This window comes from Balaenoptera musculus, chromosome 7, assembly GCF_009873245.2.
Source record: "Balaenoptera musculus isolate JJ_BM4_2016_0621 chromosome 7, mBalMus1.pri.v3, whole genome shotgun sequence".
Lineage (NCBI taxonomy): Eukaryota > Metazoa > Chordata > Mammalia > Artiodactyla > Balaenopteridae > Balaenoptera > Balaenoptera musculus.
Window position 1 is genome coordinate 97,897,237 of NC_045791.1, and position 72,089 is coordinate 97,969,325.

Genomic DNA, 72,089 nt, shown 5'->3' on the forward strand with positions numbered 1-72,089 from the left:
GGCAGGACATGGAAGCAACCTAAGTGTCCATCGACAGATGAATGGATAAAGAAGATGTAGCACGTATATACAGTGGAATATTACTCAGCCATAAAAAGAAACGAAATTGAGTTATTTGTAGTGAGGTGGATGGACCTAGAGACTGTCATACAGAGTGAAGTAAGTCAGAAAGAGAAAAACAGATACCATATGCTAACACACATATATGGAATCTAAAAAAAAAAAAAAAGGTTATAAAGAACCGAGAGGCAGGACAGGAATAAAGACGCAGACATAGAGAATGGGCTTGAGGACATGGGGAGGGGGAAGGGTAAGCTGGTACAAAGTGAGAGAGTGGCATGGAATTACATATACTACCAAATGTAGAATAGATAGCTAGTGGGAAGCAGCCACATAGCACAGGGAGATCAGCTCGGTGCTTTGTAACCACCTAGAGGGGTGAGATAGGGAGGGTGGGAGGGAGATGCAAGAGGGAGGAGATATGGGGATACATGTATATGTATAGCTGATTCACTTCATTATAAAGCAGAAACTAACACACCATTGTAAAACAATTATACTCCAATAAAGATGTTAAATAAATAAATAAATAAAATAAAATGAGTGACTATAACAAAAAAGAAACGAACTCACAGATATAGAGAACAAGTTAGCGGTTACCAGTGGGGAAGAGGGAAGGGGGGGCAACATAGGCGTAGGGGATTAAGAGGTACAAACTACTATGTATAAAATAAATAAGCTATAAGGATATATTGTACAGCACAAGGAATACAGCCAATATTTTATAATAACTATAAATGGAGTATAACCTTTAAAAATTGTGAATCACTATGTTGTACATTTGAAACTTATATAATATTGTACATCAACTATACCTCGATAAAAGAAGAAACATATGCAGAAATTCCTATTAGGGAAAAAATAATAAAGTGGTAAGCCTTTATGTCTGTAATTTCTTCTCCAAAAACAAACATTGTCCACTTCCTCATCCATAAAGTGAGGGTAGGACCTCTCCGGATGGTTTGGGGATAAAGTATGCGGAAACAATTTGAAACATGCTAAATACTTTTGAATATTAGACATTTATATTCCAGGTAACAATCCAAGTGATCTGAGACTATTAATTCGCTCTGGTATTAAGCTTAGTAAAAGTGGAGTTGCTGCTCTAAACTGAGGTGATAGATGATACAATTTACAATAACTGACTTTGTTGTAATTGCTATGTATCCAAAATGAGTTCTGTTCCGGCTGAAATCTTTTATGCGTTTCCTGTAAGTCTCCTGGGGCATTCTAATCCCTTTGTAGATTACCCTGAAATTTTTAGGACTACATTAGAGTTTGGACTTTATCTTAAAAAAGCTTTTAAGCAGAGAAATGACATGATTGACTTGGTATTTTGGAAAGGTCACTTTGGGTACATTGTGGAGAAGGGATTAGGGGTGGTAGTTCAAGGGGCAAAACTCAAGGCACAGAAATCACTTAGGAGGTTGCAATAATCTAGAGGAGAAATGATAGCAGCCAGGCTGGGGAAATGGCATGTGTTGGGGAAAAAAGTAATAATAATAGATCCGAGGAATCAGCAGGTCATATACCAAGTAGCCATAAACAACCAGAAAGATACAAACATAAGTGAAAGCCCATCCATTGGATTGGACCTTCTTGGAAACTGGAAGTAAATGATGGAGCTTGCTTTGCCACGCCTCCAAGGACACTGCTGTTTGAGTTGCTGACTGCTTCATTCAAGAGCCTGCCCTGGACCCAGGTTGGTTGCAGTGGGCATTCCCGGTCACTTTCCCTGAGTTTTTCCCTTGTTTGGGTTGCTGGGGCCCCAGGTAGGTTCCCAGGCCAGGTGCAAACAAAAGGGGGGAGAGGTTCATGGGAAGAGAAAGGACATTTCATAAATATTAGTGATTACCGTAATAATTTCTCAGAGTAATTGTTCATAGTGTTATAATAGTTTAAAAGAGCAGCTATGGAAGCACCTGTTTTGTAGAGCAAATAACAAATATTAACATTAACTAATGGAAAGATAATAATTGAACCTATATCAATGGAGTTTTCAAAGGGGAATGTGAAAAGAAAGCATAGTATATAGAGTCTGAGAACTTGTATGTGCCTACAGCAACAAGAAAACACAGAGGAAAGGTAAACTTTGGACCATTATCATGGTGGCTACAAAGTCTCACTCTCTTGGGAAAGACTCCTGAAACTTTGCCCAGAACAAACATACTCCAGCCCTGTCAGATTGATAACATAGTTCATTGAGAAGAAAATAAGAAAACAGAGGGGCCTGGGCAAATTTCTTGAACTTTGTTCAGAAGAGCCTTGAGAATAGAATTTCTTGAAGGACATTCCATCGAAATTACCATAGTGATGGTCCTCTATTTGACTTTAACCCGAGCCAGTCACTCTCAATGAATTATGGTAACTGTGATGGTTGGGTTCCGTGTATGTGGTGTGTGTGTGAATGAGAGAGAAATATTTATCTTTATGACTAATGCATCTTATGAAAACCAGAACAGTGACCTTTGTCCTAAACTGTCCCCTTTAAGGACTCTTAATCTAGAGAGAATGCTGTTTCCTTTTAAACTACAGTAAAATAGTAAAACGTCATCTTCTTGTTAGTAGAAGTTAGCTATGGTAAAATGCACAGGAAACAAAATAAAACAAGGAAGTGATTTTTAGTTATTCATTTCCAAGGATAGGATTTTGTGATCTATAAGGCAATCTAAACTATCACCTTCTCATTCCTTAATTAGAGTTGAGAAGTGGAAAGAGGAACCACACTCGGTTGCCAGAATCTCAGATCTTCAAGCTGGACAGTGTTGATTTCCTATCACCATGGCCACTTCAGGACTTAACCACGGCAGAGGTGCTTTATACATTTTTGTTGAATTATTGAAAAGTTATGCATGTTTTATTCACTCATATGTACCCAAAGCCAAGCATATAGTATATGACTGGTAAATATCAATATTTGTTGACTGAATGAATAACTAACCCCAACCCAAACCATGACAAAGTTGGTCCTCTGCATTCTTCTACCAGAGGTTCAGTGACCGGTTCCTCTGTTTCAACAGCCCCTTCCTCCCTCGTGGTATCATTTGAGGAAGAGCTTAGTATGGCAGTTACTTGCTCAGGCTCTAGAAACAGACAAGCCTATTTTCAAAAAACAGAAACTTAGTTTTACTACCTACTAGGTGAACAATTAGTTTGACCTCTAGCCTCACTATCTTTACTGGTAAAAGGAATAATAGTACCTACCCTGGAGAGTTGCTGAGAGGCTTAAATCAAACACAGCACGGAAAGCATGTAGCCCAGTACCTGGTAGATGGTAAGCACTGAGTGAAGTGGACATATCACATATAGTTTTTTAACTGCAGCCCTGTTTAAACTTTGTATTTCTCCAAATATTAGCCTACCCACCACCACCAAAAAAAAAAAAAAAAGTGGTTTTCAACCTGGGTTTTGCCGATCCCTCAGAGGTTCTGTAACTGTTTGATGTCAGTTTCATTTTGCTAAAGATACACCTTGGGAAGGAGGAAGATACTGAGAAGGTGGGAGTCAGGATCCCCATTCATTTCCAACAAGAGCAGTTTCACTTTGATTTCTTTTATAAATTGGAGTTATTTGAAGATTAAAAAAAATATCCCCCTGCTAAAGTCAAAGTTTGAAACCATGATTCTACACGACGTTGCTTCTGCTCATCTATTTTAGTACAGTTGTAAAGAGATCTAGGTCCACTCCTTGCCAGTAACTGGCTGGGGTACCTTGGACAAATCCCTCATCTTCTCTGCTCTAAGCTCCCTATTCCACAAAATGTGTAGTTTGGAAAGAAAATGTGTAAGGTTCATGTTTTCCTATTAGTTTTAGTTCTAGAGATCAACAAAACTCCTACAGAAAAGTTGTTTTGAATAGCTTGTTGAATTAAAACTTTCTCACCATTTAACTCCAATAATCATTTAACTCCAATAACCTGGTGCACAAATAAACATGTGTTGACTGTTAAACAAATGAGTGAATGATTTAGTTGCTAATTAAAATGGTGATGGACCCACATGGGTCCCTGCTTTGCTTAAAGGAGCTGTGATGGGGTATGACAGTTCTTTTCTACCTGCTGAGGGCACGGGGAAAATGACAAGAGCATGAATCAGACGAGTTAACTCCAAGTGACTAGGAGTAGGACTTCTGGGTATGCTGCTTTTCTTATCTCCTAATAGATTGTGAATCCAATTAATCAATCACTCCTGCCATTTACATCTCCCAGGCTTATGTCAAATCCATCTCTATTCTCCTTTGCTAACACAGTAGACCAAGCCACCATCCTCTACTCTCACCCTACAATAGCCTTCTTAGGGTCTCCCTACTTCCACTCTTGTTACCTCCAATCTCTTCCAATTAGGTGCTCATTCTCTATCACTGGAACTTGCATGTTTCTTTCAAGGCACTACCACACATTTGGTTTATTTTCTGTTTCTCTCACTAGACCGTGAACCCCATGAGGACAGAGACCTTTCTTATTCATTCCATCTTATTCATCCCATCTCCACTCCCCACCTAGTGCTTAGCACATACCAGCCTTTCCATAAATAATCAATGAATGAATGCGTGTGAATTCTCAAAGGCTCAGAGACCCTGTCTTAATTCACCTTTGTGCTATCAGCACTCAGGGCAATGCCCCGTGCAAAGCAGGCATTCCCTACATATTTGTTTCACGTGTGGGTCAACTGATGAAGGGATGACTCCTTTCCAGGTTTTAGACGACAAAACCGTATTTGAATCTTCACTCTGCCAGCTGTGTGACTTTGAGCCTGGCCTTCATTAACTGCCGAATGAGCTAACAGTTATTTCGCAGGGTTGCTCCAGGATAAGCTCAGGCTGGTGAAGGGCTCTGCACAATGTCTGACACGGTGTGTACTCAACGCATCCCCACTACCAGTGGGGTAAGGTGCAGGAAAGAAATCTAGAAGAATCTAGAAGAGAAGAGGGAGGGGCGGGGCGAGAAGCTCCTTGCCGATACTGCGTTCTACGACCGCGCGCCGGCTGGCCCTCCCGGCTCGCCGTCCGCCCCTCCCCCGCCCGCCGCCGTCACCCGGGAAACGGGACGCTATCGCCCTCCCGCCGACCTAAGCGAGTTTCATGGCAGCCACGAAGAAAGCAGTTTTGGGGCAGTTGGTGGGAGCAGTGGACCAGGGCACAAGCTCGACGCGCTTTTCGGTTTTCAATCCAAAAACAGCCGAACTAGTTAGTCATCATCAAGTGGAAATAAAACAAGAGTTTCCGAAAGAAGGATGGGTGGAACAAGACCCTAAGGAAATCCTGCAGTCCGTCTATGAGTGTATAGAGAAAACGTGTGAGAAACTTGGACAGCTCAATATTTCCAACATAAAAGCTATTGGTATCAGTAACCAGAGGGAGACCACTGTGGTCTGGGACAAGTTAACTGGAGAACCTCTCTACAATGCTGTGGTGTGGCTTGATCTAAGAACCCAATCTACCGTTGAGAGTCTTAGTAAAAGCATTCCAGTAAATAATAACTTTGTCAAGACCAAGACAGGCCTTCCACTTAGCACTTACTTCAGTGCAGTGAAACTTCGTTGGCTCCTTGCCAACGTGAGAAAAGTTCAAAAGGCAGTTGAAGAAGATAGAGCTCTTTTTGGGACCATTGATTCATGGCTTATTTGGAGCTTGACAGGAGGAGCCAGTGGAGGCGTCCATTGTACGGATGTAACAAATGCAAGCAGGACGATGCTTTTCAACATTCATTCTTTGGAATGGGATAAAGAGCTCTGTGAATTTTTTGAAGTTCCGATGAAAATTCTTCCAAGTGTCCGGAGTTCTTCTGAGATCTATGGCCTAATGAAAGCTGGGGCCTTGGAAGGTGTGCCAATATCTGGGTGTTTGGGGGACCAATCTGCTGCATTGGTGGGACAACTGTGCTTCCAGGATGGACAAGCCAAAAACACGTATGGAACAGGCTGTTTCTTACTATGTAATACAGGCCATAAGTGTATATTTTCTAAACATGGCCTTCTGACCACAGTGGCTTACAAACTCGGCAGAGACAAACCAGTACATTATGCATTAGAAGGTTCGGTAGCTATAGCCGGTGCTGTTGTTCGCTGGCTCAGAGACAATCTTGGAATTATAAAGACCTCAGGGGAAATTGAAAAACTTGCTAAAGAAGTAGGTTCCTCTTATGGCTGCTATTTTGTCCCAGCCTTTTCAGGGCTATATGCACCTTATTGGGAGCCCAGTGCAAGAGGGATCATCTGTGGGCTCACCCAATTCACCAATAAATGCCATATTGCTTTTGCTTCATTAGAAGCTCTTTGTTTCCAAACCCGAGAGATTTTGGATGCCATGAATCGGGACTGTGGAATTCCACTCAGCCATTTGCAGGTAGACGGAGGAATGACCAAGAACAAAATTCTTATGCAGCTACAAGCAGACATTCTGTATATCCCAGTAGTGAAGCCCTTGATGCCTGAAACAACTGCCCTGGGAGCTGCCATGGCAGCAGGGGCTGCAGAAGGGGTTGGCGTTTGGAGTCTCGAGCCTGAGGATTTGTCAGCTGTCACGATGGAGCGGTTTGAACCTCAGATCAACGCCAAGGAAAGTGAAATTCGTTATTCTACATGGAAGAAAGCTGTGATGAAGTCCATGGGTTGGGTTAGCACTCAGTCTTCAGAAAACGGTGACCCTAGCATCTTCAGTAGTTTACCCTTGGGCTTTTTTATAGTGAGTAGCATGGTAATGTTAATCGGAGCAAGGTACCTCTCAGGTGTGCCGTAAATAATACCAACTCATGGATTTCAAAGATGCGAGCTCTTTACCTAACAAGAGAATTCAGTGATTCTGTCTCTTAATGTGCTGACACTATTCATAGACTCTGATTTTATTTATAATCCACTTGCTGCATGACCCTCCAAGTAGACCTGTGGCTTGAAATAAAGAAAATGCGGCACACACAAAAAAAGTGATTTCTCAATTAGGAACAAAAAAAACAACCGCAAGTTTTGCATACAAAAAGTCACAAACAACTCCCCTGAACTACCCAGTGGTCGTTATTTTTATCCAACTTTCTATTAAAACGTTGAAGGAGAAAGGGGCATGGTGGAGGGATGGGTAGTCAACTCTGTTGTTTTGCCCTCTTCCAGATCCCTTCTAGCAATGACTTGACAGCTACCTGCCACTTGGTGTTGGTCAACTATACAGGAAGATTTACAAAGAAAATGTAGTGGGCGCTCACAGCATGAGGCACAATTTAGAATCCATCCATTTATTTAACACATCATAATTGAAACCCTTCACTGACAAATCTTAGGGTAAAGACTTGAACCCTAAACACAGCCTGCAAGGATCTGGTCCTTGGCTACCATTTTTGACTCATTTCACTCCATTCTCCTCCTTGTTCCCTGAGCTCCCACTATACTGGTCTTCTTTGAGTTTCAGCCACAGGACCTTTGCACATGTGCTTCCCTTTGCTTGAATTAGAGTCACTGTTATAATTAAAGTCAAGGTCACTTCTTCCGAGACTGACCTTCCAGTCTAAGTCCTAGAACCTTCTCATTCATTCATAGTAGCGTTTCACTTTGCAATTACACACCCAATTGTGTGGCTATTTTCCTTATGTTTCTCTCCCCCCCCCCCCCCCCCCCATTATTTGTACCCTCTGAGAGCAGAATCGATGAATGACTTGGTTACTGAGTGTATTCCCAGCGCCCAGAATGGTTCCCGGCACGTGGGAGGTATTCAATAAATGTCCTTTGAATGAATAAGCGAAAGTTTTCCAGGATTCGGATAGAAATCTGAGACACAAAGATGAGGAGGCCCCAGAGTTTGGGGGTGGTGTGGGGAACACAGACCAACAAACAGATGAGTACCAAGCTCCAGAGAAGCTAACTCCTGCGCCTTCCTCCAGCTGGTGGGAGATCCTAACCCTTTCGCAGCTGCAGACACCCTCGGAGGAAGAGGTGGGTTTAAAGGCGGATGCTGAAGCCTAGCGCACAGTAATCGACCAGCTGAACAATGGTCAGAGCCCGGTGGAGATCCCAGGTCTCGGGCGAGGTTGCAGGAGCCCGCGTCGCCGAGCTCTGGCAGGCTGCCAGGTGACCCCTCTCGTCCACCCTTGTGCCCAACGCGGCGCGCTCTCCTCTGCGCCCGGGCGCGCCAGCCAATGCGCCCCGGGCGCCGCAGCTGCTCCCGAGCCCGGGCGCGTGATTGGCAGCCTCCAGCCTCAGCCCCGGCGCGCCCTCCCACCCAAGACTAAGTCCAGTCCGCGCCCACTCCGGGGCGGTCGCCGCCTCCTCTGCGCCGGGGTGCCGGGCGCTGGGCCGGCAGGCAGCGCACACCCTGCAGGCGCCGCGGAGCAGTGAGGTCCCAGGCGGCAGCGCTCGGCGCAATCCTCGCTCCGGCCGGGCCATGAAGGTCGAGTTTGCGCCGCTCAACATCCCGCTGGCGCGGCGGCTGCAGACGGCGGCGGTGCTGCAGTGGGTCCTGTCCTTCCTTCTGCTCGGTAAGGACTCCCGGCCGCGCAAGATCCGGGCGAAACACCGCGGTGCCTGGGGCTCCGTCTCCCCCCTCCCGGACATCACTACTTCCCTTGTAAGCCAGAGCAGGCAGGTCACAGAGGGCATTTGTAGCTAATTTAGGACTCCCCTCTTTGATTCATCTTTCCACGTGAACTTTGTAGCAAGCCACTGATTGCCGACTTTATTTTCCCCTGTGCTGTTTTTCAGACTCGAGGTGTACTTTACCCACAGTAAAAGGCACAGATTTTAACTCGATGAGTTTTGACAAATGTGTACATCCAAGTGTAACCACGACCCAATCGAGCTATAGGACATTGCACTTAAGCCCCTCAAAAGTAGATAAACTCGTTTCTTGAATTACCGATTCATAAATGGAAAAACAATGCCCAAGGATTTGAAACCTGGTTCCTTCCTTATCCCCACCCTCATAACAAATATCTGTGTTAGCTTTTCCGTGTTTAAGATTTTCCAGATGCAGAAAGGTACCTTGCTGCAAAGAAGACTGCACCACACGTTAGGTTGGGTTGGATGGCCTCTGTCTGTAAATAATTCGACCCAGGAGAGTGTGTTCTGGCCAGTTCCCAAGTTACGCTCATGTAGAAATGCACAGGAGCCAGTCACTAGATGGGGCAGGGGGCTAATCTGCGAGATGTTTCTCTGGATGTTTGGGGGGGGGCATGGGGAGAGTCAAGGAAAAGGAGGGGGTATAAGAGGACAGGAATTACTGGGAACTTAAACTCTTCAGAAGGCTAAAGTCATTTGTGTGCTATAAGACCATGGGTTGTACACTGTCCAGGCCACAGTAATAATAAATTCATTCCACTATAGAGGTTTACAATTTTGAAACCATTTTACATTTTGAATGCCTGGATCAGTGGTTCTCAACCCTGGCTGCACATTAAGATCACTGGAGGAATTTCTAAAAAATAAGATACCCAGGCTCTATCCCTAGAATTTTGAATTCATTTGTTTCAGAATGGAACCTGCACATCGGGATTTTTTTTTTTTTTTTAATAAACTCTCCAAGTACAGCTAGAGTTTACTAAAAAAGGACATTCAAATAATTAACTCATTTAGTCCTCCTAGGCCAAACTGTTGAGACAGCATTGCACTTTGTTTTGCTCTAGGCCAAAGTACCATTGAGGTAACAGCTACACTTATCTAGGGCTTCGTGTGTGTCAGGTACTGTTCTGCCAGCTGCAGCTTGGCACTTGCCATCTACCTCTACAGTTCTAAGCACCATACACTATTAACCATGTAATCTTCACAACAGCCCTATGAGGTATGGACTGTGTCTTCCTGCGCTCATTGTACAGATGAGGGAACTAAGAGGTGAAGTGAACTGTTCAAGGTCACACAGTTAGTAGGAGGTGCAGGAGCTACGTGCAAACCCAAATATTCTACCCAGAGTTCCTGCTTTAACCACTGCGCTGTCCAATTTAATGCCTTGAACCTGGAGGCTGACTTTCTTGCTCATCAGCCAGCACATCTCTGATAGCCCACTGTCCTTTCCTTCCATGGCCCTTATCATTGCTTGTATTTGTGTATGTCTGTGGTTAGTTGAGAAAGGTCTCTATTGCCATCTGTAGGAGAGCAGAATTTGCCATCCCAGAATATGTCTCTTTGGTATATTAATTATTTTAAGCTGGTTATTTTCTAAGAAGCAGCAGACATGGGAAAAACTCTGAAAACCTAGTGGGAGTTACCCTTTTGTAAGAAACATTTACATTTATAAGGGAAATCTCTATTTGTAAGGGTGTCTCCCTTGCTGTACCAGGAAGAGGATGATGACCAAATCTCTAGAAACCTACCAATGAAGAAGGCAGGGACTTAAATTTGCATAAAACCTTACCCTTCCTGACTGTGCTTTTCCTGATAACCTCCCATAACTGACTCAACCCACCTTCAATATCCTTTTTTGTCTTTAGCTGAGGATGGTATTTAAGGGGAGGGTTTTGGCCATTTTGGCAAGTTACTCAGTTTTCCTGGGTCTCCCCCAGGCATACATATTATTAAAATTTTGTTTGATTTTCTCCCATTAATCTGTCTCACGTCAATTTAATTCTTAGATCAGCCAGAGGAACATAGGAGGGTAGAGGAAAATTTCTTCCTCCCTGATACATCCTAGTTCACAAGCTCAGTGAGGGAGTACCCAGCACGTGCCTGGCCCATGGAAGGCACACAATAAGTACTGGTTGAATGTCTTCACTCTGTTACCCAAAAGGGAAGTGGTCCACCCCACATGTCCCTATTTGTATCAACTCTTGTATGTAAATCCCCACAGCGACCCTAGAGGTAGGGGCTAACACCTGTACTCATTTTCCAAAGATAGAGCTTGGAGGTGTAGTAACTGCTCAAGGTCACAAGGTGGGTGGTAGAGCCTTATGTGTCACATGTGAATGGACTAATGACTTAGACATGGCCCACCAGTCCTAATTTGAATCAAACTACAGTGGCTTGACAGACAATTCATTTAAATGCTCTTATCGCATGCATTTGACCCTTGTGTTATTTTGTATTATCGTATATTTTGGAAATTTTATTATGAAAAATTCCAAACATACAGAAAAGTAGAGAAGGGTATAAACTCCCATATACCCATTACTTGGATTTATAATTATTTTAACAATTTGCTATATTACTTTTACCTATTTTGCAAAAATATTTTAAAGCAAATCACATTGTATTTTAATCCCAAGTACTTTAGTATGCCTATTATAAAATTGTTTTACATAATTATAGTAACATTGTCCCATGTAGCATAATTAACAGTAATTGCTTAAAATCATCTAAACCAAGTCAATATTCATATTTCCTAAAATTGAGCCCCAAATACACTTTTATGTGTGACTTACTTGAATCAGGATCCAAAAAAGCCCCCTGGGTTGCATTTAGTTTTTAATTTAGAACAGTTTTTCCCCCATTTGTTTTCTTGTCAATGAAGCATTGAAGAAGCCAGGTTATCTGTCCTGCAAGATGTGTCACCTTCAGGAGTTCTCTGATTGCTATTTTGTATGGTTAACTTGTTCCTCAATTCCCTGTATTTCTTCTAAAATGGAAGTTGGAGCTAAAGGTTTGATTAGATTTAGGTGAAACCTTTTTGCAAGTCCTTTTCCAAGGTGCTGCTGTGTGCTCATGTTGCATTATGTCAGAATGCACATAATGTCTAGCTATCCCATTATTAGTGTCTAAAAGTGGTCAGTGGGTCCAGGTAGGAAGAAATGTGAGGGGTGGTAATTGACATGCTGCAAATAAAAGTTCCCTATTGACCGTTGACCTTTCACCTAGTCTCCATTAATGATCATTGACCAAATTAACTGTTTTATTTGGGACTACAAAATGGTAATTTTCATATTCTATCATTCATTCTTCACATATTAACTAGAATTTATGTCAGGAATAATTTTCCCTCATCATCTAGGGCCATTGATTACCCTACAATTCAATTCTTACAGTAAAGGCAGGATAAACGCTTACCTATTTCTTTCCATTTTAATTATTTTAAAGTAAGGAGTTGATGTAGTATCTCCTTCCAATGGTGATAAGAGAAGTTTTATTAACTATGTATTTTAAAGTCTCTAAATCAAAATCTTGGAATGCATTTTTCTTTCCACCATCAGGAAATGAGTTTAAGCTATTAGCACTTGGGATATATTTAAAAAAAAAAAAAAAGCAGAATGTTTCATTTAGTCATGAAATCAAATACTGTTTCCTTGAGATAAATGTTAAGTGCCTGTCTTCCAATCTTATAACAATGTATTATTTTTAGGTGTGCAACATAATGATTTGATATATGTCTATTGCAAAATGATTTCCACAGTAAGTTTAGTTAAAATCCATTACCACACATAGTTACACATTTTTTTCTCTTATGATGAGATCTTTAAGATTTACTCTCAGCAACTTTCAAATATGCAATACAGTATTAACTATAGTCACCATGCTGTACAGTACATGCCTAGGACTTATTTATCTTATAACTGGAAGTTTTTAACATTTTGATCAATTTTACTCATTTTGCCTCCCCCCCAGACCCCCCTGCATACCACCTTTGGCAACCACCAATCTATTCTCTGTATCTATGAGCTTGTTCTTTTGTTTTGTTTGTTTGTCCACACATGTAAGATTATGTATTTGTCCTTCTCTGCCTCACTGATTTCACTTAGCGTAAAGCCCTCAAGGTCTATCCATGTTGTCACAGATGGCAGGATTTCCTTTCCATGGCTGAATAATATTCTATTTCATATATGTAGTATATATCACATTTTCTGTATCCATTCATCTGTTGATGGACACTAGTTGTTTCCACATCTTGACTATTGTAAATAACGCTGCCGTGAACATGGCGGGGTGCAGATATCTTTTCCAGATAGTGATTTCATTTCCTTCAGTAAATGCCGAGAAGTGGAATTGCTGGATCACCTATCTTCCAATCTTAATATTCAAGAAACTGAAACATTACTTACTAGCTTGTGTGCTACCAACCTGCTAACTGAAAAGTGGAAAACTGAAAAAGAGAGAGTCAACATTTATTGACCATCTCCTATCTACAACTCCTTGTGGCAGGGATTATTAGGTTTATTTTTTTCGGTGAGAAAACTGAAGCTCAAGAGGTATGTATCTTACCTAAGACCATGTGGTGAGACTGTGATCTTTTACTAAATGGGTCTATTTATTTACTTATTTATTTAAGCAGCCTTATTGTGACACTGTCAAACAGTTAACGGCACATATTTATTTTATTTTATTTTTTGGCTGTGCCGTGAGGCTTGTGGGATCTTAGTCCCCCGACCAGGGATTGAACAAGGGCCTTTGGCAGTGAAAGCTCAGAGTCCTAACCACTGGACTGTCAGGGAATTCCCACTGCACATATTTAATGTGTACAGTTTAAGTTGTCACATGAACACCCGAAAAAAATATTGCCACAATTAAGGTAGTGAATATAGCCATCATCCCCAAAGGTTTCTCATATCCCTTTTGTAACCCCTCCTTCCCCCATCTACAGGCATCCACTTCTTAATGTGGTTGCTGTCATTCATAATACTGGTTTGCATTTTCTAGTGTTTTATATAAATGGAGACACAGCATATGTACTCTTTTTTTTTGGTCTGGCTTCTTTCACTGAATATAATTATTTTGAGATTCGTTCTTTTTGTAGGTGTATTAAGTAGTTCATAGCTTTTTTGTTTCAAAGTGGTATTCTAGTGAGTGAATGTATTGCAATTTGTTCATTCATCTAAAGATGAATATTTGGGTTGTAGCTATTATCAATAATACTGCTGTGAACTTCTACCTACATGTCTTAACGAGTGTATACTTTCTTTTTTTTTTTAAATTTATTTATTTTATTTATTTTTATTTTTGGCTGTGTTTTGTCCCCGTTGCTGCATGCGGGCCTCCTCCAGCTGCGGCCAGCGCGGGCTTCTCATTGCAGTGGCCTCTCCTGCCACGGAGCATGGGCTCTAGGCACGTGGGCCACAGTAGTTGTGGCTCGCGGGCTCAGTAGTTATGGCTCGCAGGCTCTAGAGCGCAGGCTCAGTAGTTGTGGCACACGGGCCCAGTTGCTCCGTGGCATGTGGGCATCTTCCCGGACCAGGGATCGAACCCATGTCCCCTGCATTGGCAGGCGGACCCCCAACCACTGTGCCACCAGGGAAGCCCTATAATTTCTTTATTCTTGGGTAAACCTAGGAATGGAATGGTTGATCATGTTATGGTAGGAGCAGGTTTAACTTTTTAAGAAATTGCCAAACTTTCTTCCCAAGTTGTTGTACCAGTTTACATTCCCACCAGCACCGTATGAGAGTTCCAGTTGCTCCATATCCTTGCCATCATTTGATATAGACAGTCCTTTTAATCTTTGCAACTTTAACAGGTGTGTAGTGGTGTCTCTCACTGTAGCTTTTGTTCACATTTCCCTGATGTCTAACGATGTTGAACATCTTTTCGTGTGCTTGTTTGCCATTTGTATTTCTTTTTTAAAAAATAATCTTTCTTTTAATTTAGTCTTATTTCATTTTTTTAATATAAATTTACTTGTTTTATTTATTTATTTTTGGCTGTGTTGTGTCTTCGTTGCTGCGCACGGCATTTCTCTAGTTGTGGCGAGTGGGGGCTACTCTTTGTTGTGGTGTGCAGGCTTCTCATTGCAGTGGCCTCTCTTGTTGCGGAGCATGGGCTCTAGGCACGCAGGCTTCAGTAGTTGTGGCATGCGGGCTCAGGAGTTGTGGCTCACGGGCTTAGTTGCTCCACGGCATGTGGGATCTTGCCAGACCAGGACCCGTGTCCCCTGCATTGGCAGGTGGATTCCTAACCACTGTGCCACCAGGGAAGTCCCTGTATGGTTTCTTGGTTGAAGTACCTGTTTAAATCTTTTGCCCATTTTTGATTGGGTTGCTTGCTTTCCTATTATTGAGTTTTGAGACTTTGTGTTCTTCTGGATATACGTCCTTTATCAGGCATACACTTTGCATAGAGTTTTTTCTTCCAGTCTATGGGTTATCTTTTGTGTATCTGAAGAGCAGAAATTTAAAATTTTGGTGAAGTCTAACTTATCCATATTTTCTCTATGGATTGTGTTTTTGGTGTTATATCTAAGAAATCTTTGCTTAAGCTAAGTTCACAAAGATTTTATACGTTTTCTTCAAGTTTTATAGTTTTAGGTTTTACATATAGATCTATGATCCATTTTGGGTTCATTTTTGTATATAGTACAAGGTCCAAGTTCATTTTTTTGGCATATGTTTAATCTAATTGTTGCAGCTCTGTTGTTCAAAAGAAAAAAAAAGCTGTTTTTTCTTTACTGCATTGGGCTTGTGCTTTTGTTAAAAATCAGTTGTCCATATATGTGTGGATTTATTTCTGGATTATTCTGTACCATTAATCTGTTTATCTATCTTGATGCCATTACCATGTTGTTTTGATTACTGTGACTTTATAATAATTCATGAAATCAGATAGTGTTAGTTCTCAAGCTTTGTTCTTTTCTTCAGAGTTGTTTTGACTGTTATAGGTTCTTTACATTTTCATATGCATTTTAGAATTGGTTTGTCAGTTTATACTAAAAAGCCTGCTGGGGTTTTCATTGGAATTGCTTTTTGATTGAGATTAGTTTATAGTTTAATTTGGAGAAAATTGACGTCAAAAAATGCTGACTCTTCCACTGTTGATTTTATTTATATCAGAAGTTTTCAACTTTAGAGTATATCTAAGAATCACCTGGGGACTTGTTAAAATGCAAATTCCCCAGAGATTTTGATTCTGTAGGTGTCAGGGAGGGCCCTTAAAATTGTTTTCACTTTTTATTTTGCAGTAACTTCAAAAATAATAATTATAAGATTTTTTTTGTAATTTTCTATATTTCTTCATCAAATTCCCCAAATGTTAACATTTTACCATGTTTCCTTTATCTTTCTCTCTCACACATGTATATCATCATCATCATCAAGTGAACTCTTTAAGAGTAAGTTGCAGACATGGTCTCCCTTTATCCCTAAGTACTTCCGCACATATTTCCTAATATATATCTCTTACATAACCACAGTACAATTATCCAAATCAGAAAAATAACAGTGTTTCTGTACTCTGACCTAATCCAGAGGCCCTATTCATATTTCAGCGATTGTCCTGCTGATGTCCTTTATAGCAAAGGAATCCACATGTTGTATGTAGTTACATCTTTTTAGTCTCCCTTCATCTGGAAAATTTTGAGGGAGCACATTTTAACATTCACTCTAGTGATTCATACTAGATTCCTGGACTTGCATAAACACTACTGTGCCTCTTTTATCGTGGATTATTTCTGTGGTTTTCAGTTTGTAGGTATACAAAGTATTTGTGCTTCTTTTGTCCTTCAGCTTGTAAAGCTTTCTGAAATAGTATGAAAATGGGACTGGTTTCAACTGGATCCTTGTTATAATTTATTTGACTTCATTAGGCAAAGAAATAGGTCCAATAATGAATTCACTTTTAAACAAGAAAAATGCAGATCCTTGTACGGCAATACTTTTTAAAGGCGATATGGAGCAGACCCACGTATGAGGAATACTAGGCTGAAAAATTCTGCAAAGTGTTCTGAGATTTGTCTTTTAGCCCCATGTTTCTTTTAGCCCTAAGAAACTCTGGGAGGCAAGTTTTCTTAAAGCAGGAATTTTAAAAATTAGAGGAATGTTATACTTACATTCTTATACTCAGCAGATGACACTGATTGATATTTTGAAATACAATGCCTCAGGAATAAAAAGGAAAAGAATGTGACGTGCTAAAGGATTTTGCTTGCCTCTCAGTTGTTTTCTTTCTCCATACTATGTTAAATGGCTAAAATAAGTATAGAAACAGTTTTCCTAGGGGGAAAAATGAAAACTTCTTGGATACAAGTGGAAAGGATACACATACAAGTTAAATATTTTAAATTATTTCTTAATTGGTCACTGGTCACTACTTAATGCAAGTAAGTAAACTTCCACTAGTTTTCACAGTGTTTTTCTGATGGAGTTTGCTCATCAGATTTAATAGAGTCATGTTAAAGATGAGAATATTCTTATATAAGTAGATTTGTTCTGCAGTGTTTAGTTTCTTTTTTTCCCTTTAGTGGAACCATTTTATTTATCTTTTTAAAATAAGTTTTGATTATAAGGTAGTTCATGCTAGTTGTTAGAAAAACTGGAAACTGTAGAAGAGCTTTTAGAAGAGACTAGAAAAAAGTCCATATTCCCATCCAGAGATAACTATTGTAAATGTTTTGGCATATTCCTTTCCTCTTGTTTACCTATTTAAAAAAATTTATTAAAATAATATATGCGCTAGAAAATAAATCAAATAATACATTGGGTTGAGCCATATGAAACTGGTGTTTTTAAAGGTCTCAAGCAGTCAGTGGTGGCTGATAGCTAACATTTATTGAGAGTTTCCTAGATGCCATTGTTACCAAACCGAGGTTCGGCTGCTCGCTGCTCGTAAGCCAATAATTCAAGAGGCAAGTGTCAGTAGAAAGGAAAGGTGTTTTTGTCAGAAAAGCTGGCAATCTGGGAAGAAGGTGGACTCGTGTCCAGAGACCAGCTCTGAAGATTCTGCTCAGCCATGATAGTCTTTAAAAGGAAAAATGGGGGCAGGAAGAAGAATCTCAGTGAATCATCAAGGCAGGAGGTTGGGTTCTCCATTGAGTGCAGACTGGCTGACTCTCTTCAGATGTTATCTTGCCCATGTGATCTGTCTGCAGGATTGCTTAGGGGGGCTGTTGGCGGTAGAGAGCTAGTCATTTTTTAACTGCTTAATTCTTCATTTTTACTTCTTTTTATCTAGGAAAAGAATCAGCAGGTTGGGCAAAGCATGGTATGCATTCAGGAGAGCATAAGTCAGGAGTTAGTTTCAATTGCTTAGTGATCTCATTCCTATAATTAGGTTCTTGTAAGGTTAGAGGGGAACAGAAATGGGCAAACAGGAAAGGGGCAGAAGAGCTGCTTCCACCATCATACCATCATTGTTTTTGTTTTTGTTTTTGTTTTAAGTATTCTCCTTTTATTTATTTATTTGGCCACACTGCGTGGCTTGCGGGATCGAACTTGAGCCCTCGGCAGTGAAAGCGTGGAGTCCCAACCACTGGACTGCCAGGGAATTCCTGCACCATCATTGTTCTAATGGCTTTCTGTGTGTTATTTTATTTAAGTTTCACTAACCAATTTTCCATATTATAAATAATACTTTATTAAATCGTAAAAAAACTGATAAAGAAGGAAAACTAAAACCTAGAACTTAAAGGAATTTTTCAACTTATATACATCAGGTCTTTGAAGAAATGCCACAGGCAAAGTGTGTTGTTAGGATTCATTTACTTTTCAAATTCTGCTAACATCCATGGAGCATTTGCCATGGGTCAAACACTACAATACATTTTCATTTGTACTCTCTTGTATTTTAAGTATTCAGGTTGAATCCCTTGAAGCCAGAACGGTTGGAGGCAGCAGAGGTAGGAAAAGTCCACGTAAGCACTGAAGGACCTTCCACCACCCAAAAGCTGTAGACCTGGCCACCACTCCTTGCCAAAAGTCTTTAGTTCATGAAAAAAGGAAATTTATATCCCTGATTTTGCTGGAACACTTCCTTCTATAAAACTAGGGATACCTGAAGGCAGCTTTGAAGCTAAAAGTGGGTCATTGGATCGATCATTCCCTCTGTATGTATGAGATTGGAGATGAAGACTTTGCTGCAAATGTAGGGCTCTCTGTGAGGTCCCAACTTGTTCCCAGTCAAATAGCAGTGCTTAACTTATTATGCATTATTATCAATTACATGTATAATTCATACATTTCCCCATCTTTTTTTTCTTTATTTTATTTTATTTTTAAAAATATATTTATTTAATTTATTTTTTGGCTGCATTGGGTCTTCGTTCCTGCGCATGGGCTTTCTCTAGTTGCAGCGAGCGGGGGCTACTCTTTGTTTCAGTGCATGGGCTTCTCATTGCGGTGGCTTCTCTTGTTGCGAAGCATGGGCTCTAGGCGTGTGGGCTTCAGTAGTTGTGGCTCATGGGCTCTAGAGCGCAGGCTCAGTAGTTGTGGCACGTGGGCTTAGTAGTTGCAGTGCACGGGCTTAGTTGCTCTGCAGCATGTGGGATCTTCCCGGACCAGGGATCGTACCCGTGTCCCCTGCACTGGCAGGCGGATTCTTAACCACTGCGCCACCAGGGAAGCCCCCACACCCGTCTTTTAATTTTGGAAATTTAGAAGTATTTAAAGAATAGTTCAGTATACATTCTTTTTACCTAGATTCACCAACTCTTAGGATTTTTCAGTGTTTGTTTTCTCTGTTTCTATAGACACACACCCAGTTTGTTGTTACCGTTGCTTTTGAACCATTTGAAAGTAAGAAATTAAGTTGTAAAAATCATTGCACTTCATTCCTCAATACTGTAGAATGTGTTTCCTGAAAACAAGGATTTTGTGCATAATTGCAATTCCATTATCACACCCAAGAAATCATTGAAACAATAACCTTATTTAATACATGGCTCATATTCAAATTTCCCTAATTGTCTTCAAATTTTCCTTTAAAACTAGACCTGTTCCTATACTTTTTGTTTTTTCATCTTTTATAACACTGATATTTTTAAAACAGCCCCAGCTAATTATCTTGTAGGATGTCCCCTAGTCTGGACTTGCCTAATTATGTTCTCATGATTAGAGTCAGGTTAGACATTTTTGGCAACAAGGTCACAAAGGTGATGGGGTATATTTCCCACTTGATCATAAGAAGAGGCAAATGTCATTTTGTCCCTTTACTGATGATGGTAAGCTTAGTGCCGATGCATACACTTTGGCTGAGCCTTTCTGACTTTCAGTACTGTTAAAGGAGTGGGGCATTGCTGCACTATTCACAGTAGCCAGAAGGTGGAGACAGCCCACATGTGCATCAACAGATAAACAAATGGATAAACAAGTTGTGATCTATCCATACATGCGAATATCATTCAGCCATAAAAAGGCATGAAGTACCGATATATGTTACAACATGGCTGAATCTCAAAAACTTGATTGTAAGTGAAAGCCTACAGAAGGTTACATATTGGATCATTGCATTTATATGAAATATCTAGAATAGGTAAATCTGTCAAAAAAGAATGCAGATTGGTGCTTGCCAGGGACAGGGGAAAGGGAAATAGGGAGTAACTGTTTAATGGGTACAGAGTTTTATTTCAGAATGATCCAAGTGTTTAGGACCTAGATAAAAGTGGGAGTTGCACAACAATGTCAATGTACTAAATGCAACTGGATTGTTTTCTTTAAAATGGCTAATTTATGTTATGTGAATTTCACCTCAAAAAAAAAAAAAATAGCGGGAGGCAGCTTCCTCAATGATGTAGAGAAAGTAGAAATCTATGGCAGTTAAGTGAAAATAGAGTATAAGTGATTGGGGGCTGACTTGTGGTTTCTTATCCAGAATGTACCCAAGTCAAGGAAGCTGAAATTTCGGGGAATTCCCTGGTGGTCCAGTGGTTAGGACTCTGCCCTTCCACTGCAGGGGGCACGGTTCCATCCCCGGTCAGGGGACTAAGATTCCCACACACTGTGATGCAGCCAAAGAAAAAAAAAAAAAAAGAGCTGTTCCCGGGTGGTGCGTGGGGCTGGCGGCCGACAGCTGCCCCTGCCGCCACCAACATGGAGAGTTTGTACCGAGTCCCGTTCTTAGTGCTGGAATGTCCCAACCTGAAGCTGAAGAAGCCACCCTGGGTGCACATGCCGTCGGCCATGACGATGTACGCTCTGGTGGTGGTGTCTTACTTCCTCATCGCCAGAGGAATCGTTTAGGATGTTACTGTCGAACCTCCAGGTGTCGGCTCCATGACTGAAGAACATGGGCATCAGAGGCCAGTAGCTTTCTTGGCCTACAGAGTAAATGGACAATATGTTATGGAAGGACTCCCATCCAGCTTCTTGTTTACAATGGGAGGTTTAGGTTTCATAATCCTGGACCGATCCAATGCACCAAACGTTCCCAAACTCAATAGATTTCTCCTTCTATTCATTGGATTCGTCTGTGTCCTACTGAGTTTTTTCGTGGCCAGAGTATTCATGAGAATGAAACTGCCGGGCTATCTGATGGGTTAGAATGCCTTTTGAGAAGAAATCAGTGGATACTGAATTTGCTCCTGTTAATGAAGTTTTAAAGGCTGTACCAGTCCTCTGATATGAAATATGGAAAAGGATGAAAAGCAGCAGAAAAGAAACATCTAGTGAAAACATAGGAAGTATATTATAGCTTGGACTAGAATGTCTTCTTGGTATCAAAGAGACAAGCTTATCAGTATTTTTTCCTGCTGGCCTATACTGACATACCAATGATGTTAAGTGGCAGTTTCTTCTTTTTTTAATTTCTTAAAGAAAATATACTTCATTTCTACAACTATAATATTGAATAAAATAATTATTTTTTACAAACCCCTTAACATTTTTTGGAGATGACATTTCTGACCTTCAGAAGTTAGTGTAAAATCAGAAAGTGAGATCCCATAAGCTGAGAACTCTGGACAGATGATCAGCTTTACCTGTGGTGCTTTGCCTTTAAACAGAGTGTGTGACAGTACATCATTTCAGATATGTATGTAAGACTGTTTCCTGAACAATAAGATGTATGAAAGGAGAAGAAATAAATAATTTTTCTAATTAAAAAAAAAAAGCAGCTGAAATTTAGGCCTTCAGTGCAACTTGGTTTATGAATCTAAACAATTTTTTTTAAAGTATCAACGTTAGTTTTGAGAGCTGCACAATGTTTTGGAGTAAATTTTTTTAACTTTCTCTTCTGTTTGACCTCCAGTTTAGGAGAATCGTGTTACCTTGGATTGCTTAGTGGGATAAAAATAGAAAATAGAGGTGATCTAGTCACCTAGTTTTTGTAGTGTTTTCTGCTTTCAATCCAATTTAGGATCAAGGGATTAAAAAACTACTTTGGTCCTATTTATGATATGAAATAAATCTTTATGCAAGATTATGTTATTAGAGAAAAGTTGTTAGAAGCCCAAATATTCAAAAACAAGAGAATTTGAATTAGTACTGACAACCAATGGAATGTTGCTCAGTCATTAAAAATAACACTCGTGGAGAGGTTTTAATGCCAAATTTATAATACCAAGCAGCTAAGATGAGATAATCGTAAGTGATCAAATACAGAATAAAAAATATGTGTGATCAACTGTGTTAAAAAAACATAACCTGTTTGATGGAAAAAAAAAAAAAGACGGGAAAATTTAACAGTAGTTTTTGTTGGGTGACAGGAATATGAGTGTTATCTTGTCTGCTTCTACTTTTTGCATTCTCCAAATGTATCCTAGTAAACACAGTTATTATAAAAATGGCTCCCATTTGTCAAGCGCTTGCTCTGTGCCAGGCAGTGTAACATCTCTCTGTTTATTCCCCCAACAGTCCTTGGAGAGTGGTGCTATTATTAGCCCATTTCACAGGTAAAGGAATCGAGGCTCAAGAAGTAAAAGACCTCACCCCAGGTCAGGAAGCTGGTTGGTGGCACATTCCAACATAAGGAGTCCAATTTCCCATCCATGTCTTAACCACTGTACATGCAAAACACATAATGAATGTTAGAGATATGCAGTGTGTATTCACCTAGAGGAATGTGGTTGGGTGAGTGGACCATTGAATTAGTAGCTGGGGGACTTTGTTTCTGGACCTACTCTTGACTCACTCTGTGGTTGAAATTAAGTTAATTTGCTTTTGGTCTTAGTTTCTCCACCTTTATAGTAAAGAAAATAAAACCTTTCATGTGCCTGATTCTTTATGCTTATGAACCTGCTTATGTACTTGTAATAAACACATGTTTATGGTGTTATGACCATTAGCTGGGGATAGTTTGGTTTTCTAAAAAAAAAAAAAAACGTGCCTGGGTTTAAGGATTAGGCAGATCCAGGTTCAAGTCCTTTGGACACTCAAACTCCCTGAGCCTCAGTTTCCACAACTGCAAAATAGGGACAGAACTCTGTACCGTGAGGGTTGCAAGGAGGAGTAAATAAGGTTGCCCGTTGCCCATGCGAGACAGTTACTACTCAGTACCTATGCCCTCCCTCCCCTGTTCCATCATAGCTCACCTGATCCAGCTTGGGGTAGAGAATAATGAGACCTATTTATGTTTCTTGTAAATGTTTTGCACATTTTAATAAAATAAAATTAATTAACAGGGGTACATTGTCAGCGCATAGACCTGGGTAGAGGGAAGCAGATAAATCAAAATAGAGTGATCTTGGTAGGAATGAGGGCAGAGGACACTCTTTTGGCCTCACTTCTAGACTTGTGGAAACTTCCAGAATGCAAGAAAACACCCCACTGAACCGTGGAGGGCACATGCTTCCTTAACCTTTCACACACTTTTAACTTTTAACCCACCCTGGAGAGAGCAAGTCAGTCCTCTGATGGGTTCAATTCAGTATTTGGGTTAAATCTATACTGGGAAATTTGTTGATTTATATATTTCTAGAAATATAAACATGTGTTCTGTTTTTGCCAAAAAAAAAAAAAACAAAACCAAATCTATACCTACATCTATAACTATAAAACAATAATAGATCAAGGTGCTCTTACTCAGATACCATGATGGATCGTTTGGGGACAAAGCTCTTTTTAATAAAGTTGAGAATGGATAGGAGCTTGGGGGACCAAAGTCAGTACTAGATTTGAGACTGTAGCACATAATAAAGAAGAAAGAGGTAATGGCACTCCTTAAACCAGTAGTAATAGCTGGCATTTGTTGAGCACTTACTCTGTGCCACGCTTTAAGTCTTTGTGCTCCTCCCCATTGATATATTTTTCTTTTCATAAATAGTTTTTAGTATAACACATAGCACAGACATAAAAAGAAAATGTCTAGCTTAGCTTAATGTATTACTTTAAGGCAAATATTCTTGTCCCTACTACCCAGGTCAAGTTTTATCAATTCCTGCTTCATCTATTTGAAGCTATATCATTAGGTGCACAATTAGGATTGCTCTGTCATTATGAAATGTCAAGAGAAGTGGTAGGTGAGCTAAGGCGTAGAGTCACTCCTGTGCCATTTCTATCTCTGGCAATAGACTTCCGGGAAATGAAGTTTGTCATTGGAATGTGCCCTCTTCATGGGCACATGCATAATGGCTGCTCAATCAAGGTGAACACTTGTAGTAGGAATTCCTCTGCATTCCTCCTGTCAGCGACGGTTCCTCCATGTATCACGTCGGGGAGGTGGTGTAGGGCCATGAGCTTTGAGAATGGACCTTGAATTTAGACAGGTCAGCCACTTACACCTCCGTGTAGCTTGGGCAATTCACTTAACCTCCCTAAGCTGCTATTTTCCCTCTTATAAAAAGAATGTTAGGAGTGCTAGGGCTGCTTCTTTGATGCTGTGGCTACATGAGGATTAAATTTAAAAATATTTTTTGGTGGAATCCACAATACAGTACTTGGTATATACTAAACATCCAAGAAATGTTAGGTCATACTGTACCATTGCTGTCTTGTTACGTTACCTCATTTGAACCAAGGTTCAGTTGAACACACTTTGTCTATGTTAGATTCCCCCTACCTTGGGCCAATGATTGTACAGTACAGTGAGCAGATGCTAACTGACCCTGATTCCTGAGGTCTTCCCCTTTCTTACAGCACAGGTGTGCCTTGGAGTCATCGTGTTCCTGATCATATACAACTACTGGTTCCTCTACATCCCTTATTTGACATGGCTTTACTTTGACTGGCAAACCCCAGAGCAAGGAGGCAGGAGATCCGACTGGGTCAGAAGCTGGACCATTTGGAGGTACTTTAAGGACTATTTTCCAATTCATGTGAGTAGAATTGTTTTATATAGTATGGTTTTAAGCTGGGAAAAGAATTCAAATGTGTTTTTATCACATATTTTTCAAGCTTTTCCCTTTTTAGAGGGGGAGAGCCTGCAATTCAGCCCAAGTTACTAAATGGGGTCTAACCTAAATTGACAAAATTTAGAAGGCTGTGTATGAGGGGCTCTGGGTTCAGGAAACAGTTTAAAAATTTGGAAACAGCTCTGCCCCAGGAAATGAAAATGAGTCATGTTCTTCATTTCCTCTTGAACATAGAACTAATTCTGAGTCCTTCTGTTTCTTATTGGAAACTAATCAGGGAACATTTTGTTTTTTTATGTCAATATAAATGCACTGTAGCTCATCAAAACTTGGGATTTGAATCCAAGTCACAACTACATATTTGGGTTTCACCCCCATGGAGTGCTTGTTGCTGGAGCCTTTGGAAACTTTTGTACAAATTATTCAAACTTCAAGGAGCTGTTTCCTGGCCTTACTGCATATCTTCACGTGCTTCCATTTTGGTTCCGGTGTCCGCTCTTCCGAGAATATCTGATGAGTAGTGGTAAGTGAAGGCAGATCACTGTTTCTTTCTCTAGGGTTCTGGGTGGGCAGGACCACATAGAATGTCCCCTCCCAAACCAGCTGGGTTTACAGTTTCTTAGAGTAAAACTCTAAGGAGATGGATTTTGGAGAACTCAGGACACATAAGTGGGGTTTGAATCCGTGTGCCACGTGTAGAGATAAGGTTAAAGACAACAGGGACGAAGAAGGAGCCTGTCTTAGTTCAGCTGCTATAAGAGAATACCATAGACTGGGTAGCTTGAACAATAGAAATTTATTTCTCACAGTCTGAAGGCTGGGAAGATCCTGTGTCTGGTGATGCTGGTTTGCAGATGGCCATCTTCTCATTGTATCTTCACATGGTGGAAAGAGAGAACATGCTAGCTCTGTTCCTCTTCCTATAAGAACATTAACCCTGTTCCTGGGGGCTCCACTCTCATGACCTAATTACCTCCCAAGGGCCCCACCTCCTAATACCATCCTATTGGGGGTTAGGTTTCAACATATGAATTTTGGAGGAACGTAAACATTTAGTCCCTAACAGCCCTGAGAAATGCAGCATTTAAGCATGGCCTGAAGAAGGGAAGCCTCAGGAGGAAACTGAGAAGTGTCCAGAGGCAAGTGAGGACTGCCAGGTGTCTGGAAATCACGAGGCCCTCTTTCCAGTGGAAGCAATGCCTCCAGCTCTGACTCAGGGCACGCAGAGCAGAATGGCCGTGGCTTTGAACTCAGTGAAAGCTCACACCTATTTGGGCTCAGGTTCTCTACCCTCCTCTGCCTCTTCTCTTCAGAGAGTCGCTGATCATTCAGAATCCTGTCCTAATTTTATATTCCCCCAGTAATAGGAACCCACAGTAAAATGAGCATGCAATTTCCTTCAGGAGACGAAGGGCCGTGTCTTGATAAAACGAACACATTCTTTTTTTTTTTTTTTTAACATACAAGATAGCCCATTCTCAAGGCTCTGACCTTTATTTATTTATTTAATAAAATATTTATTTATTTTTGGCTGCATTGGGTCTTCGTTGCTGTGCACGGGCTTTCTCTAGGTGCGGCGAGCGGAGGCTACTCTTCGTTGCGGTGTGCGGGCTTCTCATTGCGGTGGCTTCTCTTGTACAGAGCACGGGCTCTAGGTGCGCGGGCTTCAGTAGTTGTGGCATGCAGGTTCAGTAGTTGTGGCGTGTGGGCTCTAAAGCACAGGCTCAGTAGTTGTGGCGCACAGGCTTAATTGCTCCATGGTATGTGGGATCTTCCTGGACCAGGGCTCGAACCCGTGTCCCCTGCATTGGCAGGCGGATTCTTAACCACTGCGCCACCAGGGAAGCCCCACATTCTTTTATGACTAAAAAAAGAAAACGGATAAAATCAAGAATGGAAAGAAACAATAAGACATTAAAAAGTGGTTGTCTCTGAAATATGGGTCACAAGTTGTTTGTGTTTTCATTGTTATTCTTTTCCTCCAAGAGTTCATAGTATTTTCCTCCAAGAGTACGTAGTCCATTTAAAATCTGAAAAGGAGTCTTTAAAGTTATTTTTCCATGGGAAAGGCTGATATAAAGACTGAACAATTATGTAACTTATGTCTTAAATAAACAATTTACCAAAGTCAAACTAGGCATTTGGGAATCACGCACAGATTTAGCAATTGATGTATGTTATTTGTCAGATGTCTGAATTTTTGAAACCATTTACATTATAAATCCATGTCTGAGAAATAAGAATCCATAAAGAATACCTGAAAACAGACCATTGTGTGTTCAAAAGATCCAGGGCAACCTCTTGGAGGTTATACTGTTTGGTTCTGAGCAAGGATCTATCTGCCAGGATAATGATGAAGACTACCACATACAGCTATGTAGATTTGTGCACTGAACAGCTCCAGGGGGCACCTTTTACTTATAATGCAATATGAATGTAATCTGTAGAAATGAGCAGTACACAACCTACCTGAACAAGTGATAGACCTAGTAATAAGCAAGTGACATTTTAATGACCTAACCCTGTCACCTGCCAGAATGTTAGATCTTATTAATGGCATCTATTACCAAAGATTCGGCTATGAAAAAATTATAAACCTGCAAACTGCTCCAAACGTAAGCAGTCTAGGAAATTCTGTGAAATATTTGCTGGTGCCATAGACTATTATGATAAGAGTGTAAAAGGGCAATTAGTTAACGCCTTTTGTTTTATTCACTAAGGGCCAGTCTCAGTTTCCAGGAGAAGCGTGTGTCACGTGCTCAGCAAGGAAGGAGGTGGAAACATCTCAGTCATTGTGCTTGGGGGTGCAGAGGAATCACTGGATGCCCATCCTGGAAAGTTCACTCTGTTCATCCGCCAGCGGAAGGGATTTGTGAAAATTGCTCTGACCCATGGGTAAGTGGCTTTTCATTTCAGGCACCTGGGTCAGGGAAGTTAACACATTATTAAACGAACACAAAGAAGGAAAGTAATTTTTCTGGCCCTTAAAGACGGAGCTCCTAATCGGCTTCCCAATGAAAGCAGATGTGGATGTTTAGGGGGAATGAAATACAACCTTCCCACTAAGGTAGCTCAATGTCATGGCGTCCAGCCATTCAACTTGTCTATAAGAGGAAAACAAAAAAACACAAAATTTTATATGCACAGTATAAATTCCCAGCCAAATGAACAAATGAACCATGGCCAAAACCGCAGATGACAAAGAAGCTTCCTGGAACCTTGATTTTCTATAGAATAAAATTCCACAAATCACTAAGACTACTGAGGTACCTCCCCAAAGGACCTCAGGTATAAGTCAGTTTCAATGTATGGAACATGAACTTAGCGTTATAGGGAGGCTTGGGAACATCAAAGAATTGTTAGGAATCTGTTGTAAAAGTCAGCTGGGCTAAATGAAATATTTAAATCCTTTTCATTGAAAATGCTTATTCTTCCTCCTTGTTATTTGCAGTGCTTATTTGGTGCCAGTGTTTTCTTTTGGTGAAAATGAACTATTTAAACAAGTTAGCAACCCTGAAGGCTCATGGCTTCGAACTGTGCAGGAGAAACTACAGAAGATCATGGGATTTGCTTTGCCACTGTTCCACGCCAGAGGAATTTTTCAATACAATTTTGGCCTAATGCCCTATAGGAAACCCATCCACACTGTTGGTATGTACATCAAAGACTCGAGGCTTGTTAAACTGAGTAAAAAGGATTACCTTACTTTGAGCTATGTTTATTGTTACTGAAATAGCTTTGAGTAAGAACTTCCTAAAATAATAATCCTATAGGTGTTATTTGAGCTTCATTTACAGTCTGCCTTTTATTTATGAAATGACTATGTTTTCCATTTGAATGGGAATCAATTATTTTAAAAATATTGCTATTGAACTGCAAATAGAATTTAATTTTAGAAATAGAATTTCTAATACTCTGATGAATCTATTTCTCTGTACTAGCAGATTACAACATAGCAGTTCTTTGAACACATTACATCAGAGTCTATTAATATGTGGACATTTCTGTGTAATAGATGTCTTCATCATGTTCAGTTCACATAGGCATCAGTTCATACGGCAAAAGCATTTTTTCCCCAACTAGATACATGTATTCTAATATAGACTGATTTTATCTTTAAAAATGGCACGTGTGGGGGGATTAAAATGGAGGAGGAGGATGACGACCACATTAACCCCAAGCTCCTAATTTATCCCTTCCCCCCGTCCTTTGCCCTTTGGTAACCATAAGTCTGTGGGTCTATTTCTGTTTTGTAAATAAGTTCATTTGTATCTTTTTTTTTTAGAGTCCACATATAAGCGATATCGTATGGTATTTGTCTGTCTCTGTCTGGCTCACCTCACTTAGTATGATCATCTCTAGGTCCTTCCGTGTTTATAGCTCTGGTTTTTACTTAATGCCTGTCAAGCGTGCATCTCTTAAAGACTCAGAACAAAAGAAAATTGCTTCAGTACATCCTTCCACTTACCCCCCCGAACGATTACATCAGAAACACCAATTCTAGTCTCCAGCATCCTCAGAATCCTGCTATTATGGGAAGCCTTTTAAAAACCAAGCTAAGAATATGCATGTTTCATAAAGACTCAGCTGCGTGCTCTTAGGGTGGTCAGGTGGGAGTCAGATGACTGAGGGCAGCCTGGTTTGTGTGAACCGGACCCTCAGACAATGTGTATTTAAAGACTTTTATTTACTTGGAGAAACACAAGTTAGGGGTAAGTTATTTACAGTTCCATAAACAAAAGCAAAAGTTATGTATCATTCACGTGCGCCAGAGAATAAAACACAATATGGTATTGAAACCATGATCTAAGTTGCTATGCTCATTTCTATTTTAAATCAGTGCGCTTCAAACCCAGAGCTGTTTCTCTGCTGACTCCCTGACACACCCCAAGCAGAATTCAGGCAGCGTCCAGAGTGGCAAGTTATTTTGGGGTCCTTCTACTCCCCCTTCTACTTAATTAAGAGTTTGTTAACTCTACCTTGCATCACAAGAACTCATTAAATATTAGCTGAATTCACCCTAAATCGTTACTGCATCTATAATCCTCTCACTCCCAGGTGTCCAGAGATGCTCTGATTCTCCATCCTGTAAATAGTTTTCCCCCATATCTCTCAGACCGCACTTCATCAGCAACTTCAACCAGAGCATTCATTTTTTTAAAATAGATTTATTTATTTTATTTATTTATTTTTGGGTGCGTTGGGTCTTTGTTGCTGCGCGTGGGCTTTCTCTAGTTGCGGCGAGCGGGAGCTACTCTTCATTGCGGTGCGCGGGCTTCTCATTGCGGTGGCTTCTCTTGTTGCAGAGCACGGGTTCTAGGCGCATGGGCTTCAGTAGTTGTGGCGCATGGGCTTAGTTGCTCCGTGGCATGTGGGATCTTCCTGGACCAGGGATCAAACCCGTGTCCCCTGCATTGGCAGGCAGATTCTTAACCACTGCGCCACCAGGGAAGTCCCTAGAGCATTCATTGGAGTGTGAGCAAGATTCACTAAGATTCACTATGACTGTAATGGTTTTGTCTGTTAATGTCTTATTAGTTAAAATCCCTTTAAAAATGTGCTCTGGCTAATTCTAAGGTGCCATCATCAGTCTCTGCATATTTCTTACACCAGACTTTGCTAAACCATCAGGTTTCTCTGCATCCTCCATCAAAACATTCTTTCCTCTTTCCTGAGGGTCATTCTCAATGGACATAATTTATAAAGAAGCTACCATATATTTTCTTTATGTGTCACAAATAGTATGTCATTTATATATTTTATCCGGGTTATTATCAGTTTATCCAAGTACAATAAAACGTTCACATAGATTATATTTTATTACATAATAATGGAGAGAAACTGATTTCAATGTCACATCCATCATGACAACTGGGAGAGAAAAAGGAAATGAGTTTAGACTTTAAGAACAGTGTGTAAAGAGTCGCAGTTCCTTGCAAGAATGTTGCAAGGAACTAACTAAAGACTAATCTGTTGATTCACAAATGTGTCTTGAGCTCCTACCCTGTGGGCACTGAGAATATAGCAGAGAACAAATAAGGCAAAATCCCTGCCCTCCTGGAGTTCTGTGATGCAGAAACAAACAAAAAAAAGTAACATTCTTGCAAGGAACTGTGACTCTTTACACACTGTTCTTAAAGTCTAGTCTTTAGTTAGGCCTGTCTGATTATAATTGTTAAGTTTTCAGAAATAGAACAAGTACATATTAAAATTTTTTAAGATCAATTTACTATTAAGTTCAAGTCATAGAGCCAGTACAGGTGGTATGACAGAAAGTTGTTTGGGTAAGAAAGTAAAATACAAGGGAAACTTGCTATTTAAAAGAGGAAATTTCATGTGTCCTAGTATGTGTTGGATTTAAGTTTTAAAATGTCATGTTGAAAAATTTCAAATGTTCAGAAAAGTCTCATGAGTAGTAAAACGAACTCCTGTGTGCCTTTCTCCTAGACTCACCGGTTAACATTTTTTGCTACGGTTTTTCTCTCTCTCTAATGGTATCACAAATACACCTTTTACTATTGTTATTGCTGAACTGTTTAAGTGCAAACAACATGACCATTTGTTCCTAATTACTTTTATGTCTATCTCTTAAGAACAAGATTATTCTCTTTTATAATGTCAGTACAATTCAGGAAATTGAACATCGATTAAATGCTATTAACTAGTGTACATGCCATACTCAAATTTCATCAGTTGCCACAATAACATTCTTTTTAGCTATGGGTTTTGGTGAAGGGCAGTTTTTTTTCCCATAGCAGGATCATACATTGCATTTAATTTTCACTTTCTTTAGCCTACTTTAAGCTGGAATAGGTTGTCAACTTTTGTCTTTATAGCATGAGCAGTTTTAAGGCTGATAACATGATCGAATCAATGATGTCTACAACTTACTCTCAAATGGTTCTACAAAAGTAAAAATAATAATACATGTGTATATCCATATACATATTGTGTGTGTGTGTGCACAAAAATGTTTAAAACTGGTGAGTCTAGAGGAAGAAGATGCAAGTGCTTATTGTATTATTTTTTTCTATAGGTTTGAATTTTTTTTTTTTTTTTGATAAAAAAGTTAAGGGAGGGAATGTACCTTATTTAAATAAAACTGGTTTGGAACCACTTGAGGACAAAAGTAGTCCATTTTGTTTCAAGTCATTATTCTATCCTAATGGGAAAAAAAGCAGGCTAATGGATTTTCTGAATAGAAGGAAGGAAGGGGGAACCTAATTTAAATTTTAATTGTAAAGTAGGGATTAAAGGAGGTAATAATAAACGAATTAGTATGGTACCCAGTATAATGTATTAAGTGCTCAGTTAATGTTCATGAGTGTGTGTGTGTACATATGTATACACACTTATATACACACATACTTACATTGGGCATCTTCTGAGACTGCATCATAAGCCAGAGGTTTACTTGAACCCAGGTTTTGACTCTTCCCAGTCCCACTCTGCCCAGCTCTCTGCCTGGTCTCTCTCTTGTGTATGGCTACGTAGCATCTAAAGAAAGAGTAATTCCTATGTCAGACCGTTAGAGAGAGAAAACTATGCAGAATTTTCACAATTACAGAGAAATAGAACAAAGACTTCTTATTGTGAAAGATCTACTCTTTGCCTCAATGAGAAGAAAATAACTCCCATCTCCAAGCTCTTCTCCAGCTGCAAATACAATAGCTCGTGAAGCTGCTTATTCTTCATCTAGGTAAATACAACACAGCATCACAGAAATTAGAGCAAGACTGCTGTGTAAGGCAATAAAGACATAACTAATCCTGAATTGTTGGATGGAATTGAAAAGGGAACAAAGGAGCATGCCAGCTATAAAGAGCACTGAAACATAAACAAGAGCTAAGATTCCTGACTCTGCCATAAGTAGATGTTAGCCGATTTTTCCAGGGCAAAGAGTTCTACCTCCAGAGCAGCCTGATGCAGCTGGTTTTTCCTTTGTGTTATAAAAAGGGAGTCAGGCAGCAGTCTGCAACTAACCCAGTCTTATGTGGAAAACAGCTTTTTTCTCCTTGATAGTAAAAATCTCCTTTTTGTGGAGAGAGGGAACTCTGGTCTTCTAGGGCTCTGGGGACCCTTCTCAGATTTGCAAGTTTTTGTTTTGTTACCTCTGTCTGTATCCCTAAAAAGTAATTGAGAAAGGTTCTTACTCTCTAATCCAATTTTGGGTTAGTTTAGTAATGAGGGGCAGAAGTGCTGGGTTTAAATCTTCATTTCCTTTGGTTTTTTGTTTGTTTGTGTGGTTTGGTGTATGTGTATGTATAGTTTAGAAACTTTCAGCATCTCAGTTTCTCTGTGGGTAAATAAGAGAAAGACAAGTATGACTGTGTTTGTCTCACAGTTTAAAGGGAAAAATCTAATGATGATAAATTCAATATATATGAGCGTGTTTGAGCTCTCTGGAAGAACTATCTGAAATATAATAAAACGATTAATAGGAAAAGAACAGGATGGAATAACTGTAGGATATCTCAGGAAATAAGACTCAATAATTCAGAATTCACAAGCCCTAATTGAAGTAAGCTGGGAACAACACTCTTCATCTTCTTAGACCACTGTATCTCTTTATAAATCCCCCCTCCCACCCAGAATAGTTGCACTTAACCTCTCTCCTTGGGATAATTTCACTAAGAAAACAGAAGCTATTTCTATAACACCACAAATTTGCTAGTAGATATGCAGGTAGATTTCTCAATGAGCACGTGAATTTCTCAGTTTCTTTCCTCAGACAACAACAAAGATCAGAGCTGGATGGAAGCTTCAAGGTCGCCTACTCTTTTATTCCATACATGTGAAAATTAAGGCCAGAGAAGAAGTTACTTACTAGCTCGGCGTACCTGCTGGTGAGCTGGCACTGGATCTGGTCTAGCCTGGTGCTTCTTGCGCAACATCAGCCCCCAATTCCACCCCATCATTTCAGCCTCTCCAAGTCTGTATTTCAACCACAACTGACATGGGAGTGCCCTGGCCGTTCTGTGGTTAGGACTCAGTGCTTTCACTGCCTTGGGCCTGGGTTCAATCCCTGGTCGGGGAACTGAGATCCTGCAAGCTGTGTGGTAAAAAAAAAAAAAAAAAAAAAAGTCAACCTTACTGACAGCGAGATAGTTATGTTAAATTACAAAGGACTGATGTCTACTATGTATGTTTGACACCCAAGCTTTCAAGGAAAACTGTATAGGAGCTTCTTGAGGCTATATATGGTTAAAAACTTAGCAATTTGAGAATACTAATGTTGTGATAAGGAGATTATACATCTATACATAGGATATATAGATTATGTGTAACATTGTATATAAACATAGATAGATATAGATAGATATCGTCTTAATATATATTATAATATATGTGTGTGTGTTTGTGTGTATACATTCCCTTCTCTGTGCTCCCTTACCTCCCATACTATTGTCACACTTCCTTCTACTGTTATTTATCACTTCCTTCTTTCTCTGGTTTCTTCTTAACTAATCACCTTTTGTTACTAACATGGATCGAACCTTGGATGTAGCATGGGGAGACTCCGGGTGGGCAAAGGAAGCCCTGCGAGTGCCATTCTGTTACCTACAGCCCCATTTGACCTCATGCCCAAGCTAATCAAAGGTAGTAAGGAGTTTGCAGTTCCTTGAACATCCTGTACATTTTCAACTCTTGGCATCGGTAGCAGCATCAGGCCAGCAGAGGGCGCAATGAGTAGCAGAGAGGACTGAGGACAGCAGGAGGCGGAGCCACGTATATCTAGTCTCTCAAAATCTGACACAAGTGAGATAAAAGTTATTTATTATATAAATGCCTTAAAATACATGTAGAAATTGCTAGGTTTTAAAAAATTAATTAGTTCATTTTTAATTATACAGATTACACCAATGCCTTCTCATTGTAGAAAATTCATACAATACAGATAAAATGTAAATTCACCCAGCTCTACCTCCCTCCCTCCAGGTAAGGGCTATCAGGGTACCTTGTAGATTTTCTTAGTGCACTAAAAGCTTATAATGCACCTAGATATAGAAATTTTTAATAAATAGGATCATACTATGTTATTTTACAACTTTTCCCCACCTACAACATTTTAGACATCTCTGTGTGTGTACACACATATATATTTCATTTTTTAAATTGAGATATAATTGCATATAGCAGCTTCAAGTGTTGACTTGATATTTGTATATATTGTAAAATGATCACCACAATAAGTCACCATACACAGTTACAAAAATATTATTTAGTTTTTAAAAAAATTGCTGCCTAGGATTGCACTGAATGAATGGTCTGTGGTTTATTTAATGTTTTTTTCTATTAAGACTTTTGGCTGGTTTTTTTTTCCACCATTACGAACAGTGGAATCCTTGTGATTATGTTTTCTAGCACAGATACTTAGCAGTGAAGATATATATTCTTTTCATTTTTTTAGGATGCCATTAAACAGAGCCAGAATAGGGGACTGTTGCCTCCTGAGTTAAGATTTCCCAGACAGTGATAATAGAGCACTGTGGTCTGGCTGTCAGCTGTACCAGAGGAGCAAGCTGCTGACGTGCACACACAGCGATGTCCTCTTATCTCCCAGCTGCAGCCAGCACAGTAGTTCATTTGACTCAAAGTCAAAACCACAAGCGTCCTGACACTCCAGCGTCTGCTGAGAAGGAAGGCTCTTTATTTGCTACCAAAAGAGATGGTGTGACCACGGCAGGCAGCCAGTAAAATGAAAAAGGGATGGGAGCTGGCAGGCCTGACAGATTCTGATTGGGAGATCTTTCTAGGGCTGTCCATTGGAGGGGGTAGTTTGTGGTGGAGTGGTTTTGATTTCTTACGTACGATGTATTCTCTGTTTTTGCAGTTGGCCGCCCAATCCCTGTTCATCAGACCCTGCACCCGACCCCAGAGCAGGTTGAGGAGTTGCATCAGACCTATATGGAGGAGCTAAGGAAATTATTTGAGGAGCACAAAGGGAAGTACGGTATTCCAGAAAATGAAACTCTCATTTTTAGATAACTGTCCTCTTAGAAGGATACAAGAGGGCGAGAGAATATCCCATTGAAAGAACAAATATTTTAAATAAATTAAATTTTTTCTTTGATGAAGGAATCAAATTTGCAACTGAGAAGTATTATGTATGGTGACAGAAGTTGATGTTTATCTATGGTAACTAAACATCCAGTGGGTGACTATAGGGTAAGGTTGGAGATGATTATCAGCCTTTTAATCGTCTTCCTCATTTAGGAAGGTAAAAATTATTTTACAAGTTAGGAAAAGGTTTAGAATTATTCACATGCAGGACTTCCCTGGTGGCGCATTGGTTAGGGATCCACCTGCCAATGCAGGGGACTCGAGTTCCAGCCCTGGTCTGGGAAGATCCCACATGCCGCAGAGCAACTAAACCCGTGCGCCACAACTACTGAGCCTGTGCTCTAGAGCCCACGAGCCACAACTACGGAGCCCGCGAGCCACAACTACTAAAGCCTGCGTGCCTAGAGCCCATGCTCCGCAACAAGAGAAGCCACTGCAATGAGAAGCCCATGCACCACAGCAAAGAGTAGCCCCTGCTCGCCACAACTAGAGAAAGCCTGTGGGCAGCAATGAAGACCCAACGCAGCCAAAAAAAACCCCAAAATTATCATGTGCTTAAAAAAAATGACAGCTTCAAAAAAAAAAAATTAGACCCCTTTACTAAATATTACGATAACTTAATGTGGCGTTTTCACTGAATATGACAGCTGTTGTTCAGCACAGCTGGAACATTTACAAGACAGTGTGTAAAATAATTTGCCATGTGGAACTGGAGGACATCATTTTTTTTCTGCTTGAACAGACCATTTATTAGTGAATAATGTTATTTTTAAGACTTAGATAATTTGATCCTTTAGGTCATATCAACCAACACCTTTTTATACAATATTGCAGAATTTTAATGCCATTTTGGAAACAGGATGAATCTACCATATGGAAACCCATGTGGATGAGAGCATGTCTTCTCTTTTCTAATTATGCTTAGAAATATTTATTGTTGCCGTTTGCTTAGAAGTATGTTCATTTGCTACAGGTAAGGAGGTCTTTTGGAAGACATGCTTTGGACGGGTTTTAAGACATTGAAATTCCAAAAGGTTTTCACAGTAAAAGCAGGGGTTTTAATTGTCTTCCAATCTGGCCTCTTCGAGTAAGATGAGCTCTGAGAGACAGTGCCCTCTCTGGCGAGATGTGACCAGTTCACCGTTGACTCGGGTTATATGATTCTCCCTAAACCAGAATGTCAGGTCCGAGAGAGCGGGATCCTTGTCCTTCCTGTTCGTGGATGTCTCCTTAGCGCCTGGGTCAGCTCATGATACATAGTAGGCACGAAATAAGTACTTGTTGAGTGGGTGCATGGAATAAGTGCTTGTTGAATGGGTGCGTGAAATAAGTACTTGTTGAGTGGGTGCATGGAATAAGTACTTGTTGAATGGTTGTATTTCTAGGTGAACACGCAAACCTTGCCATAGGTAAAGAATTTTTTAAAGCTGTACCATAGTATGAAACCTATTCTAAGAAAAGACGTACTTTCCGAAGGAGATAATGTTTGTCTGATTGTCCCGTGCCAGTAATTGACAATATTGCTGGCTGGTTTGTAAGGAGCAAGTTGAGGAGGTTTCTGAGAATTAGTCACTAAGCATTAAGTAATTATCCAATAAGTAAGAAGAATATCTAGTTTCCAGGTGATCTCCACTGCCACGTGTCTTTCTATATCTCCTCCACGCTCAGTATTTGGGGGCAGCTTATATTGAGTTGTTCTAACTTATTGTTAATACGTGTTAAAACCCCTAATTTTTAAAACATCAGGCCCTGGGCTAGAGCCTGGATTGGGTGTAGCAACAGCAAAACACAATCATGCTGGGTAATGCTGTGAGTCGGAAAGCATTTCACACACAAAAAAGGGAACCTTCTCAATTGTTCTGTAGAAGACTTTTAGGCCAGCATCCCTTTGGCTTCATATGGTTGAGCAGTCCAGGAGGCCACTGACCCAAGGCCTTAAAATTAGATCAGTTTTTTTGTCAAAGCAAGGAATAGGGCACATCCAATTTTATTCTCTCTCTCTCTCTTTTTTTTTTCTGGCCTCTCCTTGTGGCTTGCGAGATCTTAGCTCCCCAACCAGGGGTTGAACCTGGCCTCTGGCAGTGAAAGCGCCAAGTCCTAACCGCTGGACCTCCAGAGAATTCCCAGGACACATCCTATTTTAATAGATCCGAATAATTTGACGATAAATCCTTTTTGGTATTACTCAATACCAAACAAATGGAAAAGGAGCACCATTTACATAAAACTGTACCCTAGCTGGTCAGGGGTAAGTCTTTCTGAGCAGAGCTGTGAGGCCCAAGTAACCACAACAACTAAAGGCCTTTAAGTATTATAAAATCCATGAACTTCATTCCTTTGGAGAAGTTTATGAAAATCTCATGACACAGTCTTTTGCGATCTCACAAGGTATGAATTTTAATCTCACACTCAGTAGTGAGGGGGCCAAGATGACCACCAACCTCCACTGGATTGTCTAGTAAGCAGTTAAAGCCCATGTGTGGAAAGCAGAGGCCCTGAAAAATGGGAAAAGTTCTGCTCTGATGAATTTATTTAGAATTATGCCATTTAAAAAATCTAGACATCAGCAACTTTAATTTTGGCATACATAAAATCTTACTTTTAGGTACGTATTAGGGAGTTGATCTCCAGAGTCTTAATCCAGCAAAGCCAGAGGTCCTTTCATAAACTCAAAGCATAGTTGTAAGTTCCATACAGTCCTACAGACTGCAAATGAATATATATATTTTTTTAAAATAAATTTATTTATTTATTTATTTTTGGCTGTGTTGGGTCCTTGTTGCTGCGCGGGCTTTCTCTAGTTGCGGTGAGCGGGGGCTACTCTTCGTTGTGGTGCGCGGGCTTCTCATTGCGGTGGCTTCTCTTGTTGCGGAGCACGGGCTCTAGGCGCGTGGGCTCAGTAGTTGTGGCTTGCGGGCTCTAGAGCGCAGGCTCAGTAGTCTTGGCTCCTGGGCTTAGTTGCTCCGCGGCATGTGGGATCTTCCCGGGCCAGGGCTCGAACCCGTGTCCCCTGAATTGGCAGGCGGATTCTTAACCACTGCGCCACCAGGGAAGCCCGCAAATGAATATTTTGATAGGAATTTTTGCTACAACACAAACGTGAGCCATATATTGTATTCACTAGTATGGTTGGATGGAGATCTCCTCAACTTTAAAGCTTCTCATCTAATATATAATTGCATGTAAAATTTAAACAGCAAAACAAAATAACAACAACAACAACAACAACAAAAATAACCCCAGAACACCGGAAGAGAAACTGGGCATATTGCCTTAAGAAAATGTGCATTTATGCTATTTGATTTGGACATTTCTTTCTCCTGTTTCCTTTGCACACCAGGTGCAGGCTGAGTCATTTCCTTTGTCTTGCAGCTAGAAGTACTGAAATTGTCCCTACCCAGCTAGGTCTATGACGTTCACATTGAAGTTTGCAGTTTTGGTGCTTATGAAAGCCAGCCAGTTTTGCTCTGTCTCAAGGGGAACCAGGGCAAGGGATGCTGCGTGATTTATGCAAACCCTTCACCATGACTGTGAAAACAGTCAAAGTCTGTATAAATCAGGGGTGATGAGTGAGCCTTTATTATTTGTGTAGGGTTAAAAGTAAAATCCCTACTTCCAGTAGAAGGTACATTTCTGTCAAGGGAAGCACAGGAGGTGGAATCTAGATTCAGTGCTCTTACTTCTGTAACTTTGCATCTCTTCCAAACTACCTCACTGGTGCAGATTGCCAAATTTGTGATAAATCTGAAAACATGTTTGTGGTGCATTATCTTTGTCTTCTTTTCCTCTGAAACAGGAGAAAATGTTGATGGGATCTGTCGGTTGGTTGGTTTTTTCCAATAGCCCAAGTTTGCTAGTTCTCATATATATATGTATTTTTTCTAAGCTAGGTGATAAAATGTCTATTTGTGGGGCTGGGAAAGTTCCTTCTAGTAGAATTTGTATATGTTTTTAAAGGAGAAAAACAAGGCAGTGTCGAAATAACCAAGTAGTTGCTCCTGTTTCTCTAGGATGGTAAACACAGAAGCAGTTCTTTATATTTAAAACAAAGGGATTTCTCTAATGCCTTGTATTGGGTTGACCAAAAAGTTTGTTCCAGATTTCAGTGTCACGAAACCCCGAACGAACTTTTTGGCCAACCCAATATTTTAGTTATTTTAATTAATCCTTCCCAAACACCATCAGCTTAGTGCCTTAATATCTTATATGAGAAGAAGAAATTTTATCTCAATCCATAGATAACCCATGGGGTGATGAGTTCCTCAGTGGCAGAATCTGTGCCTTGCGTATGTTTCGATCCTGGCCCAAAGAGAGCAGACTTCTGCCATCTCTCTGGGAATGCTTGAGGCATTGACCTGGAAGTTTGATGGATGGTGCCGTGGAAGCCCAGTTTTAGAGCTAGAAGGGACTTTATAGTCTGTCAGTTATTCCTTCTGCAGATGAAGCAGTTGAACCCCAGTGAGGTTTAATACGCATTGGAACTGAGCCCATGTTCTAGATTGAACAGGAGGTACTGCTATTCTGTGACTGTTGATTAATAAACCCAGGAATCCTCCTATAAAGCAAAAGCATCAAAGAAGTAGAGTACGATTAAAAATACACTTAAGGCAAGGAATTTAACAACTCTGCAGCAAGCTCTGTCTTACTGGTATTAAGAACATTTTTCTTTCTTGAGATCAGTACACCGCATTGTTGACTTTTCCTTTTTGCAAGAGCTATTTTGGTGATGTGTCCTGGGCAAAGCCCAAGTTTCCAACAGCAGGCTTAGCCACTGGAGCCTTACGTATTGGAGCAGCAGGATGGGGCAAGCTGCCTCAGGCCCAGGATGGGTGACAGAGCCTGCAAACATCTTCCCTCTCAGCTGTGTTGTGATCGTTAATGCAGCCAAAGCAACCCCACTACTCAGACAGAGGTGCAAGCAGAGCTTCTATCACCTCACAGTCATCTCCAAGCCCCAGTCCATTTTGGCTTCAGCCTCTTCCAGCTGGCTTGTCACAACTGCTTTTTTTTTTTTTTTTTTTTTTTAAATAGCTCTTAGATTCTGGTTAAGAATTATCTTAGGCTCTCTTGAGAATAAAGATAAATCCAACCTTCCTTGTATTCCCAAAGGAATTGGGAATTGGCGTGATTCTCTCCTATTCCATTTCCAAACCAACTTGGAGCTTAAGGTCTTGCTGGTTGGATTTCAATCCCTCTTTTATGAAGATGCAGTCATGTTGCGACAACCAGAGAAAGTAACTATCCCATTCTTTTCTGCTCCCCAGGCTTCTATGTTCAAATCATCCTTTAGCCTCTGGCCTTCCACTAATTGGCTGTGTGACCTGGGCTCAGTGGCTTCCTATGTAAATAGAGTTAGGAGTGAATGATCTCCGAGGTTCCTTCTGGCTCTATCTCTGTGGTCTCTCCCTGGCCTTTTTTCTGTCATTGTGATGACATCTAGTTGGAGACGCAGATTTATGGGATGACTTTTCCTTTTCCTGTACCGTCCTCATTTGATTGTGTTCCTACAAGACATGCAGTGAGTTCAAACGATTGTCTCACTTTCTTGTTATTTATAAAACACAGATTGCTACTGAAATTTCTTCACAGTGACCTTTCATCATGGTGTTTTTAAGAAATAATTTAAATCTCTAGGTAAAAATCAGAGAAATTTATCTCTGAGGCTTCCTCCTTTATATCATTCAAAACTAGGGCATAACAGTTTATTACTTGTTAAACTCTTTATAGGAGATGGTGAATTTTTATATTTTCTTTATTGGGTGTGTGGCTGTGTGCTTTTTAAAAGCTCTCGGTTTGTAAAGTTTTGACCAATAAATGTGTTTTCTGCCCAAGTTATAATTGTGTGGGTGTGGTGTTTCACTTGGATGGAATGCTTTTCCTTTTCTGACACCTTGACAAGGCTGAATTAACTTGGACCTGGGGATGAATACAAGCAAGGGAATTGCAGTGAAAAGGTGAGCATTGCAAATTCTCCTACTGAAGAGTCAGTCCTTTAAATTCACTTGATGGGATAAAAGACAAAACAGAAAGCAGGGGCAGGGCTAACGAAAAAGTGCAGGTGTGCAGGGTGAAGCAAGAGTAGAGGACAGTGAGAGGAAACAAGTCAGGAAATTGCTGTGGTCTCATGTGGTTGGAATAAGTGTGAAACCTCTCAGATCCAGAAATATTAAAAAACTGGTCAAAAAATTTACAGGTTCTCAGTCAAGTGAATCACTGCTAGTGGGTACTGGGTTTCTTTTTGGATGATGAAAGTGTTCTAAAATCATATTGTGGTGATGGTTGCACAACTCTGTGAATTTTCTAAAAACCTCTAAACTCTATGCTTTAAATGGGTGAATTTTATGGCATGTGAATCATGTCTCAATAAAGACATTTTATAAACTCAAGTCAATCAGACACTTGCCAAAATAAAGGAAGAAGTTTAAAAATTTTTTTGTTTAATGTGTCAAAAATGAAATGGCCTCCCTTTGATGCCAGCACTTTGAATGATAAAGCTTATACCTTGATTTTTGAGACCTGTTGGTGTTTCTGCTGTTCCTTTTCAAAATAGGTGTTTTCAGTACTCTTTTAAAGTATTTTATTGGATAAAGAACACGCTGTTTTATTATGGTGTAAAATACTTTTTGACTTTCATTTTTCCCAGTATTTTATTAATACTGTAGCTGAAGACTAAGTACATATTATCATGTAAAGATAACAATCAATATTTATTGACCACCTACAATGTGCCAGATTCAGGGCTAAGTACTTTACGTTATGGCATTTAGCTCTTAAAATAGCACTATGGATTGGTACTATTTTTATCCCATAGGAAACTGGGGCTCAGAGCAGCTAAGAGCTCTAGTGGAAGCAACCCTGATGGCGGGTGGTGGAGCTCAGACATGATGCGAGGTCCTCTGGCCAGGGCCAGTGCTTTGGGTGTAGGGCTCAGGAGCCCTGGGGTGTGTGCCGTCTCTTTCAGTAACTGGCTGCGTGACTCTGGGTAAGTGACCTTGTATTCTTTACCTATCAAATGAGAAGGTGGGACATGATTGTGAAGATTCCTTATCGGTCCACCTAGACGCGATTCTATTCTAAAACCTTCTACATTTCCAAACCACTCCCCAAACACAGTGGGCGTGGCAGCCATTCTCAGCGCTGACAACAACTCTGGGGACCCATTGTGAGATGGAAAAATGTTGTGTTTCCATCAGAAGGACAGAGTGAGGAAGTTTCATCAGTGGACTAATATTTGTTGTCAAAGTTTAAAATGTGATATGAAGAATACTTGTTTAATTAAAAGTCTTGATTTTGGGGGGAAACTGTTACTACATAGAGCATTAGTGGGGGAAAGATCATTTTTTCAAACTGTATTTTAGTTTATTATTTTTTTAAATTGAAGTATAGTTGATTTATAGTATGTTAGTTTCAGGTGTACAGCAAAGTGATTCAGTCATATATATATTCTTTTTCAGATTCTTTTCCCTTATAAGTTATTACAAACTACTGAGTATAGTTCCCTGTGCTATACAGTAGGTCCTTGTTGGTTATCTATTTTATATGTAGTAGTATGTGTATGATAATCCCAAACTCCAATTTATCCCTTCCCCCCTTCCAAATTGTATTTTAAAATTCATTTTCTTTTTTTTTTTTTAACATCTTTATTGGAGTATAATTGCTTTACAATGGTGTGTTAGTTTCTGCTTTATAACAAAGTGAATCAGTTATACATATACATATGTTCCCATATCTCTTCCCTCTTGCATCTCCCTCCCTCCCGCCCTCCCTATCCCGCACCTCTAGGTGGTCACAAAGCACAGAGCTGATCTCCCTGTGCTATGCGGCTGCTTCCCACTAGCTATCTATTTTACGTTTGGTAGTGTATATATGTCCATGCCACTCTCTCTCTTTGTCACATCTTACCCTTCCCCCTCCGCATATCCTCAAGTCCATTCTCTAGGAGGTCTGTGTCTTTATTCCCATCTTACCACTAGGTTCTTCATGACCTTTTTTTTTTTTCCTTAGATTCCATATATATGTGTTAGCATACTGTATTTGTTTTTCTCTTTCTGACTTACTTCACTTATCACATGTGTGTATGTATATGTGTGTTCCTAAGTACCTTTAAAATTTTTTCTGCATACAATTGCCACATGTTCCACATTTAAGAAGAAATGTCTCCTGTTTGACGTCTCCTTCCCTGTCTTCTCCAGCTCACCAACATATCTTTAAAAATTCAAGATGGAAAGGAAGTTTGATCTTTAGTTTGACCTGATACTGGCATTTTACATGTGACGCTGAAATAAAGGAATGCTGTGATCTATCTTAGATTGGTTGACTCTATAAAAGCAGGATCACATAATTTGTAATTTCAAATTCTCTTAACTTTAAAATAACATTGAATCCGTGCATATGGAGTGTAAGTCATATTAAATAATTTTAGTGGGATTTGCAGAAGAGCTTATATATTATATACCTATAGATACAGGCATTGATGTATAGCTATATATATATATATTCATTACTGTTATTGAAATAATATCCAGACAAAGGAAATTTTAAATCACTCAGAAGAAAAGTAAATGTGATTCATTTGGGAACTAGCTCTACTTTTAAAGGTGGATTTGATTTATGGTATTTTGAATAATATATAGTTGATTGAACTTAGTGCGGTTATTATTACCAGTAAACATAGGAGATATGGCATAGTCACGCTACAGTGTTTCCAGAAGTTCCAACATAGTGTATTGTTTCAAACCAGGACACAAGCATATTTGCACCTGAAAAGCACTGCAGCTCCAGAGGGAGGGGTGACCTTCCCAACCAGGGAAGACCTTGATAAGACATCCCACCCACACTCCTCCCCTTTTCTATCTTCTTCTGTTATTCAGTTTTTTTTCAAAACATTGGCTTCTACTTTGTCCATAATCCAGGAAAAAGAAAAATAAGAGGAAGTGAAGGGGTAAGTTAAACTGCAAGAAGCAACCAAGAAACTTACTTTTTGCCAGAGGTCAGGTCAAGGACCATGAAAGTAGGGAAGAGTTAATAAGAAAGCAATGGGGCTGCATGAGGAGGAGGAGGTCTCGTGATTCTACATTTTACATTAAAGGACTGTTCACATTCCATTCCATGGTGTGTCCTTGTCCTGGAGGACTTTTATGTCAGTAACAGGTGACAGGAACACATCTGGTGCTGCCTGAGTGAAATGGCATCTCAGAAATGGTGCCCCAGTGAAGGAAGATCTATCTTCTGGTATCTTTCCTGGTAATGTGAAGGAGTGATTCCTACGTTAGCAGTTCACATTTTCTTAGCTCTACCAGACCACTATGATAAGGATCTTTGCTGTTTACCTGATTACTGTTATGAATCCAGTATCTCTTACCTAGACGTCTGGACAGTTGAAAATCTTAGCTGAAAGTACTTTTTTCCCCAATACTGTGCCAGGTTGACAGATGATATTAGCAACTAGCCCAAAGATCAAATAGTCAAGTGAAAACAGAAGAGTAAAATGGTGTTTAAATCTGCCTAGGCAATGTGACCATTAGAACTATGTATTTGCATGGTTAACTGTTGAGAGTTCAATGAAACAAACCATCAGGATAGTTTGGCTAAGGGTAATTTGCTGAGTTTAGATGTTTAGATGACAGAGCTTATGCAAAGCAGTGTGCCTGAGGGGTCATTTGTGGCCAGAGAAGCCCCTTTTCATAAGGATGGTACTGAACTTTTGAATTGCTCTGAAGCTGTTACCACATCATTCTGGCCTGACTTTATTGCAGGTATTATTTTCCTTTCCACATCTTGATAGGCTTAGAAACTGCCCCAGGGCCATTATTTCAAAGGAGAAATTTCTCTTCCATCCTGTCTGTGATTTCTCTTTGCTCAGGGCTCTAGTTTTTGTGAAACAGAGGCATGCAGTAACTTCCGTCTGATCCTCTCTCGGGGGTATATATGTGTTTTCTGCTAATTCACTGAGTTCCATCAGGGTTGTTCCCTGCCAGAATTATTTGGCAAGAATCCGCTGAAGAATTATTTTCAGGTTTGTTTGTAGTTACTAGATTCAATCGGAATTTCCTGCATCTCCTGGCAATTCAAAGATTTTCTTGGAGGGGCCAAGGCCTGAGCTGCAAGGTGTATTTCTACGAGTAAATGCAAGAAGTCTGGGCACAGCGTGAAGGAAGATGCTTGGGGTCCAGTTCTGAACATCTTCCCAGTCAGTTTGACAATTTTCATCCAGCACTGACTCAGTGAAAAGAGCCAAGGCACAAGACATGTGTTCTGCCCTCTACGGTGCCATAATTATAAAGTGTGTTACAGGAGAGAGAGGGAAGCAGCTGTCACAAGATCAGCAGCAGCCCAGAGTTTTGGCCGTGTAGAGAGATGAGTTATGGCTGGGGTATCCGGGAGGAGTCATGGAGGGAACGGAATCAACTTGGGCTTGCAAAGCTGAGGAAGACCTAGGTGAGCACAAAGGAGAATCTCAGGCAGAGGAGTCAGGATAGGGTGGCCAGGTTGTCACAGTTTTCCTAGCACTTTCCTGGTTTTAGCAGTGAAAGCTCCCATCCTAGGAACCCCTCAATCCCAAGCAAAGGGGGATGGTCAGCCACCGTAGGCAGGAAGGCAGAGCGAGTGGCTACCTTGACCTGTAGGAGGGATGGCAGGGAGGCTTTTTTTTTTTAATGCATTAGAGAGCAGCTTTTAAACCAATCTTTGGAAAATGAATAATTCCAGCTTAGCTATATAGCCTATAATACTCTGAAATTTCCCAGCTACTGGGAATTCAATGTGAATGATGGGCTTAAGGCTCTGGAAGGTCACCATACATTTGAGTGAGATTTTGTCATGAGTTCCCCTTAATGCCCTCTTTTGTCCAAGTGGCCTCAAAATTAATGATAGTGAATATGCCCCAAGAGTCCGGGTCCTGTGGAGAGAGTTATTCTGTGACTGTGACCATCTTTTCTGAGCTTCAGTTTCTCTCTCCACAAGGAGAAATTATTTTCTCCTATAATGGATTTCTAAAATATTTTTAATGAATGGGTGCCTAGACCCTGGGACTTTTGAAACTCCAGGTATACTTAGAGGTCTGAAATATTAGAAAATGCCCTAATCATTATATAGCATTTACTCCAAGTTTTTATTTTGTTTTGTTCTGCCTTGTACGTGTCAAATATATAAATCCATTATTTATAAATTTATATTTATTTTAACAATATATTTATTTCATTTAATATAAATATATATATCATTCAAATAAATCTTTTTTTAAGATTTTTTTTTGATGTGGACCACTTTTAACGACTTTATTGAATTTGTTACAATATTGCTTCTGTTTTATGTTTTGTTTTTTTTGGCCACGAGGCATGTGGGATCTCAGCTCCTTGACCAGGGATTGAACCTGCACCTCCTGCATTGGAAGGTGAAGTCTTAACCACTGGATTGCCAGGGAAGTCCCTCAAATAAATGTTATTTATTTACACCTTGCTCCCAGAAGGACAATAGATGGAATAGCTCTTCTAGAGATTTCATGATCTAAATGGTCACTTATGAAACTTAATAAAAAGGAGAATTGAATATAAGAATACCAAATTCCAGCTGAGTATTTACTTACAATAATAAAATTATCTCTCTTTTATAGAAGATTCACTGAGTAGTAGGAACTAGCAGTGATTGATGCTTTTACATCTTTGCCACAGTTAAATGAGCACATTTAATTTTGGAACGCGGCTTCTTAAACGCTTTATATCCTTCCCACCCCGAGTACCTTGGCAAATTTAACTCGGGCTAAAGTTGAACTCCCCTCAGTTGGAGCCTGGGATTACGTGACCAAAATCAAATTCCTAAAGAAATGGAAAGTTTCCCATGGGAAGCATCTGTCTAAGTTATTCTTTCCCCAGTGACCATTGTTTAGACTAGGTTTAGAAAAACTATAGACTGCTTCAAATCAATTCCAACGCCAGAGACTGAAGAAAGCATTAGATCTTTGAACAAAAAAGTAATATATCAGATAAAAATGCAGTCAACCTTGTGCTTGTTTCATCGTGGTCACAAAAATGTCACCACAGCTCCAGACATCACATCTGTGTTTAAGGCAGGAAGAAGTAGAGAGGAGTCAACTCTCTTCTTTTACTTTATTAGGATCTACACTATCTTTTCTACCATCCCTCTTGCAAACTTTCCTTGACATTTTATTGGTCAGAACTGGGTCACATGGTTTTCCCCTCACCTTACAAATATCTCTGGGGAAGTGAGTATTGACTTTCCATTCTCTGTAGCGGGGGTCAGCAAACTTGAAGACTGAGACAATAAATATGTTAGGCTTTGCAAGCCATTTGGTCACAACTACTCACCTCTGCCATGTGATGCAAAAGCAGCCATAGATAATGTGTACGTGAATTAATGTGACTGTGTTCCAATACAACTTTAGTTGTGAACAATGAATTTTGAATTTCATGTAATATTCATGAAGTATTATTCTTCTTTTGATCTTTCTTCCACCATTTAGAAGTGTGGAAATCATCCTTGACTCCTGGGCTATACAAACACAGAACCCCAGTCCTCTGTGTGAGAGAAGGGTGTGAATGGCTTTGGAAGGCCCACCACGTGCTGCAGCAAATAGGCCCTATACCTTGAACACAGATTATTGAAAAGTGCTGACATATTCAGTCTATCAAGCAGACATTAATTTTCCTGAGATCAACAAGAAAACACCTGCTTCCATGTTCCTTGTCATGAACAAAGTGAAGTTTACCAGATTCATTTAACTCAGAAAATCTGTACTGCTGATTTCCTGGATCAGGAAACCTTATATATTTTACATATTTTGTTTTAAGTTGCCCTGTAGTGACTGCAAAACTGGATCAGACTCTACATGAGAAAACTCTAGAACAGTCTAGAACTGTAACCAGAAAATTATTGACACTATAACAAAGGCATTTCCATAATCCCTCAAAGGTCTGTTTGCATCAACTTCATACAAATTCAGAGACAAAATTACCCTAGATACTAGTTAAAACAGGAGAGTGATGTGTTAGATACACTGATCTAATGATTATTCTCTTTGAAAGTATCTCTAAAATGTTACATGTTCATTTTCTATTTTCTTTTGAACTTCATAGTTAATTTTATAATTATGTTGCGTTTGTGTATTTCTATATAAATATTTAAATATATATGTATAATTTTAATATGAAATAATCCTAATATATATATACTATGAATAATATATAGATATATAATATATACATATCTATGTAATCTGATACTTCCTTCTTATAAAAAGAAATGTATTGAGTTATGTAGCTGGGGAGTCTAGGGCTTCGGGCATGATTCCAGATGCTCAAGTGATATCATCAGAACTAGTCTTGCATCATCTCTCCTCTCTTCTCTCCACTGTGTTGACTTCATGCTCAGACTCCCTCAATGGTGGTAAGATGGGCACCTACAGCTGCAGGCATACATCCTACCAGCTTAGCATTCCCAGAGGAAAAAGACCTGCTCTTTTCCCTAGGATTGGGTCTCACTGAACTGACTTGGATCATGCGTTCACCCCTGAACACATCACTATGGTCAAGAGGTTGGAATATCCCGACTGGCCTGGCTTGGGCTGTGTGGTTAAGTGTCCCTCCCTAGAGCTGGGGGTGTTATGGAGCTGACTGGTTTGCCTGAACCACATGGTCAGAGAATTGAGAATAAGTGCGTCCCCAAAGGAAAATCAGAGTGAATGGATTCTGGAAAGACAAGCAACTATCCACTACAATAACATTAGCATTTTACTTTTAACAAACGAATCAGGAAGACATTAAGGAGACTCAAAGAAAATGAAGGAGGAATGGGAAAACCATGGGAATGTAAAGAAAATGTTTTATAGTGAAAGGGGGCAAGGTCAGTGGTTCATAATCTTGGCAATGTATCAGAAAAGTATAGGTAGTTAAAAAAAAAAAAGATTTCTGTGCCTTACCCCAGACTGACTGCATCAGAATCTGAGGGTGAGGTCCAAGATTCTGTATATTTTTAAACACCCCAGGCAATAGATATGCAGCTTATCCGTAGATTTGCTTTGTGAACCAGTCAATGGGATTGCATTAGAGTACAGGATAAATTGCCATAGCAAAGAAATCTCAAACTACAGAGGCCTAAATAAGAAATTAATTTCTTTCTCACAAAATAGTCTGGAGGTGAATGGTCCAGGATGCTGGGTCTATTCATTCAAAGACCCAAGTTACTTCCATTTGTTTGACCACCATCCCCTAGGGAGTTGTCCTTGTCTGCATAGGTGAAGCTGGGTGCTGCCACATCCACATTCTAGCCCAGAGGAAAAACAGCAGAGAAGCACAGAGTTGTATGCTAAGACCAAGGCTCAGACGTACACACCTCACTTCCGCTTTCATTGTATTGGCACAGGCTGCAAGGGACGCTGGAGAGTATAGTCCTTCTCTCATCTAAGATATAAATATATATTTTTTCTTGTCTCTAAACACACACACTCATATATATACATAAATAGCTAAATGGGCATATGCCCAGCTAAGATTTGATACCTAAAAATGAAACGTTTATTACTTTCAGTTAAACATGGTAAATTGAATGCTTGCATTAATCTTTACTCTTTCATGAAACCCTACTGACATGAGAATAAAGAGATAAAAATAGTGAAAAGTCGAAAAGTCAAAGACAACAGGGGGAGGAATAAGAGGAGAAAGTGATGTCAACCCTATTTTGCATAATGGAAAACAGGTGAACAAGTGATAACTGACTGGGCAGAACAGAAAAAACAGAAACTTAATGCCAGAGAGAGTTGAGGGGGAATGTCCAGTGAGAAGCAAGCTGATTCCCATTGCAGATTCTCGGAAAGGCCAAACCATGGAAGGCACCACCTATCAAAATTTGGGTGAGGGGAATTCCCTGGAGGGCCAGTGGTTAGCACTTGGCACTTTCACTGCCGTGGCCCAGGTTCAGTCCCTGGTCGGGGAACTAAGATCCTGCAAGCCACATGGCACAGCCAAAAACCAACCAAACAAACAAAAAAACACAAAAAAAGTTGGCTGTGGAGGGGACCAAAAACAGAGAGCAGTCGAAGTTCTCTTGAAGAAGCAGACTCCCAGGTTCCCTGCCCTATTTCCTGCAGCTTGTCCATCGCCTACCTGAATATAGCACAAGAGCTTTGCTCTTGGAAATTCTAGAGAAACTCTGAGCTCTGGGGTGCCAAGCTCAGTGGAGGGGAATGGGGTGGTGAGGTGCCTTTAAAGCAGATTGAGTGACAATCTTCATATTGAATGGTAATTCCCACAGCCTCCTTCTCACACTAGGTTCCCATGATCCCGGGCAGCCGGTTTTCTATTACCCCCAAAGGGAGACTGGAGAATTCCTCTTTGGGGAAGGCAACCAACCCAAGAAAGAAGACATATAGATTCCAGTCCTTGTGGGTCCCCATCTGCCACAATATACTGCCACAATATAATGATGCCGACCAATGAATAAACTCTATTTACACAGAGCTGCTGGTCAGCTTTTTAGTGGCAGTAATGGACATCCAAGAATCAACCGACATTTCAAGAAAGGCTTCAACAGGAGCAAATATAACAGATGAAGAACATGGGAGAGATGGAGACAGTGGAAGAACACTTACGATAATTTATATCTTTAGAGAGATAAGAGAAAATTTTGCAACAATAAAACAAGAACAGAATGCTATGTAAAAAAGAGGATTAAGAAAAAAGATAGTGACATAACCATACAGGGATGATGGGAGGAGGAGAAAAATAGGTGCGGGAATGTATGTATGAGGAAGTCAAATTCTCCTATTGCGTAGAATAGAGCCAACAGATGGAGTCTAAATTAAAAGTCAAGAAATAGCAATTTAAGAATGTAATTTAGAATATAGATATAAACGCATAAAGAAAGCTAAATGAGTAGAAAATTATTGACTGGAAGTGGGAACTGAGGGTGGTGAAGGTGAGACAAGAGACTGCAGCTTTTTATTACAAGCCAATACTTATTTGATTTACAAAACCGTACATGTAACATTAAAATGTGTTTTAACATTTTTATTAGTTTTAATATTATTCTAAAATATTTTATATATACTTTAAAATAGGAAAAATGTTAATATCTCATTTCTTGAAGACTGCTTCCCAATAAGATGTTGAGCTATAAGTGTACCTGAAGTCTGTGTGAAGTAATTAGTGAGAAGAGCAGCACGATGGACCAGGGGGAAGAAGCAGTTTACAAGGGAGCTCATGGGCTTAAGATATGAAGGCATTTGAAAGAATCCTGAAACTATCAGGAGGAAAAGTGGGAATTCCTGTTTTAAGAAATCTGAGCAAATCATGATGAACCAAGCTGCCAAATATCAACAGGGTTGGCAGATGTTGTAGAAATTACAGATGCTCTGTTACTAAACCTTTTTGTTTGTATATTTTAATAATGGGAAGTCTGTTCAGATAATATTGGGAAATGAAGACTTGCTTTTCCCTTTGAGTTACAACCAGAAGTGCTTTGCATAGCAACAAGCCAGACACTACTAATTGGCCTCTCAAAACCCCCTCTCCCTGACTGGCATCCCAGTAAACAGGTCAGATACTTGCTTTCTCAGTCTTAGTCTCAGCTAAGAGTGCCCATGTGGCCCAGTTCTGGTCAATGACATATAAGGGAGTCTGCTTAGGGACCTCTGGGAAGTTTTGTCCTTCCTGATGAGGAGTTAGGGCATTGGGAAAGAGATTCTGCAGGCTGGCTTTGAACAGGGTGATGATGTCATTTTCCAGCTCTCTGTGGACGTCTTCCAACCACAAGGGCACAACCAAGGGAATTTCCGAAGACACCAGTCCAAAGCCCGGGCATCAACAAATCCCAAACCAATACCAGTAACTGTGTAACTCAAGTCTCCCCAAGCCAAAGTGAATCTGTCTTGCCTGTTTTTTTTTTTTGGGGGGGGGGTGGACCAAAAGCATTTCTATTTTCACCATTGGTCCAAATATGTCATTGTATTACTTTCATAAATAATATTATGATCTTGGCGATTAGGCAGTTTCCCCTGTGGCAACTGAGTGAAGGAAGGCAAAATGATCCACTCACATCAATAGGATCATTCATTACATTTGTCCATTTGTATGAAAGTTCAAAACAGCTTTTCAAGAAGTGGACCTTGGGACACAGATGTTGTAGGTGTGATGAACTAATGATTCCCTCATCCCTGGGGGTTGCTTCAAGGGGACTGGAGTAGCAAGAATCTTTAGGGCTGCTGGAGCCCCTGGGGCAGTGACAGCTCCCTCTGGTTGCCTTGTCCATTTACCCTCAATGCACTGTACAAATATCATCCTTTACTCTGAGTACCATCAAGTAAAATGTGCCAGGAAGCCATGCGTTGGGACTCACTCATGGCCTTTATGTGCATTATCTCTCTTGGTCTTTACAGGAGCCTTCTGAAGTTATTATTAATCTCTTCCAAGTGTAGAAACTGAGTCCCTGGATAAGTTAGATATTTGAGGATTAAAAAATAATCAGACATTCTACCACTAAGAAAAGAATTTTATCCTATAAAATAAGGTTTTTAAAATCCCCATTCTAGGGTTGGGTCATTTTCATCTTTATCTGTTGATTCCCATGACAGACAATCAGCAAGCATTTGCTGAGCACCTGCTATGTCCTTAAAGGCCTCAAAGAAGACTCAGTGACCTGAAGTTCCCTGAAAAGCAAGCCAGAAACAGGCAAAAATGAGAAAAGGGTTCAGCCTATTAGGTTGGTACATGGTGTGATACTGTTTTGTTTTACATGGATAAAGCCTGCTTTAGGGAACTACCTGGCAGTCCAGTGGTTAGGACTCAGTGCTTGCATTGCAGGGGGCCCAGGTTTGATCCCTGGTCGGAGAGCTAAGGTCCTTCAAGCCACATGGCATGGCCAAAAAAAAAAAAAAAAAAAGACTGCTCTAAAGTCTGAAGGACAGTGAAGTACAGGGTGTTGAATGATCAGGAGAAAGCAGTACTCCTCCCCAGGTCCTTCGACATCGGCACCCTGAAGAGAAACAAACTGTTATACAGGAAATACAGTTTACTTCCTGCCTTCAGTCCCGTTTAAAAAATAAAATAAAAATAGATAATAGATAATGGAGGGCTTCCCTAGTGGCGCAGTGGTTAAGAATCCGCCTGCCAATGCAGGGGACACGGGTTCAAGCCCTGGTCCGAGAAGATCCCACATGCCGCGGAACAACTAAGCCCGTGCGCCACAACTGCTGAGCCCATGCTCTAGAGTCCGCAAGCTACAACTACTGAGCCTGCGAGCCACAACTACTGAAGCCCGCGCACCTAGAGCCTGTGCTCCACAGCAAGGGAAGCCACTGCAATAAGAAGTCCGTGCACCGCAGTGAAGAGTAGCCCCTGCTCGCCACAACTAGAGAAAGCCCACGCACAGCAACGAAGACCCAACGCAGCCAAAAATAAATAAATAAATTTATTTAAAAAAAAAAATAATAATGGAGTGCCCCCATCCACAGCCATTTGGGTGGCAGAGTCAGAATTCAGAAGTAGGTCTCCAGACTCCCTCTACAGCTGCGGAGAGAAGAGGCACACTTATTATTCCCAGCTCTCCATCCTCATGTTACTGCTTCCCTCAGAGGCGACTGTACAATAACGAACGTTCACAGCGAGAAAGGGACATGGCAGGAGGCAGCTAGCGGGGCGATGTACTGGAGGATGGTTTGCCAACCGCAGAACTGAAAGCTGAGAGAATGAGGATGGCTCGGCCAGCTCCAATCCCTGTAATCGTGGTCGGTGAGGATGTGATGCGACCAGAGAAGCTGGGACAGAAAACAGTGGCCGCACTGTTCTGCAGGACTGAGGCCGAACGTACTTCCTCACCATTTGTTTCTCTGGCCTCCTGAGCTCCACTAGACGGCATTGTCCTCGCCCCCTGCCAGCTGCCGATGGTGAGAAAACGGGGAAGAGTTTGCGTGGGTGCAGCCTGGGCTCCGTCTAAGTGTGCGTGGCATTTCTTACTTGTTTCTCTAACTTCTGGGGCTGTTTGTCTGAGACTCTCAGCCCCAGGGCTACTGCTGGTCAGATGTTTTATTTCCACTTGTGAACCAAGATGGTGGGGCCCTGATAAGGAATCAAAGAGGTCTGGGGGACCAGAAACCTGGTAGGACCTTCTCTTTATGAGAATGAGGAAAACAAAGCCCCAAAAGGCCAAATGAATTTCCCCAAATCTCAAAACTACTTAGTGACAGAGGCAGGAAATTCTCCCTGCTTGGGAGCCTGCCACATCCTGGGTATGTGACCTTGGTCAAAAAACTCAACTTCTCTGAGCTTCATTTTTCCCACCTGTAGAGATTTTAAAAGAACATTTTCTATAGGGATGGGAGAGGAGCTGAGATTGTTCATATAAAGGGCATACTCCCCTGTCTGAGCACACAGTACATGCGGAGATGTTTGCTTTATATTATCGTTGATTCCTAGCCTGTTTCTCTCCATTCAGTTCTGTAGGTCTTTGCTGTGCTAATAGCTAACTGTAAGAATCACAGTAAAAGCATCCCATTTGTGGAAACTCATGGAGCTATACACCTAAAAAGTGCGAATTTTACTGTATCTAAATTATACATGAACAAACCTGAGGGTTTTTAAAAAGACATCTATTCCATTTCAACTATCAAGTCTCATTAATCACACATAACGCTGTCATTTGAAAAGGTTCTAACACAGTTATGGTGGCCAACTTAAAATATGAAGGCTAAAGTTTAGAAAGAACTGAATTTTTAAAGTACATTTATTCTAAATGTAGTCACAATTGAGGTCAGCTTGGGTGCAGTTATAGATATTTTCCCAGAGTATTGTTTAAATATTCTAAAAGTTTCAGCAGTCAGTTAAGAAAATGTGTCCTGTGGTTAAAGACAGACAGGTTTGTTTGGGTACTTTTAAGGAAATTACTGATTTCCCCTTGTAGTTTCTGTGTTTTTTGTTGCCCAAAGACTTCAGCAATTTCCATGAACTCCAGAAGTTATTTCTCTGAAGCTTTGTAAAGTCAGAATGTATTTTCCTGATTTCCTTTCTCCCAAGCAGACATGACTTTGCTCCTCTGGAACCTCCTGACACATGGTAGCATGTGATGGACTTATCAAGATCTATCTGACATCCTAATTATTTGTGAACATGTCTTATTTTCTCCTCTGGATGTTTAGCTTTTTGAGGTCAGGGGCTACATCTGAACGATGTTCCTGTTCCTAGTGGTGCCTAGCATTGTGCTCAATGAATGAAAAAATCAGTCATTATTGTTAACTAAGAACACAATTAAGAAGCAATGTTTTGTTTCATAGAGAACCTGAATAAATGAAAAGAATCACCAAAAAAAATGCTGTTTCATTATTGTTAACGGGTAGAAGCAGAACAAAGAAGCAATGTATTGTTTCAGAGGGAACTTTAGGTCCTTGATTTAGTAAATAGACAATCTTGCATTAACGTATCAATTATTTTTAAATGAATGTTCTGACTGGACCTGGAATTAGGGCGCCTGAACTGTGATCCCAGCTCTGTGACTAGTAAACCATGGAAATTTGGCTAATCACTTGAGCCTCTGAATGTTTCCTCCTCTGTACAATGAAGGGATTGAAGTCATTCTTAGATCATCTCCAAAGTTCCTTCCAGTTTTAGCATCCACCAAGCGTGGACCTCCCTGTCTATCTCAATGCCTCTGGCACAGTGGACCCTGAGGAAATGCTGCAGTTAATTGAGGGAGTTAGTTAAGTGGTTTCCCTTTAACATCGTTATTTTACAAACTATTTATTTATTTTTGGCTGCGTTGGGTCTTCCTTGCTGTGCGCGGGTTTTCTCTAGTTGGGGCGAGCAGGGGCTACTCTTCGTTGCGGTGCACAGGCTTCTCATTGCGGTGGCTTCTCTTGTTGCGGAGCACAGGCTCTAGACACATGGGTTTCAGTAGTTGTGGCACGCAGGCTCAGTAGTTGTGGCTCACGGGCTCTAGAGCACATGGGCTTCGGTAGTTGTGGCACACGGGCTCAGTAGCTGTGGCTCACGGGCTCTAGAGCACACGGGCTTCAGTAGTTGTGGCTCATGGGCTTAGTTGCTCTGTGGCATGGCACGTGGGATCTTCCCAGACCAGGGATCAAACCCGTGTCCTCTGCATTGGCAGGTGGATTCTAAACCACTGTGCCACCAGGGAAGTCTCTACAAACTCTTTATTGATAATATAAACTAAATCTCAGCTAAACTCTTCTTTACATTAGCACAAATTCCAAATTGGCAGGTTCCAAATTACTAACGTTGTATTTAATTTGAGTTCTTGTCATGTTTACTCTCATACCTCTTCCATATATTACAGATTTTTTTTTAGATAAAAGGGATATATAGAAATTAACTTGTCCAGGGATTCTGAATCTGGAGGCTCTAAACCCATGGGCTTAAGGACTCCATGAACCCCTAAAATGTAACCCTCAGAATCCTGCCACTCTTTATTCCTTTTCTTTACATTTTTAGTAAAAACACTTATCACCGCTTGAAATTGATCATGTTTTTACTTTTTCTCATTGTCTGTGCCTGAGCCTCCCATTCTGCTACACACACACACACACATCATACACACACGCACACACACACACACACCACTAGACTGTAAGTTCCAGGAGGGCAGTACCTTCTCCTGTCTTATTCACCACTGCACCCTAGTGTCCACAGAACAGGGCCTGGCACTCAGTAGTTGCTCAATAAACATTTGTTGACTGAATGAATGTGTAAACCCCAAATAAATGGATTCTTTGGAACCAGTCTAAATTCAATATCCCATCCCCCTAACCCACAAATCCAATTCCAAAATTGTTTTTAAAATATGTAATTTGGGGCTTCCCTGGTGGCGCAGTGGTTGAGAATCTGCCTGCTAATGCAGGGGACATGGGTTCGAGCCCTGGTCTGGGAAGATCCCACATGCCACGGAGCGGCTGGGCCCGTGAGCCACAACTACTGAGCCTGCGCGTCTGGAGCCTGTGCCCCGCAACGGGAGGGGCCGCGATAGTGAAAGGCCCGCGCACCGCGATGAAGAGCGGTCCCCGCACCGCGACGAAGAGTGGCCCCCACTTGCCGCAACTAGAGAAAGCCCTCGCACGAACCGAAGACCCAGCACAGCCAAAAATAAATAAATAAATGAAAATAAAAGTAGCTATAAAATTAAAAAAAAAAAAAAAAAAGAAACAAAACTGCACTTGTGCTTTCTTTCTAAAAAAAAAAAAAATGTAATTTGTAAAGTTTCTGGGAGGTGGAGATATATCCCAAATACATATCAAACTTCCTAAAAATCCTCTTTACCCATCCATCTCTCCCATATCTCATATAAGGCAGGTGCTTTAAACTTTCTTCTCTTTTTCTTCCCCAAATTCCCACCCATGCTGGCTCCCTTTCTCATTGTTCTCTCCCCCTCTGCCCCCAGATCTTTTATTTTACAAATCAGTGAGCTTTAGTGTCTTCACAAGGTTGTGAAACCATTACCACTAATGTCAGAACATTTTCATCACCCCGTAAATAAGCTGGTACCCACTAGCAGTCACTTACCGTTATTCCTTCCCCTGTCCCCTGGCAACCACTAATCTACTGCCTGTGGATTTGCCTATTCTGGACGTTTTACACAAATGGGATTATACAATATGTGGCCTTTTTTTGGTCTGGCTTCTTTCACTTAGCATAATGTTTTCAAGGTTCATCCATGTCGTAGTACACATCAGTACCTCATTCCTTTTTATGGCTGAATATATCTGACTGTGTGGATATACCACTTTTTGTTTATCTATTAATGGACATTTGGGTTTTTTCTACTTTTTGGCTATTATGAATAATGTTGCTATGAATATTCATGCACAAGTTTTTCTGTGAACATGAGTTTTCAGTTCTCTTGGATATAAACCTAAGAGTAGAATTGCTGGTCATATGATAACTTTATGTTTAACTTTTTTTTTTAATTAATTAATTTATTTTTGGTTGCGTTGGGTCTTCCTTGCTGCACGCAGGCTTTCTCTAGTTGCAGTGAGCGGGGGCTACTCTTCGTTGCAGGCTTCTCATTGCGGTGGCTTCTCTTGTTGCAGAGCATGGGCTCTAGGCACATGGGCTTCAGTAGTTGTGGCACATGGGCTCAATAGTTGTGGCTCGCAGGCTCTAGAGCGCAGGCTCAGTAATCGTGGCACACGGGCTTAGTTGCTTTGCAGCATGTGGGATCTTCCTGGACCAGGGCTCGAACCTGTGTCCCCTGTATTGTCAGGTGGATTCTTAACCACTGTGCCACCAGGGAAGTCCCTATATTTAACTTCTTGAGGAATTTCCAAATTGTTTTACACACTTTTACCAGAAAAGTATGCGGCTTCCAATTTTTCCACAACCTCACCAACAGTCGGTATTGTCTTTTGTTTTTTTTTAACTCTAGCCATCGTAGTGGGTGCAAAGTAGCATCTCATTGTGGTTTTGACTTGCATTTCCTTAATGACTAATGAGACTAATGATATTGAACATCTTTTCATGATATTATTGGCAATTTGTATACCTTCATTGGGGATATGTCTATTCAAGTCTTTTGCCCATTTTAAAATTGGATTATCAGGGCTTCCCTGGTGGTGCAGTGGTTGAGAGTCCGCCTGCCAATGCAAGGGACACAGGTTCGAGCCCTGATCCAGGAAGATCCCACATGCCATGGAGCAACTAAGCCCGTGACCCACAACTGCTGAGGCCTGGCGCCTAGAGCCTGTGCTCCGCAGTGGGAGAGGCCACTGCAATGAGAGGCCTGTGCACCGCAGCGAGGGGTAGCCCCCTCTCGACGCAACTAGAGAAAGGCCCGCGTGCAGCAACAAAGACCCAACGCAGCCATAAATTAAAAAAAAAAAAATTGGATTATCATTTTATTGTTGAATTGTAAGAGTTCTTCATACATTCTGGATATAAGTCCCTTACTGGATATATGATTTGCAAATATTTTCTCCCATTCTGTGTGTTGTTTTTCACTTTCTTGATGATGCCATTGGAAGCACGAAGGTTTTTAATTTTGATTAAGTACACTTTATCTACCCTAGATCTATTCTTACTCACCTTCTACATTAGTGCCCTGACCCTTAGGTAAATCAATCTAGCTTCTCTTGTTACCTCTGATTCTCCTTTCTACGCATCACCCTGAACTGTATAACAAAGGCCCTGAAGAAAGTGGAACTGATACAGTATCTTCTTTAGGATGTGAAATGAAGAGGAAAGTCTGTGATCTCCTATAATTTCATATTTTTGTCCCTTTCAGCTATACAAAAATATTTAGGCACAATGTGAATTTTTCTGAAAGTATGGATCTCTAGGTTTATTTCATCAGATTTTCAAAGATATCTTTAATGCCAAAAATATTAATAAATGTGCATCTAGCCTCATCCTCTTATTTTACCAGAAAATGAAAACCTAGAGCAGTTGAGTGACTTGACCAAGGTCACCAAACTTGTTAGTGACAGTTCTAGAGACACTCAGGTTTCCTTAGCTCCCTGCCCCTCCCCCATCAACACTGTCCCAGGGTATCATGCTGCCTATATAGGACTCCCATATTGCAGGTGAATTCCTCTTGGAGCAGCATATCAATCCAGTACCAACATTATTTTTCTTGCAGTCAGCAAGAAATTTCTAAATGCTTGTATGGGCATCAAGTTAATACTTTGGCTACAAGTTCTGTTTAGTTTAGTTAGTGATATTGTACCAATGTTGATTTCCTGCTGTTGGTAATTATACTATATTTATGTACAATGTTAATGTAAGGGGAAGCTGGGTGAATGATATATGGGAATTCTGGCATTTTTTTGGTAACTTTTCTGTAAGTCTAAAATTATCTCAAAATGTTAAAAAAGAAAAAAGAAAAAAACTTTGGCTCCATTTTTTAATTTCCAGAAATGTATATTTTAGCAATACATTCTTTATGGGATCCTAATTAAAAATATTAGCTAAAAACCAAACATAGCAAATCTTATTGAATTTACATATTTATTTTATCTTATATCATATGCAGGTGGTGTATTTCTTTTTTTTTTTTCTTTACATAAATAGTTTAATTTTTTTTTTTGATGTTTGATATTGTCTGTGTGTTTTTTTTTTAAACATCTTTATTGAAGTATAATTGCTTTACAATGGTGTGTTAGTTTCTGCTTTATAACAAAGTGAATCAGTTATACATATACATATGTTCCCATATCTCTTCCCTCTTGCATCTCCCTCCCTCCCACCCTCCCCATCTCACCCCTCTAGGTGGTCACAAAGCACCGAGCTGATCTCCCTGTGCTATGCGGCTGCTTCCCACTAGCTATCTATTTTACATTTGGTAGTGTATATATGTCCATGACACTCTCTCACCCTGTCACATCTCACCCCTCCCCCTCCCCGTATCCTCAAGTCCATTCTCTAGTAGGTCTGTGTCTTTATTCCCGTCTTGCCACTAGGTTCTTCATGGCCTTTTTTTTTTTTTCCCCCTTAGATTCCATATATATGTGTTAGCATACTGTATTTGTTTTTCTCTTTCTGACTTACTTCACTCTGTATGACAGACTCTAACTCCATCCACCTCATTACAAATACCTCCATTTCATTTCTTTTTATGGCTGAGTAATATTCCATTGTATATATGTGCCACATCTTCTTTATCCATTCATCTGTCGATGGACATTTAGGTTGCTTCCATGTCCTGGCTATTGTAAATAGAGCTGCAATGAACATTTTGGTACAAGACTCTTTCTGAACTAGGGTTTTCTCAGGGTATATGCCCAGTAGTGGGATTGCTGGGTCGTATGGTAATTCTATTTGTAGTTTTTTCAGGAACCTCCATACTGTTCTACATAGTGGCTGTATCAATTTACATTCCCACCAACAGTGCAAGAGTGTTCCCTTTTCTCCACACCCTCTCCAGCATTTGTTGTTTCTAGATTTTTTGATGATGGCCATTCTGACCGGTGTGAGATGATACCTCATTGTAGTTTTGATTTGCATTTCTCTAATGATTAATGATGTTGAGCATTCTTTCATGTGACTGTTGGCAATCTGTATATCTTCTCTGGAGAAATGTCTATTTAGGTCTTCTGCCCATTTTTGGATTGGGTTGTTCGTTTTTTTGTTATTCAGCTGCATGAGCTGCTTGTAAATCTTGGAGATTAATCCTTTGTCAGTTGCTTCATTTGCAAATATTTTCTGCCATTCTGAGGGTTGTCTTTTGGTCTTGTTTATGGTTTCCTTTGCTGTGCAAAAGCTTTTAAGTTTCATTAGGTCCCATTTGTTTATTTGTGTTCTTATTTCCATTTCTCTAGGAGCTGGCTCAAAAAGAAACTTGCTGTGATGTATGTCATAAAGTGTTCTGCCTATGTTTTCCTCTAAGAGTTTGATAGTGTCTGGCCTTACACTTAGGTCTTTAATCCATTTTGAGATTATTTTTGTGCATGGTGTCAGGGAGTGTTCTAATTTCATACTTTTACATGTATCTGTCCAATTTTCCCAGCACCACTTATTGAAGAGGCTGTCTTTTCTCCACTGTATATGCTTGCCTCCTTTATCAAAGATAAGGTGACCATATGTGCATGGGTTTATCTCTGGGCTTTCTATCCTGTTCCATTGATCTATATTTCTGTTTTTGTGCCAGTACCAAACTGTCTTGATTACTGTAGCTTTGTAATATAGTCTGAAGTCAGGGAGCCTGATTCCCCCAGCTCCATTTTTCGTTCTCAAGATTGCTTTGGCTATTCGGGGTCTTTTGTGTTTCCATACAAATTGTGAAATTTTTTGTTCTAGTTCTGTGAAAAATGCCGGTGGTAGTTTGATAGGGATTGCATTGAATCTGTAGATTGCTTTGGGTAGTAGAGTCATTTTCACAATGTTGATTCTTCCAATCCAAGAACATGGTATATCTCTCCATCTATTTGTATCATCTTTAATTTCTTTCATCAGTGTCTTATAATTTTCTGCATACAGGTCTTTTGTCTCCTTAGGTAGGTTTATTCCTAGATATTTTATTCTTTTTGTTGCAATGGTAAATGGGAGTGTTTTCTTAATTTCACTTTCAGATTTTTCGTCATTAGTGTATAGAAATGCAAGAGATTTCTGTGCATTAATTTTGTATCCTGCTACTTTACCAAATTCATTGATTAGCTCTAGGAGTTTTCTGGTAGCATCTTTAGGATTCTCTATGTATAGTATCATGTCATCTGCAAACAGTGACAGCTTTACATCCTCTTTTCCGATTTGGATTCCTTTTATTTCTTTTTCTTCTCTGATTGCTGTGGCTAACACTTCCAAAACTATGTTGAATACTAGTGGTGAGAGTGGGCAACCTTGTCTTGTTCCTGATCTTAGTGGAAATGGTTTCAGTTTTTCACCATTGAGGACAATGTTGGCTGTGGGTTTGTCATATATGGCCTTTATTATGTTGAGGAAAGTTCCCTCTATGCCTACTTTCTGCAGGGCTTTTACCATAAATGGGTGTTGAATTTTGTCGAAAGCTTTCTCTGCATCTATTGAGATGATCATATGGTTTTTCTCCTTCAATTTGTTAATATGGTGTATCACATTGATTGATTTGCGTATATTGAAGAATCCTTGCATTCCTGGGATAAACCCCACTTGATCATGGTGTATGATCCTTTTAATGTGCTGTTGGATTCTGTTTGCTAGTATTTTGTTGAGGATTTTTGCATCTATGTTCATCAGTGATATTGGCCTGTAGTTTTCTTTCTTTGTGACATCTTTGTCTGGTTTTGGTATCAGGGTGATGGTGGCCTCGTAGAATGAGTTTGGGAGTGTTCCTCCCTCTGCTATATTTTGGAAGAGTTTGAGAAGGATAGGTGTTAGCTCTTCTCTAAATGTTTGATAGAATTCACCTGTGAAGCCATCTGGTCCTGGGCTTTTGTTTGTTGGAAGATTTTTAATCACAGTTTCAATTTCAGTGCTTGTGATTGGTCTGTTCATATTTTCTATTTCTTCCTGGTTCAGTCTCGGCAGGTTGTGCATTTCTAAGAATCTGTCCATTTCTTCCAGGTTGTCCATTTTATTGGCATAGAGTTGCTTGTAGTAATCTCTCATGATCTTTTGTATTTCTGCAGTGTCAGTGGTTACTTCTCCTCTTTCATTTCTAATTCTATTGATTTGAGTCTTCTCCCTTTTTCTCTTGATGAGTCTGGCTAATGGTTTATCAATTTTGTTTATCTTCTCAAAGAACCAGCTTTTAGTTTCATTGATTTTTGCTATTGTTTCCTTCATTTCTTTTTCATTTATTTCTGACCTGATATTTATGATTTCTTTCCTTCTGCTAGCTTTGGGGTTTTTTTGTTCTTCTTTCTCTAATTGCTTTAGGTGCAAGGTTAGGTTGTTTATTTGAGATGTTTCCTGTTTCTTGAGGTAGGCTTGTATTGCTATAAACTTCCCTCTTAGCACTGCTTTTGCTGCGTCCCATAGGTTTTGGGTCGTCGTGTCTCCATTGTCATTTGTTTCTAGGTATTTTTTGATTTCCCCTTTGATTTCTTCAGTAATCACTTCGTTATTAAGTAGTGTATTGTGTAGCCTCCATGTGTTTGCATTTTTTACAGATCTTTTCCTGTAATTGATATCTAGTCTCATAGCGTTGTGGTCAGAAAAGATACTTGATACGATTTCAATTTTCTTAAATTTACCAAGGCTTGATTTGTGACCCAAGATATGATCTATCCTGGAGAATGTTCCATAAGCACTTGAGAAAAATGTGTATTCTGTTGTTTTTGGGTGGAATGTCCTATAAATATCAATTAAGTCCATCTTGTTTAATGTATCATTTAAAGCTTGTGTTTCCTTATTTATTTTCATTTTGGATGATCTGTCCATTGGTGAAAGTGGGGTGTTAAAGCCCCCTACTATGATTGTGTTGCTGTCGATTTCCCCTTTTATGGCTGTTAGTATTTGCCTTATGTATTGAGGTGCTCCTATGTTGGGTGCATAAATATTTACAATTGTTATACCTTCCTCTTGGATCGATCCCTTGATTATTATATAGTGTCCTTCTTTGTCTCTTGTAATAGTCTTTATTTTAAAGTCTATTTTGTCTGATATGAGAATTGCTACTCCAGTCTTCTTTTGATTTCCATTTGCATGGAATATCTTTTTCCATCCCCTGACTTTCAGTCTGTATGTGTCTCTAGGTCTGAAGTGGGTCTCTTGTAGACAGCATATATATGGGTCTTGTTTTTGTATCCATTCAGCCAGTCTGTGTCTTTTGGTGGGAGCATTTAATCCATTTACATTCAAGGTAATTATCGATATGTATATTCCTATTCCCATTTTCTTAAATGTTTTGGGTTTGTTATTGTAGGTGTTTTCCTTCTCTTATGTTTCTTGCCTAGAGAAGTTCCTTTAGCATTTGTTGTAAAGCTGGTTGGGTGGTGCTGAACTCTCTCAGCCTTTGCTTGTCTGTAAAGGTTTTAATTTCTCCATCAAATCTGAATGAGATCCTTGCTGGGTAGAGTAATCTTGGCTGTAGGTTTTTCTCCTTCATCACTTTAAGTATATCCTGCCACTCCCTTCTGGCTTGCAGAGTTTCTGCTGAAAGATCAGCTGTTAACCTTATGGGGATTCCCTTGTGTGTTATTTGTTGTTTTTCCCTTGCTGCTTTTAATATGTTTTCTTTATATTTAATTTTTGACAGTTTGATTAATATGTGTCTTGGCGTGTTTCTCCTTGGATTTATCCTGTATGGGACTCTCTGTGCTTCCAGGACTTGATTAACTATTTCCTTTCCCATATTAGGGAAGTTTTCAACTATAATCTCTTCAAATATTTTCTCAGTCCCTTTCTTTTTCTCTTCTTCTTCTGGGACCCCTATAATTCGAATGTTGGTGCGTTTAATGTTGTCCCAGAGGTCTCTGAGACTGTCCTCAGTTCTTTTCATTCTTTTTTCTTTATCCTGCTCTGCAGTAGTTATTTCCACCATTTTATCTTCCAGGTCACTTATCCTTTCTTCTGCCTCAGTTATTCTGCTATTGATCCCATCTAGAGTATTTTTAATTTCATTTATTGTGTTTTTCATCATTGCTTGGTTCCTCTTTAGTTCTTCTACGTCCTTGTTAAATGTTTCTTGCATTTTGTCTATTCTATTTCCAAGATTTTGGATCATCCTTACTATCATTATTCTGAATTCTTTTTCAGGTAGACTACCTATTTCCTCTTCATTTGTTAGGTCTGGTGTGTTTTGACCCTGCTCCTTCATCTGCTGTGTGTTTTTCTGTCGTCTCATTTTGCTTATCTTACTGTGTTTGGGGTCTCCTTTTCACAGGCTGCAGGTTCGTAGTTCCCGTTGTTTTTGGTATCTGTCCCCAGTGGCTAAGGTTGGTTCCGTGGGTTGTGTAGGCTTCCTGGTGGAGGGAACTAGTGCCTGAGTTCTGGTGGATGAGGCTGGATCTTGTCTTTCTGGTGGGCACGTCCACATCTGGTGGTGTATTTTGGGGTGTCTGTGGCCTTATTATGCTTTTAGGCAGCCTCTCTGCTAATGGATGGGGCTGTGTTCCTGTCTTGCTAGTTGTTTGGCCTAGGGTGTCCAGCACTGTAGCTTGCTGGTCGTTGAGTGAAGCTGGGTCTTGATGTTGAGATGGAGATCTCTGAGAGATTTTTGCCGTTTGGTATTACGTGGAGCTGGGAGGTCTCTTGTGGACCAGTGTCCTGAAGTTGGCTCTCCCACCTCAGAGGCACAGCCCTGATGCCTGGCTGGAGCACCAAGAGCCTTTCATCCACACGGCTCAGAGTAAAAGGGAGAAAAAATAGAAAGAAAGAAAGAGGATATAATATAGTGAAGTAAAATAAAGCTATTATAAAGCAAAGCTATACAGACAAAATCTCATCCAGAAGCATATACATATACACTCACAAAAAAAGGAAAAGGGGAAAAATTAATATATCCTGCTCCCAAAGTCCACCTCCTGAATTTGGGATGATTCTTTGTCTATTCAGGTATTCAACAGATGCAGGCACATCAAGTTGTTTGTGGAGTTTTAATCCGCTGCTTCTGAGGCTGCTGGGAGAGATTTCCCTTTCTCTTCTTTGTTTGCACAGCTCCCGGGGTTCAGCTTTGGATTTGGACCCGCCTCTGCGTGTAGGTCGCCTGAGGGCGTCTGTTCTTCGCTCAGACAGGACGGGGTTAAAGGAGCAGCTGCTTCGGGGGCTCTGGCTCACTCAGGCCGCGGGGAGGGAGGCGTACGGAGGAGGCGGGGCGAGCCTGCGGCGGCAGAGGCGTCGTGACGTTGCAGCAGCCCGAGGCGCGCCGTGCGTTCTCCCGGGGAAGTTGTCCCTGGATCACGGGACCCTGGCCGTGGCGGGCTGCACCGGCTCCCGGGAGGGGCGGTGTGGAGAGTGACCTGTGCTCGCACACAGGCGTCTTGGTGGTGGCAGCAGCAGCCTTAGCGTCTCAGGCCCGTCTCTGGAGTCCGCGCTGATGGCCGCGGCTCGCGCCCATCTCTGGAGCTCGTTTAGGCGGCGCTCTGAATCCCCTCTCCTCGCGCACCAGGAAACAAAGAGGTAAGAAAAAGTCTCTTGCCTGTTCGGCAGCTGCAGACTTTTTCCCGGACTCCCTCCCGGCTAGCTGTGGCGCACTAACCCCTTCAGGCTGTGTTCACGCCGCCAACCCCAGTCCTCTCCCTGCGATCCGACCGCAGCCCGAGCCTCAGCTCCCAGCCCCGCCCGCCCCGGCGGCTGAGCAGACAAGCCTCTCGGGCTGGTGAGCGCTGCTCGGCGCCGAGCCTCCGTGCGGGAGTCTCTCTGCTTTGCCCTCCGCACCCTTGTTGCTGCGCTCTCCTCCGCGGCTCCGAAGCTTCCCCCCTCCGCCACCCGCAGTCTCCGCCCGCGAAGGGCCTTCCTAGTGTGTGGAAACCTTCCCTCCTTCACAGCTCCCTCCCACTGGTGCAGGTCCCGTCCCTATTCTTTTGTCTCTGTTATTTCTTTTTTCTTTTGCCCTACCCAGGTACGTGGGGAGTTTCTTGCCTTTTGGGAGGTCTGACGTCTTCTGCCAGCGTTCAGTGGGTGTTCTGTAGGAGCAGTTCCACGTGTAGATGTATTTCTACTGTATCTGTGGGAAGGAAGGTGATCTCCGCGTCTTACTCTTCCGCCCTCTTCTCAGCATCCGGTGGTGTATTTCTAACATTTAAAATTTTTAAATATTAAAGGATATGGAGTGAAAACTTTATCTCCACTTTCAGCTACAAATCTACCCAGTTCCTCTCCTTGCAATGTTTTGTGCTTTTCCAGAGATATTTTATGCACGTATAAGTGTGTATAGATATACTGGTATATCTGTATCTATCTATATCTATATATACCAGTCAAGTTTATACACAAAATTAACCATCACAACACACACACACACACTCCAACTTTTACACAACTGGTAGCATACTCATAAAAAGCTTTATTATATTTTGAAGTGAATTTTACGCAAACAAGGGATGTGACAATAAGGAAGTGTTTTTTTTTTTTTAAATTTTTTATTTATTTTTACTTTTTATTTTTGGCTGTGTTCGGTCTTTGTTGCCGTGCGCGGGCTTTCTCTAGTTGCAGCGAGCAGGGGCTACTCTTCGTTGTGGTGCGCGGGCTTCTCATTGTGGTGGCTTCTCTTGTTGCAGAGCACAGGCTCTAGAGCGTGCGGGCTTCAGTAGATGTGGTGCGTGGGCTCAGTAGTTATGGCTCGTGGGCTCTAGAGCGCACGCTCAGTTGTTGTGGCTCACTGGCTTAGTTGCTCCACAGCATGTGGGATCTTCCCAGACCAGGGCTCGAACCTGTGTCCCCTGCATTGGCAGGAGGATTCTTAACCACCGCGCCACCAGGGAAGCCCATAAGGAAGCATTCTTTTTGGCCTCATTCATACGACAGACTTTTAAAATATGATTTTTAAATCTAAGTCATCTGGGCATACAGTTTTATTTTTCAAATCTAGTAGAAGTGAAATATTTATGGTGAAGAATAATAGCCTTTTGATCTGTCTCCTGCACCTCCTTAGCCTGCTTCCCAGAGGCAATCACTTTTTCCTCTCTTAGTCATTTCTTCTGGTAGATACGTCTAAAACTGCTAAACAATAGGATTCTGCTGTTTTGACTCAGTTTTAGTCACTATCTGTTGGGCTCTGGTCCTTTTATTCTCCATTCCTTCATTCTCTCAACATATAAAATGATATCACTATGGTCTCAACAAGTTACACTTATGGTTTGAATAATATTTAAGCACCATTATTTCTTCTAGACTACAGCCAGATCTTGTGATTCCCTAATTATCAAAAGAAGATATTGACACCCCTAACCTTACCTTTAGTTGTCCTCTCTCCTTCCATCTTCTGTTGTTCTCCTTTTACGCTGCCAAGGTCAATACCATTTATATTTTCTTCTGTAAACATAACTTAGTTCTCCATATATTGTCTATAGGTTGTTTCTAAAAGCTGAAAATCAGTCAGTATGTTTCAAATGGTGATGTCTATGTAAAAATTGTTCACTGCAGAATCAGCTTATTGCTCTGATTGCCTTTTCTTTCATCCACCTTTTCATCTTTCCTGGAGTTTCTAATGGTCTCTATTTTATTCTTTCTTTCTTCTATTCCTGCACTGTTTGCCTTAATCACAATCACAGTTTTTCCCCATACTTTTTCGCCAATTAGATATTCTGTTTGGGGTGTCCCTCCCCTTTTCCCCTGAAGCGTCTCCTTCCCTCCATCCTTCTGTTCCCATCAGGACTAATCAGCCAGCGGCACAGCTCTCCTTCTAAAGCCACCTTTCACCACTTTTCTTAGATGGACCCGCTATTTTTTGGATTCTATGCTTTCTTTGTTTATTCCTTCATTTTGCTGGAGCATTTCTTCAAGGACTGTTCTAAGAAAGAGTGTGATATTTACTCCCAGATTTAGCATCTATCTGACATTTCTGTCACTTTCTGATCACCTCAATTGACTTTTCTCTATGAATTTGCTGAAAGTAGAAATAACACCCTAACCACCTATTACTTAGCATAAGGAATGTCTTACTTTTATTCAAAAAGAATTTGTGTAAGAGGGGCAGGCATCGCATCTCCACTGTCCAGGCCCTCAAAGTATAGACACTGGGCCTTTCCTTTACTACTATGGCTCCTCCAGGTGTCAAAGTACCCCCCCTCTCTTTTTAAAAATTATTTTGTTACTGATACATTTTCCCCCAGATATGTTTCCCAGCTCCCATTTTGCTAAGTTCTAAAGCCTCATAAATGGTTTATTTCCAGGATTATCTGTTACTTTGTTATATGGCATGTTTTCATTTTTATTCATTTCTTAATGTAATAGTCTTCCAGACCATGCCCAGGAAAGTATTTCTTTCCTCAATCAGTAAGGCACAAAGGATAGATTCTCTAGTGGAAAACACAACCCACATCTTTTCACACAACTCTCCCCCACTGCGATGCAGAAGGGACTGGAATCATTTCCTTTATTTATTTTTTTGGATAACAGTTCCTCCTCATTCCCATCACATCACTTCCTTTAATCCTGGAAGGCCGCCTCTCAAAGCGGGCCCACTGGATAAACTATCTGTTGCAATTGCTCCTCCAACTGCCAGCAATAAAGCACTTGGGAGATGAGTTTGCTATTGGCTGAATTTAAAATACCCAGACAGCATGGAATTTGCAGCTGCATTTGCAGCATGAGTCGCTGTGCAAGCTGGCATGGGAAAAAAATAGCTCAGATCATCAAGGAACAGACAGTTTAGGGGAAAGTCTATTTCCTTTTTTGGCTGAGTTTTTCCTGCCTTTTCCATCTCTTTGGACTCAGAAGCTAGGAGGTTATAATAGCACATGCCAAGGTTGCACATGCTAAAGAAATGTGAAACAAAGCTGTGAACATGAGAACAGTTGTGGATTCCAGTTTAGCACCCTCTTTCCACATTGGTTTGCTTAGTGTGTTTAATTCATAGCGACCCAGCCCAAGATTTCTCTGTCAAATTGTGACAACACCTGCAGATCTTTCCTCCAGGGATCACTGATGTTCTTTTTAATCCTTGTAGCATCCATGAACAGTAGATCATTAAGGAATGCCTACCTTTTGCATGGATGGAAATCTTGGGGCTCAGAGAAGCTCAGGGATTAACTCGAGATTTGTGTATTAGCTTCCTCATAGGGAAGCTGAGCTGATGGCAGAGTACTTATAGGGGCCAAGAATTATAATACAGGAGAAAGTCAAGATTCCTTTGCCATTTAGACTTTGAAAGCACTGGTTGGTGGCACTCTGCTGGCTTCCAACCAAGCATGGTGCTTCCTTGGCTCTTTCCTCATCCTCAGACTTTTTTTCTCTCCTGCTCTTAGACATACACCAGGGGATGTGGCAGAAAGTGCATGGACTTGGTGTCTTCTTTTATTTATTTATTTATTTATTTATTTTTATTTGTGGCTGTGTTGGGTCTTCGTTTCTGTGCGAGGGCTTTCTCTAGTTGTGGCAAGCGGGGGCCACTCTTCATCGCGGTGCGCGGGCCTCTCACTATCGTGGCCTCTCTTGTCGCGGAGCACAGGCTCCAGACGTGCAGGCTCAGTAGTTGTGGCTCACGGGCCTAGTTGCTCCGCGGCACGTGGGATCTTCCCAGACCAGGGTTCGAACCCGTGTCCCCTGCATTGGCAAGCAGATTCTCAACCACTGCGCCACCAGGGAAGCCCGGACTTGGTGTCTTCATTGCTCACCCATGAAGCACGTAAAGGGAACCCCTCCAAGCTTCTCCTTCTCTATCTGCAAAATGAAGATAATAATGTTACAGAGTCCAAGCTCGTACTGGTCACCACACAACAGGCCAATAAATTGAGAGAGAAGGTGTTGGGGCAAGGAATAGCGACTTTATTCGGAAACCCAGCAGACAGAAGACAGTGGAGTGGTGTCCCAAAGAACCATCTTCCCCAAGTTAGAATTCAGGCTTCTTTTATACTAAAAGGGGAGGGAGTAAAGTCAAACATTTCCTGGTTCTGGTCAGCCTCCAGAGGGGATGTGTTCATTTCTTCCTTCCTGCAGTCATTCACAGATGGGCCTGGTCAGGATGTTTCCTGTGACCTAAACAAAGATATTTTAGCTTAATGCTCATTACATAGGAGGCAGGATTCTCTGAGATAGGCTATTATGTATAATATAAGCTTATAGGCAACATCCCTTTAGTGATTAACTTGTCGCAAAAACAATAAAATTCAAAGGTTAAAG

General features: G+C 40.7%; 2 protein-coding genes and 1 pseudogene across 2 annotated transcripts; all 3 read left to right on the plus strand.

Moving 5' to 3' along the window:
- Window positions 1-5,138: 5,138 nt before the first annotated feature.
- On the plus strand, window positions 5,139-6,966 carry LOC118898252 (glycerol kinase-like). Its single transcript, XM_036858365.1, has one exon. It carries the CDS (start codon window positions 5,140-5,142, stop codon window positions 6,793-6,795), a length of 1,656 nt encoding a protein of 551 aa, XP_036714260.1. The 5' UTR covers window position 5,139; the 3' UTR covers window positions 6,796-6,966.
- A 1,316-nt stretch (window positions 6,967-8,282) lies between these two features.
- Window positions 8,283-35,980, plus strand: MOGAT1 (monoacylglycerol O-acyltransferase 1). Its single transcript, XM_036856960.1, has 6 exons — window positions 8,283-8,518; window positions 24,668-24,846; window positions 25,201-25,405; window positions 27,603-27,777; window positions 28,334-28,533; window positions 35,717-35,980. Exons 1-6 carry the CDS (start codon window positions 8,425-8,427, stop codon window positions 35,869-35,871), a joined length of 1,008 nt encoding a protein of 335 aa, XP_036712855.1. The 5' UTR covers window positions 8,283-8,424; the 3' UTR covers window positions 35,872-35,980.
- Window positions 20,687-21,259, plus strand: LOC118897704 (annotated as a pseudogene).
- Window positions 35,981-72,089: the final 36,109 nt, after the last annotated feature.

What these genes read in the sequence shown, in the direction of transcription:
- LOC118898252 (XM_036858365.1), top strand. Translation starts at nt 5,140, where the DNA reads ATGGCAGCCACGAAGAAAGCAGTTTTGGGGCAGTTGGTGGGAGCAGTG.
- MOGAT1 (XM_036856960.1), top strand. Translation starts at nt 8,425, where the DNA reads ATGAAGGTCGAGTTTGCGCCGCTCAACATCCCGCTGGCGCGGCGGCTG. An exon ending in AGGACTATTTTCCAATTCAT is followed by an intron (nt 24,847 to 25,200) that starts GTGAGTAGAATT and finishes AATGCACTGTAG; the next exon opens with CTCATCAAAACTTGGGATTT. An exon ending in AAAATTGCTCTGACCCATGG is followed by an intron (nt 27,778 to 28,333) that starts GTAAGTGGCTTT and finishes TGTTATTTGCAG; the next exon opens with TGCTTATTTGGTGCCAGTGT.